The sequence below is a fragment of the Rhipicephalus sanguineus genome, chromosome 8 (assembly GCF_013339695.2).
Source record: "Rhipicephalus sanguineus isolate Rsan-2018 chromosome 8, BIME_Rsan_1.4, whole genome shotgun sequence".
NCBI classification, from domain to species: Eukaryota; Metazoa; Arthropoda; class Arachnida; order Ixodida; family Ixodidae; genus Rhipicephalus; species Rhipicephalus sanguineus.
In genome coordinates this window covers 100,028,050-100,092,739 of record NC_051183.1, presented here as the reverse complement: position 1 = coordinate 100,092,739, position 64,690 = coordinate 100,028,050, and the positions used below count along the sequence as shown (strand labels likewise).

Genomic DNA, 64,690 nt, shown 5'->3' with positions numbered 1-64,690 from the left:
CCGACGGGCGCATGATTCCAATGTGTGCCGCCATCGAAACACCAATGCCGTATGTGCGGGAGGAAAGGTCATCTGGCCAGGGTATGCCGCAGGAGTCGTTCCCGGACGTCAGGTGCATATGTCGTGGAAGAAGATGAAAGTGAGAGCGAAGAATTTATGCTTGCCTTGGTGGCACACAGTGCGACCGACAGGGACGTCTCGCGGCCTCTCGAGAAGGTTTTGACGTGGGGAGGGCAGGAACTGAGCATGATAATCGACACGGGCTCGCCGGTGAGTGTGATTCCAGTGAGTGTATACGAGAGACACAGAAGGCGGTGGCCAGCTCTCGCAAAAACTGCCCTGCGGCTATCATGCTTTCTTGGACCCTGCCCGTCATTGGCAAGTTAACCATGGACGTGAAGTCTGGGACAGTAACCGTGACCAGTACGTTAGTGGTGGTGGGCTGTCAAGGACCACTCCTCTGCGGCCGGCGTACAATCGAGGAATTTGGCAAGGCCGGCGTGTCTCTTTTGGACGCCAACAGCGCTGCGTGTGTAAACTTTGTTCAACAGAATGCGCAGTTGAAAGCCCTACTTGACGAATTTTCGCAGCTGTTTGACAACAAACTGGGTTGCTGTGAAGGGCCTCCCGTTAAGCTACACATCAAGGAAGGCGCTCGGCCTCGTTTTTGCAAAGCACGGACCGTGCCTTATGCAATGCGTGCCCAAGTCTCAGCAGAGATTGATCGCCTGGTGGAAGAAGGAGTGCTTTCCCAGATCAGCGTCTCTGAATGGGCAACGCCGGTAGTCCCCGTGGCGAAAAAAAACGGTGACATAAGACTCTGCGGGGACTTCAAGTTAACGGTGAATCCGGCTACTTACTTGGAACAGTATCCTCTGCCGAAAGTTGACGATATCTTCGCAGCGCTTGCTGGAGGTGAAGTCTTTAGTACGTTGGACCTACGTAACGCATACAACCAGCTTCCTCTAGACGCCGAAGCTAAAAGGATCGCAGTGCTGAACACGCATAAGGGACTCTACTGTTACAATCGCCTCGCTTTTGGAATCGCTTCAGCCCAGCTCTGTTCCAAAGGCGCATGGAATCAGTCCTCCGAGGTCTGCCAGGAGTGAACGTCTACCTAGATGACATTATTGTTGCGGAAAAGAAGCACGATATGTCGGTATTGCGACAAGTGTTCCAACGACTGCAGGACAGCGGCCTGAAGCTGAATAAAACCAAATGCAGATTCCGAGAAAAACAAGTGACTTTTCTGGGCCACCGCATCGACGAAAAAGGCCTGCATCCTTTGCAAGACAATCTCGGCGCCATACTAGGTGCACCGTCGCCAACTTCGGTGAGCCAGTTGAAATCTTTTCTGGGCTTAATCACGTATTACTCCAAATTCTTGCCTAACCTCTCAACCATGCTAGCACCACTGTATGCATTGCTGACGAAGGGAGTTGCCTGGAAATGGGGACAGGCGCAAGAAAGCGCATTTCAAGAAGCCAAGAAGGCTATGAAAAAGGCAAACTTTCTAATTCATTATGATCCTTGTAAGCCACTTCGGCTTGAATGTGACGCTTCCATGTATGGTTTGGGTGCTGTGCTGTCTCATCGCATCAACGGCAAAGATTATCCGATAGGTTTTCGATCGAGAACATTGACTGCTGCAGAAAAAAACTACTCGCAGTTGGAAAAGGAAGGGCTTGCCTTAGTTTTCGGTGTGACCAAGTTTCGAGATTATCTTTTGGCAACCGGTTTACGCTGGTCACTGATCACAAGCCATTGACCGGGCTTTTTCATCAGGACAAGCCCATTCCACAAATGGCAGCAGCGAGGATCCAACGCTGGGCATTACTTTTGTCAGCGTATCAGTATGAGCTCGAATATCGGAAAGGACAGCTGAATTGTAACGCCGATGCTTTGAGCCGCTTACCTCTGACTAATCAAGAAAGCGCAACAGAAAGCTCTTCGGTAGAATATGTGCTGCACGCGCAAGATTTAAACGAGTTTGCTCTGTGTCCCCAGAAGCTAGCATAGAACACCGCTGAAGTGCTTCGTCAAGTAATGACATGGATTCTGCGGGGTTGGCCAGGAGAACTGAGTGCGGGACAACAGTGTTTCCGTCCTTTCTTCACTCGTAGGGATGAGCTGACAGTGAGCAACGGATTAGTTTATTGGGGTCATCGTGTCATTCTGCCGGAGAGAGCGCGTTCTTTCATGTTGGAAGAATTGCACGAAAGCCATCCGGGCATCACGGCAATGAAGAGCCTCGCACGCGCGTTGTTTTGGTATCCGGCTCTGGACCACGATATAGAGAGTCTGGTAAAAAGTTGTCCGCACTGTGTGCAGTGTATGCCACTACCTGCAGCTCAGGTTCCTTCAAGTTGGCCTGAAACTGACAAGCGCTGGTCTCGGCTGCATGTCGACTTTGCTGGTCCTGTGGAAGGTCACATGATCTTGTGCTGGTGGACGCAGGTACGAAATGGATAGAGGCAGTCCCACTCAAAACAGCGACGGCTGACACCACAGTGGAAGTTCTTCGGAGTATTTTCGCTCGTTTCGGCCTGCCTCACACAGTGGTGTCCGATAATGGGCCCCAATTCACCAGTGTGGTGACAAAGACCTTCTTTCGGGATAATCATGTCCGTCACGTGACAACTGCCCCTTATTATCCGCAGTCGAACGGGGCAGCAGAGCGGGCAGTGCACATCTGTCAAGGAAGCACTAAAGAAGAACAAGTAGGGCACTGAAATGTCGACTTGCTAAATTCTTGCTTCGGTACAGGGTAACGCCGGTTAAAGGGACCGGCAATCGCCCGCAGAGATGTTGCTAGGTGCCCAACCAAAGAAACCAGACTAAGTGCTCATTTCCCGGTGCGAGAGCACACAAAAGAGGACAGTCAAGGCTGCAGCACCACCTTCCCGCTGATTCTTCCTGGAACACGAGTTGGTCACGACCGTATAACCGCAGTGGACAGAGATGGCTGCCTGGTACGGTGACGGCGGCCCAGCGGGGGGCTGGCTGCTACTGTTGATACGGAAGAAGGAGAACAGCGACGACATGTCGACCAGGTGCGACTTCGGGAAGCTCAGCAAGCGCAGCAGAAAGCCTCCGTGACCCATTCCAAGGAGAGCGAACTGGAACACCGGCGATGAAGGTTCGCTGCACGCAACAACTACCCGCAAAGGAACTCGGCGCACAAACAGACGAAAGGGGCGGGTACAGACCAGCCTGCAAGCACTGGGAAGACCCTGTCCTACCCAGACGTTCAACTCGCAAAGAAGAGTTCCGGACAGGTTTTAGAAAAAAGTGCAATTTCTCACCAGACACTCTAGGGGAAGAAGTTGCTGTATCGCGCCAATTGCGGAAACTGCGGCTGAGCGCATCTGCACGGCGCGTGCACATAGGTCTGAGTAGGACTGAGGAAGACGACGATCGCAGGTCTATTGGAATAAACCTTGTTTTACTTGTGGTTCTGGCCTGTGTCAGCTACGTTACTTCACAAGGTGATGGTGTTTCGAGCTTAACCTTGACCACCTTGAATACTTTATCGTGGACGAAAAGCAAAGTGCCTGCATGTTGTTGCATGTCACCCCCACCGAAATGTGTGTCGTGGCTAGGTATAGGTATTGAAACCGCATCTTCCAGCCTAGCAGCACATTTCACCTGCTGGTTACCATAGCGACTGCGATGCTTAAAACTGCCGCTGAGCTTAAAGGGACACTGAAGTGAAACAATGAATTGATTTAGATTGATAAATTTACTCTGAGAACTCTAATGTGTTAATTACACCATCATACATTTATATGAAGGAGAAATTCAAGGTCAGAGTTTCCTTTGTAAATTTCTCGCCGAAATCTCCGCAAGTATCGTCCCGAATTTCAAAGCGTATTTTTCATATTTTGGCAGCATTGGCTTAACAAGATTTCCTGAAACGTGATATGGTAAGTCTCTGGCCCCTCAGAGAACGATTTACTACATTTTCACCGATTAGGAGCTACGTATGACCTAGCAGACGCCGCCAAAATCTATGATGCCATGGCGTTTGGTGCAAGAATTTCAAGGTGCCGTCCTCAACCACATTTTCTTTTTGCGTGTTTTCTTGCCTACCAAGCATCTTCTCGTGGTAAGAGTTTGTTTTCAGTATTGCGAAACAGTAATTTACTAATACGAAAAGAATCGTTTTTCTCTGGACACAACATGTTTTCTCATGGACACAACAGTTGCATTTCAACTGTTCAACCAGAGCACTAAGCGTAAAAATGGTCATATAGAATTTCGCATTGTGAGCAATACAAGAACCTCGGGTTGCGAAAATAAATCCCAAGTTGTCCACAGTAGTTTCGTCACAATAAAATTAAGATTTTTAGAAGTAAGCACCCATAATTAAACTCGATGCACTTCTCATCGCTCATTTGCCACGCAGCAGAAAAGCTTGTTTGTGTTATTTGATATAAGCAAGTTTCTTGATAAAGCTTTCTCCAGATTTATTACTCAACACATACTTTTGACTCCTTTAAAGCAGAATGGTCTCTACACCATGAAGTGAAAATGCCGCTACATTTAGCAATACACCCCCTCGGCATTACTGCCAAACCAGTCGGACAAGTGTAGGAATCGCAAGAGCACACTGTTTTCAGCAATCTGACTGAGGTTTCTCATAACAATAGCATTCAATTGGAACAGTAAACGAGTGCACTAAAGCCATCACTCAGCTTCCCTTGGTGCATTCAATGCAATAAAATGCAAATGAGTCCACACACTATCACTGCACGTATTGAAATATCAAGAATTAGCAATGCATGATCACAACACAGCATTTTATTGAGGGAAGTAAGGCACTTACATTATTTATTTGGTAACATCGTGGTTAAACAATTGATCGCAGCTAAGAAGCACTTATATTAAAAAATACTGGAAGGTAACATAATTAAAAAGCTAAAAGAAGTACAAACATTACAGAACATGGACCCAGCAAAAATATCAGATCTCACAAGAAAGCCGTACATTCTCAGGAGGCCCTCTAACACTTTTCAAGCCCCGAGATTTATTTGTAAATGATGCAGATAACATGGGGAAATGCCTTTAGCATAGGAGTTATATTCAGGGGCAGATTCTCCGGCACTGGTGAACAGGGGCATAGCCAGAAATCCTTTTTATTTTTTTTTGGGGGGGGGGGGGGGGTTCAACCCTACTTTGTGTATGTTCGTGTGTGCGTGTATATATACGCAATCAAACTGAAAAATTTCAGGGGGGGGGGGGTTGAACCCCCCCAACCCCAAATAAATCTGCCTGTTTTACAATTAGGATTGTAAACAGGTGGCGGCACCTTGTCTCAGACAAACTTGAGACAGGCGACTGGCTCTCTAGAACAGGCATGTGTGGTCCTGCTGCGGTATATTTCAATCGTACCTTGACAGAATGACTGATTGCTTCTTTAGCTGATTTCCTGCATGATAAAAGCAGCAAAGTGTGAGATTGTGGAGGCGGAGAGACGTCTCCCGAGGGTGACAGTTCTTTGCTTCATTGGTAGAGAATCGAAAGGGGTTGGCCCCACAAGGTGGTCTCAGAGGAGAGGGCTTGGTGCTCGAGGGGAGAGATGTGGAAAAGTGGACAGAGGTTGTACTCGGTGCAGACTTTGAATCCAGGGACGAGAAGAGACGCGAGAACTAAGCGTTGATGTACGTAGAGTGAAAACTCTTAGGGGAGACACTGCTTTTGAAACATGTTTCTTGTTTCGAGCATATCATTATGAAACTTTCACAGCTTATGTATTTTTATGTGCTGATTTCGAACATGCAATTATTGTTCTAATGCATTATGTAGTTTTGAAACTATTAAATTGTTTTTGTATTGTTAGGAGCAGGCTTTATTTCTAAACTGTGAGAGTTATCAAGTAAGTCAGCTTATCCCAATAACCTGGAATCAATACTGTATGCAATAAAACAGAATGATGTTCTAGGCCCATTTAAACAAAGGTTATGGTACATTGAACATTTGGGAAGTGAGCGATGTCGAGCTCGGTCAAACTGGGATCAAGCTGGAAATGTTCAACGGGGCCTGGAACATCCATTCTTGTTTTACTGCATACAGTATTAATTCCAGCTTATTGTGATATGCTGATTTGCTTTATAACTCTCACAATTTATAAATAAATCTTGCTCCCAACCGTATACTTGAAAATTTTGATATCTTGAAAACAGCATAGTGTACTAAAAAATAATTTCATATTTGAAATCAGGACAGTAAAAATAGTAATCTGCGAAGTTTCATAAAAATGTACTCAAAAAACAGAGAAATATGTCTCCGAAGCAGGGTACCCCCCTTAAGGGCTTGGAAGGAAATGTCTTAGTGCAGATCCAGCCCAGTTGTTGTCGACGCGAGGTCTTTTTTAGTAGCCATCCCAGCCTTTCTTTGTAAGCAAGTGCAGTGTGTGTAAATCAACGGAGTTGCCAGGAACGGAGCAACCGGGCCTGTCCATTCTTTCAACGTGTCGCCGTGATCATCTGAACCATCGGGATCACCTCCATCACCCAATTTTAACTATACGTAAAAACTAGGGATGTGCAAATGTTCAACCTTCGAACATTTTTCGAATAGTGTTTGCTATTCGATTCGCACCGTAATTTTACTATTCGAAGTATTCGAACTTCCGGAAAATAAATACAACGGTTTATAATAAAGGAAAATAAATATAAAGACGTTAAATAGGCGTGCAGTGTGCTTTGTCTTGAGTTTTTGGGGCGCCGACGTGTGAAACTGCTAGCCGCTTCCACAGGTGCTCCGAGCGGTCGATGCGCGGACGAGCTTGCCAGGAAGGGGGTCCGCTGCCGATGCGTAAAATGCATATCCACGATCCGAGGAGCCAGCGGGCGATGCGATTTGTTGCTTGCGACAAAACACATTGCGGCTTCTTCGCTTTCGCTTGTCCACTACCGCGATGTTCTTGCCCGCAGAGTTTCGGATTCGTCTCATACATCGGACGCCGTGAGTGGAGTAGGCCTAGTGACGACTCCGAGCAGTAAGCTCGGTTGTGATGTGCGTGGCCCGATGCCAGATGTTTCAAAGTACGTTCTTGCTTGATTGCGAGTATGAAGAGTCGTCCCGCGCTGGTCTTTGTCACGAGGTGCGAAATGCTGATAAGCAGAACAGTCGGTCCGAGACGCATGTCCTCGATGTTCGCGACGAGCGCAGCGCACTATCGTAATCTGATGCTTGAGCTTCGCTAGCAGCTGTCAAACTAAAGCCTAATTATATTCTAAATAGATCGTCGACCTGTGAAAACACAGACGAGTGCGAACGCGTCACTAACTAGCGCTATTTAGACAGCCGTGACCTCGCGACGGAAAGCAGCGACGACGTTCTCCCGGAGCGAGAACGGACCGATGGCGAGGCATGCTGAGCAACATGGCGGACGCAGCCAATCGAAAGCCTCAAAACGACCTCAAACATTTGCTTTTTGTACGCTTTTTCTGAATGGAGGAACAAGCTGAAGCGGGAAATGTGAAGGACCCGAGAAATGCTCTTTCCGACGAGCCCAAGATGGCGGTCCCGGTGCACTCCGCGGAGCTATAATTTTTTTAAAACGACAGTTTTCTTTTTTCCGATTTCCACTATAACTTTCGCCACATTCGACAAGCACAACAAATTTTTACCGCACTTGTACGTAGTCTTCAGTGACAATATTTTGGAATCAGAAAAAGGGCTACAGAAACTGAAAATGCTATTTTCGAAAATCGATTTTTTTTTGTTATTTTCAGCGATACGAAAGCCGATCCACCCCCTTAGGTAATAAATCTGTTCTTACAATGTTTTGTGACTTGTATTGTTCCCGTCTCGTAAGAACATACTTAAGGATTCTGTGCACTTTGTTTCTGTAATCTCGCTTCGAAGTATTAAAAAATATTTGAGAATAGTCGGAAATTATCCGAAAATTATTCGATTCGCACTCAACCTTTATTATTCGAAATTCGCTTCGCACCCAAAATTTTGCTATTCGCACAGCTCTAATAAAAACAGCGCTGCTAAATATTTAAGTATTTATACACTCAAAAAATCATACTGCTGCCGGACAGCCGTACACTGTTACATTGCTCGAAAGAAGCATTTCTGGTAGATCCACATCCCAACATTGCCCGTCCGTCATTGCTCAAAAACGAAAGTTGCAAATAATCTCTTTAGATGCCACAAAAACCTTGCTCAACATTGTTTTGTTTCATGCCGTCCGTAATTGGTCAAAAACGAAAAGCTGTTAAATCATTTCACCGGCCGTTTTTGGTGCCACAAAGTTGTCCGCCGCCGCCGCTGCCACCGCCGCATTTGTTTTGCCGCCGCCGCCGCCGTTTCTACTTTTTACAGTAACGAAAGCGTTATGAGATCATTTCATCGCTCGAAATAAGAAAAAAAAAACGTTTTTTGGTGAAAAAAACAGGATGGAACGAGTTGTCCGCCGCCGCCGCTGCCACCGCCGCTGCCGCCGCCGCCGCCGCCGGTGTCCGTGGGAGCCCAGTATCGCTCGAAATAAGAAAAAAAAAACCTCTGAGCCATGAAAAAAATTCCAGGATGGAACGAGTTCGAACCTGGGCCCTCTGCGTGGGCAAAGCCCAGTATTCATACAGGCTGAGCCATCATGTCGGGAAGCTTGAACCACATTACTGCTTTGCAAAAATCAATATAGCGTGGTAAAAGTAGTGAATAAGCACAGGCTTCATGTCGGGAAGGAACCACATTCTGTAACATATGCAATTAGCGTGGTAAAAGAGTAGTAAGCCAATGCGAATTGCACAACACGAGTAGGTGTTAACCAGGAATGTCCAACCCATTACAATGCGAATTGCGCTCTTCCATAATTCTTCAGGTTGTGAATCACGCACAGCATCAACAAGTGCGCATCAAAAGCTCTTCCATAATTCGTTTCGCAGGTACCACGGCTGTCTGTAGAATGACGAAAAATGGCAAGTGCCTAATGCCCTACTTCTCAAAAATACATGCGTTTAAGGTATTTACGGCTGTCTGTAGAATGACGAAAAATGGCACAGTGCCTACTCGCAAGCCCTACTTCTCAAAAATTCAATGATTTATGCCAAGGAAGCCCGTAGTGGGTTCCTTATTTTGCCAAGGAAGATGCATACAGTTAAATAGTCACAAAAAAACCGGGAAAAAGCAAAAAGTGGGTCGGAAGCTCTGCACAACTACATATGTTACCTCGCTTCTCCGCAGAACAACGAATAATGTCGTGCTGGGTGCTTCCCAACTTCCCAAAAATTACGCTTTGTGCAAGTGGGTACGTTGCTAATGTACCTGTATTAGTAGCCACAGGAGGGTTTATAAGGGGCTCTAGAAATGCCGCTCTTCCAGCTTTCGCTGCGACTGTGCTGCGCTTTCCGCGCAGGCCTGGCGTTTTTTATTTTGATGCATACAGATAGTCACAAAAAAAGAAAAGAAAAAGGAAGCTCTGCAACTACAGACACAGAAGGAGTGCTTTTTAAACTTGTAGCATTGGCACATAGATCAATCTTCACACGAGGTTTGTCTTCGTGCGAAAACTTCTCTTCTCACATGTCTACCCTCGTGAACAACCTCATTATATACGTGCTCTACATTCGTGACTTTAATTGATGACGTGAATGTTTCTCACCTTGGCTAACTGCTTTCCTCTCACCCTTTTCCTTGAGGTGCAGAGCCACAGTGCTTGTTACTACGGCAATGGCATGATTGGCACAATGGATGGAACAAGCAACCATGTTCCGTTATGCATGTGTTTCAGGCTCTGCCATTAAGGGTGCCAATTACATAGCAAGCAACAGAAGTGAGTACGTGTGAGTGCACAATTTTCCAGTTGAGAGCATTTATTTCTTCTCTTGCATATTTATCTTTCAATGCTCAATAACTCTGGACTACGCGCCCCTATCGGTGCAATTTTTAACGCATTTAACTGTCCATCCTCCAGTTAACACAATCCATAAATAGAAACTAGTTGGCTTGAAAAGTTTTAAAAGGCCCCATTGATGTGCAGTAAGCAACACGACAGACAATGCCAGCAATAACGGAGCACGAAATGTAACCGAAGAATAGCAGAAAACAAACAGTAAGATACCACAGTCTAAAACTTTATAATTCAAGGGCATTAAAAGATTTCAATGACCTGTACACACACTGCAAGTTGTGTCAATTGAAAAATGCACTACACGAATGCTGGCAGGTGAATACAAAGAGTGCCGTTGGAATTTCACAGCATTTGCATTGCCGAACATACAAAACAGGAACAAACAGTATGTGCCAAAAATCACAGGTTTTTGGTCACTACAAATGTTCAGAACTCGCTAACACTCATTTTTCTAATGCCATCATTAAACATTCTGTAACTGCAAACAATTTTAAGCAGATGTTTACATACAACCACAGGGTCACCATATGTTCCTCCGAAAATAAGCACACAAACATGGACAGCTTGCAAGGACATGTAAGTGAACCGGTGTAATCTCAAGCTGTAAATCAGTCAACGCCACAAAGGTGTTTTCAGAATATTTGTCAATGAATGAGCCAGAGCTGCAGAAAGTTCACGGAAGCCTAGGATCAGTCTAGAACCTCATATTGAGTGCAATAAATGACACCAATTTCTCAAGGTAAGACAAGCCTACTATAAAAAAATTGGCCGTGTGAAATGGTGTGAGATGGGTTAGCAAACATACAAAACATGGAAAAAGCATTGATGCAAATATGGCGCAATGTGGCTCTGATTATGAGAACTCCAAACTTATTTAGCTTTTAATTCGATTTGATCCTCAATAGAATAGTGTAGTGCAAGTTTGGCCAGGTGACATAAGAGAAATCTTTGGTGAACAAGTGCTATGTAAGTGCTTTGATGTGTTGCTTGAGAAAAAGCGTAAGTAAATGACAAAATGATATAAAGTACAGGAGGCATCTGTTGAGCTAGAAAATTATATTGAAAGAAACACTCCAGCAAGAACACAAAAATCCCAGTGACATAATGAAACAGATTTGTGGATCCACACTGTTCATGTTCTTAATAATAATATTTAATTAACTGCGATATGATTATGAGGCACATCTTAGTAGGGGACTCCACATCAAATTTCACCACCTGGTTTTTTTTTTAACATGCATCTAAATCTAAGTACACTGATGCTCTTCTATTTAGCCTCTCTAGAAATGTGGCTGCCGTGGCCGGCAATCGCACCCACACCCTCTAGCTTAGCAGAGTGACACAGGTTGCCTTTCAAAAAGTTCAGTGCTGCTTAGGTCCCATAAGGCAAGGTATCAAAATATCCCTTCCACTTCACCCATAAAGGACATTCCTGTAGTTTACTAAGATAACACATTAGAAAAACAACACATAATAAGCTTTTCTTATGCTCTCACAGACATCTCTTAATGCGAAGCTATATTTAAATAGGTAGGAGAATTACTACAGGACACCCACATAACCTAGAAACACATTGAACATTTAAAAACATAATGCAACATAACATATTGCACACGCATGCAGACCTTTAATTCAAACATGGCTGGTGACCTGACTGATATTGTAAAGGTACTGCATCTTCGTGTTGGCTCAGGTAAGTGGCTAGTAGAAAAGGTTTGGAATTGGCAATGCAGAGGTGTGTTCGCTCATTACAATGGACACATCTTTCTTGAAAATGCGACATATGGCACCTTCAACCGGTTACATAAGAATGCTGTAAAGGAGCCCAGCAAAAAGTAATTAACTCTAGTTGATATATTTTATGCTATGCATCACAATGCTCTAGAGGCAATGATGAAGCTGCGCTGTCACTAATAAAGTTATGCTTTAAGTTTTCATACCAAACTAAGCACTGTCAGAGTGCTGTAAAAGACCAGTCAGATGTAAAGTCCCCGAAAAGTATAAAGTAGCGCCAACTGCGTCCCATTCACCTTTGCTTCCACGCCTAGCAGCTGCAGCAGTGCCTCTAGGGTGTCCACCAAGAAACTACAGATTTTTCTCGCAGTAGTGAAAAAAGCTTCTTTCTGCTGTTGTATCTGTTTTTGCTATCGTTGGCATAGCAAGCCGGCGTATCGAAGCATGCCGAACCACCGTACAAACAGACCACACACCGTGCAATGATCCAGCAACCAACCCAGACACAGACAAGCAATATGGCGCTTGCACGACTTTCTAAAAAGCTAGACTATCACACTTGGAAGTATAGTCTAATGCAATTGTTGAAAGCTAGCGCTTTCTTAGCGCCGTCGAGTTTGCAGTTGCCATGCCATCAGGAGCGAGCACTTTCGTGTACTCTTTGATTACGTTCCGTACATTTTTACTTTTGGATACCACGAAAGTACGCCACTTGCTTCTGTATACATCGCATTGTTGTACTTATCGTTATTCTTTCCATTTTATTTCGCGGACCTTTCCCACTGAGCCGCTTAGAAACCCAGCACCCTCGTGCACTCTAGTGGAAAAATTGCACAAGCCCCTCTTCCAGCCAAGAGCTATGATTTGCGAGCTTTGCACCTTAACCGACTTCATTTAAAATCTGCAAAGTGCACTTGAGAGGACATGCCTCTACAACAGTGACATGAATGGCGCCACTTTAGCAGTTATTTTTCGGGGACTTTAGGCGAACGTGCCTCTAAAAACAGGAATTAGCAGAAGTCCCACTGAAATGTTCACTTGCGTTTGTGTGTGCGCAAGTGCCTGTTTAAGCTGTTTTTCCATGCAAACGTCTGAGGACATAAGGGGCACTTATGCGGCTGGTCGCCTGTGTGCATGTGCAGATGATCTCTCAATATAGACTTTTGAGAGAAGCTCTGGGAACACACGTGGCACTTGTGTGGCCGCTCCTGTCTGTGGGCACGCAGGTGACGTATCAAATGGTCTTTACGTGAGAAGCTCCGAGGACACAGGTGACACTGACATGGCCGCTCGCCTGTATGAACCCTGATGTGCTTTTTCATACTGGACAAGTACCCAGTCTCATAGTCACAGGAGTTACAGCAGTGGCGGTGTCCATGCTGTGACTTCTCACCGTCCTCAGTTGCTGGATAGCTGGACCATCCCAGTGCTGCACAAAGAGAATAACACAAGTAAATTTTGTATCCCTTTCTGTAAACAAAAATTACATGATCAAGATTAGGAGGCACACTATAGTGGAGCGTTGAAAATTATCTTCGGCCATTTGAATTATTTTTTTATCACAAAACAAAACCTAAGTATACAAGGATTTTTGCTGTCACCCTTATTAAAATGCAGCTGTGGTGGCCATATTATTGAAATCTCAAAAAAATTAATGAACAGACACGAGCGCTAAGACGTAAAATGAAACTTTTTCTTCACTGAATAATGCCCGTGTCAAGCGGGCATTTGGTAGGCCTTCAAACCAATAGTCCATCGACTGAATAGTCAAGTTCGAGCTGCCTCACGGGTGCTTTCAAAAGCTGCCTAGTTAATGGTCGAGTTGACGAAGCACCCTGCAACTCTATCGAAACCACAATAAACATCGAGGGACGGAAGTGTAGATGGCACAAATGTGCCCTCTCGTTCATAGTGTGCTCGGTCGACTCATGATTACAAAAAAAATAATCAAACCAGTGTGCTCTCATAATATAATGTGCAAGTGATATTAATTGTTTACTAAAGTATTTTTCCCACTTGAAACGTGGAAACTGCACATAATTTCGACAACAGCGACATGTCTGCGTTTTCGAGTAAGTGGCAACCGCATTGTGACGCCCCAACGTTGCCACAGTTTCGCTGCTCAACATAAAAACTAAACATATGTGCATACTGACATATCAACTATTTACTACAATGCCTAAATAAAAATAAAAATACATATTGTGAGACAACGTTCAGGCCGCAAGACTCTTCTTTATTGCCCTCGAGCCTGAGCCCCACTACTCAGACCCAAGCGGTGATGATGAGTATATACAGGTGAGAAGATGGCAAGTATGAAGAATGCTCACACTAATTTCCCCGTGCGCCGAAGCGGCCAGCCTGGCCGCGACTTAGACTGGGTAGAGACGTCGAACGAAGGGCTTCAGACGGGAAACGTGGACTATCTCTGAACCACGGCAGCGACGGTCGGAAGAAGCCTCAACTGGGGTGACACGATAGTTTACAGGGGATGTTTGTTCATTAATTATGTAGGGTCCAATGAATCGCGAATGGAACTTTTCACACAATCCGGGAACACGAGTAGGCGTTCCAAAGGAGCACTTCGTCGCCAGGACTGAAAGAGACGTCACGATGGGAGCTGTCGTACCGCTGTTTGCGATCGTGTTGACTGGCTTCTGTGCTGAGCCGAGCAAGTTGCCGACATTTTTGAAGCCTCGAAACGAACTGCTCGGTTAGGGTTGTAGAATTGTCACTTGGAGTGCGTAAGAATGAAGCGTCAATGGTGAATGTCGCCGAACGGCCATAAACGAGGTAGAACGGTGAATACCCAGTAGTGCGTTGGACGGCGGTATTGTGAGCAAACGTCACAAATGGCAATATCGTGTCCCAGTTGTCGTGAGCTGGGCTGATATACATGGATATCATATCAATTAGCGTGCGGTGGAATCGCTCGGTGATGCCACTGGTTTGAGGGTGGTATGCTGATGTTGTCTTGTGAACTGTGCCACAAGTTTTAAGCATCTCTTGTATAACTGTGGATAGAAAACTCTTGCCGCGATCGCTTAATAGGACGCGGGGCGCACCATGACGCAAGACGATGGCTTCGAGAAAGAAGGTGGCCACGTCAGAGGCAGAACTAGAGCGCAGAGGAGCGGTCTCTGCGTACCGTGTGAGATGGTCAACCGCTGTCACGATCCAGCGATATCCTGCAGACGTTACAGGAAGAGGTCCGACTAGATCCATTCCAACAATGGCAAAAGGTTCCTCGGGACATGGGATTGGTTGTAGCAAGCCAGCGGGAGCGGAAGTCGGCCGCTTGCGCCGTTGACATAGGGTGCAAGAAGAGACGTACTTGGCAACAGAAGTGGAGAGGCCAGGCCAGAAGAAGCGGCTCCTAAGGCGGCTGTATGTTTTGCAGAAACCCAGCACCTCCACCACTTGTGAGACAACGTTCAGGCCGCAAGACTCTTCTTTATTGCCCTCGAGCCTGAGCCCCACTACTCAGACCCAAGCGGTGATGATGAGTATATACAGGTGAGAAGATGGCAAGTATGAAGAATGCTCACAATATTTGTTCTTTTAAGTGGATTTATATGATTTAACTTTTCGTGACATGAAAGGAAAAATAAAGACCTGTAGGGGCACACAATTTTTGCGAGAAGCGCCTGAACCAGTCAACTGCCCTTCAAAATTGCCATGTAGCAGTACCAAAACTCCACTGTGTCAATAGAGTTATGTTGTTTCGAAGGCCATCGACAAGATGGCCCTTCAAGATGTGCCTGTACGACACGGGTGTACGTGGTTAGGACAATTTTCAGAAATACTACAGAGCACAACACACCAAGCTTGAAGATTTGCCCAGTGCACAAGTATACGATTGCTAAGGGTTGGAACGTAGTGGAATCTATGCAGGAATCTATGCAGATGAAAACTTACAAGGATTTGTAGAATTAATAACTCATTAGGTTAGAAGACACTGAAAGGGCCAGCAAACGACCCCGCAGTCTGAAATGTGTAAAGAAGCTATACCTGCGCACTCGTATGGTGTCAACATGCTGCCGGAAGAATTTTACAAATAAGTGCCGTAATAAGGAAGTTGCATGTTATAGAACAACCCGCTTTGGATGGTTTTAGTTGCTCGCTCGGCCTTCCTACCCTTTTCGGCAGCCAATAGGGGTAGGCGTAGCCCGCTGTCGTAACTACTACGCCCCCTTTGACGACATAACGCGATGTCTCTGGGCAACAGCAAACATTTAATAATGTAATAAGAATCACAGGGTCCTTTATGCATTCGCCTAGGACGACCGGACGGAGGAAGCCATCTTCTTTTTTGACTCAGACGATGTATTGATCCTTGCGCGCGCCCTAATCCGAAAGTTTTCTGCACAAACCTGGTTTTGCACTGCCGTTTTATCGGCCAACTTTGACCAAGCGACGATGTAATGTGATGATGTCATCATGTTATGCCACTTTATTTCACATCATATATTGCGGTGACCTGTGATTTTTTGCATCACTCTTATTGACGCCAACACCAGTGGACAATTTTTCGCGTTTGATGAGATATTGACGGCTTTCACAATAAAGAGAAGGTCCAAGGCACGCAGTCAACGACCGAGAAAGGCTTCCTCCACGTGCCGCTCATGTCACAACTGGTGCCAGGGTCACTTGAGGGGCGCGGTGAAGAAACGGGGTAAATGCATGGCCAAAATCGCATCACCGCAGGGCTGAGGCACTGTTTCATAGAGCACAGGACCAATCGACGAAGCCGGTGATAGGTAAAGTTGCCCATGGGTAATATTACGTCACTACGCATACGAGGAGGATTGGACAGGTGCTAGAGAGGGTCATGAGAATAGTTTTTCGAAATGGAGCATCTGCGCGGCGTGCAGCAATGTAATATTCGCAGAATGTGCTCGTCATGCATAAAGAATACAAGACGGGTCACTGGAGTGTTGCTCTTCACAGAAAAAAAGAAAATGAAGAATGATAAAATTAAACTAAGGGTTATTACAAAAATGATTCTACAATTACGAGGCATACACTAATGGAGGCCTGCAAATTAACTCTGGCACCCTGCGTTTTTTTATCACATGAGAAGTACAAGAACACAAGATAAAAATGCAGCTATAGTTGCTTAAAAAAATGCTGAAATACCAAGGAAACCAAGGCCGACACCAATGCGAATAATAAGCCATCACTGAATACATTTTAAGGGCACTTTCAGAAAGAAAGCACATGATGTTAACCCATTACATTTTACCGGCACATTTCTACTTGACCGCTAAAGGATTAAAGGTTAATAGTAAGTTTATGAAATGCAAACACATTTTCACAGAAAAGTTTTCGTGCAAGATAAAAAGCCACTAATTGCGAGAACATTATGCATATTCTTAGCATGAGCTGCTTCTTAAGCCAAGTTTTACAGCCAATGCTGTCTCCAGTAAAACCACGGAACTGTTAAACTATGACCTCGGTGACCAAATGAAGACAATGCAGTATTGTGTCAACATTTCAGATTACAGTAATTATATATCTGAAATACAGCAATTAGAGTTTCTGTAAATATTTTCCATCTCATTTCTTTCCCCGTTTTCTCCCACGAACATCTTAATACATTCAACATCTATTAAAAAACATGTAAGATTAAAAATAAGAGTACACCCAAATGTAGGCAACATTGCACAGTATAATGTACAATAAAAACAGCTTGTAGTCCACAATTACACTGAGGCTGAATGAACCAGGGGATGCGCCAAATAAAGAAACCAAATAAAACGAAAAGCAAAGAATGTATGAAAATCACAAGGAAATGCCAAGCGAAATGAAAGTCTCATTTACACCAAGGCTGTTCCTTGAAAGCAGTTGCGTTATTAATACTTAACGCTTGTAATAAAGCTACGTAGATTTAGCTCAGCTTCTTGAAGCAAACCTAAAGCAAGTGAATTGTCAAAATATAGCTCAAAGAAAAGAGCAAAGCTACTAAAACAGAAAAGAAAGAAATAAATGACCTTTCTAAAAGCACATCAGCCAAATGAAATTCCATACAAAACACACAAACTATCAATAAAGACAAGTAACCAAAATGCAGAAAATTTACAAGACATAGCCATTAACAATAGCAGACATCACACATTCAAGATAAAGAACACAATGGCACTTCAAATATAATGTTGTCCATGCAACAGTGCCCTCAGGTCCATAGCACATTTCGTGACAGCCACCTAAAGAGATTAAAATAATGTATTACAAACAACGATCTAAAACACAAGCACTTATCAGCCCCAAGAACATTGCTACATGCCATGCAGTTTTGAAATTCACCAGTAATGTTCGAGCAAGCTGTTTCTAAAAACCGTGTTTTCATGTGGTTAAACATTTTCTGAGTTAGTTATAAACACTAAAACAGAGAACAATGAAATTACTGCACGTATTATATACGGCCAAACACTGCACCTCTTACAAAGCGATTTGCTGCAAGCAGATTCGAATGTACAGTCAGCGTCAAAAGTTTAGGGACCATGAGACATAAGAAAAAGCTGAATATTCCTGCTACTTTGAAAGGCAGTCTTCAACGCAGATTTCCAACCTGTACTAAAACACGCTAACAGTGTACTGTGCAGTTCAACTGAATAGTCACAAATTGCTGAGAAATATCAAGTTTACTGAGGCCTAGTGGTCTCTAAAGTTTTGATGCGGACTGTACATGGTGTATATCACAACCACAAATTTTTAACACACAGCTAGAACTGATTATCAGGTGCTCCAGTAGCATTAGTCATGCATGTTTTTATATTTCATACGCAATTTCAGAGCAATTTAATGGGCTTATAATACCGTGATGACTAAGGAATAAAAACGAACAGGTGGGCAAGTTGATTTGGTATCATGATTATGGTAAGGCATGTTCATTAACCTTTTCCAATAAGGATACATCTTCTGAAACCAAAAGTCATTGCTGTTTCTCGAGCCAAAGTATATCTTTAAATTTTCTGGCATCATCATAGGAACACCGGTTAGTGAAAATATTTATTTAAATTTTCATGCATTCTAACAACACCAGTCAGTGAAATTTACTCCGGAGTTCTGAAATGATCGTTTTCCCCAAGTAAAATCCCAAATTCACACTTGTTCTATAATCGTTCATTTGCAGTGTAGCATATCTGCTTGCTTATGCACTTGAAATCACCATAAGCTGGTTTCCTGATAAAACTTTTTCTAGATTTACCATTATAGTAATATTTCTGACTTTAAAGGGACACTAAAGGCAAATAACAATTTATGTCAGAGTGAAAGCCCAATGTATGACGTCTAAAACAGCAATATTATCAACAGCAGTGCCCTACTTACCGAGAAATTAAGCTAAATGTATGACAAGGACACTGAGAAAGACGAAATGCAGCAAGGGATAAATGACCATTACAAAAAGGTGCCTAGCAGAATCAAATCCGTTTATGCAGTGAACTTCTTTCTTTTAATCAGTTGCGTTAATAATACATAATGCTAAAAAAAACAGCAGAAATAAAGTGCAAATAATTCAATTTCTCTAAACACACCTCATGCGAATGAATATAATCAAAACATAGCTCAAAGAAATATGGGATTCCATTAATACCTAAAAAAACAAATACAAGACCCCAAATAAACTGTAAATGAAACAAAATTGCTCAAAAAATAGAGACCACTCAAAACCAGTAACAAAAATTTAGAGAGTTTTCAATGTAGCCATTCCAAAACGTATTATCACACATATAAAATAAGGCACACAGTGGGGTCCTTAGCTGTGGTCACATTGTGAACGAAGTCGCGAATGACTAAAATTGCAGCTTTTACACTGCACGTATGCAAACATGCACTGGATTTAAGTATTCATCCAGAAATTAACGTGCATTGATGTAATGGACACTTATTTATTGTTTTCTTGGTACTTTCCACAATTCGCCATTCGCTTTATCCAGACATCTTTTTCTGTCCCGTGCAATATGATTAACGAGCTTTCACTGTAATAATAATAATAATAATAATAATAATAATAACAGCTGGGGTTTGACGTGCAAACCCACGATATGACCATGAGAGATGCCATACTGGAGGGCTCCGGTAATTTCAACCACCTGAAGTTCTTTAAAGGGGGGCCCTGCAACACTTTTCTGAGTTATAATGGAATAGTCTCGCTATTAGCGCATGACGCTTCACGAATCGCATGCCGCAAAAATTTTTAGAATCCGTCAAGTACGAGCGGAGTTACAGGAATTTGTCACACGCTTCAAGGCCTTTCTCTCTCCTTTTGTACCAGCGAACGTGCTGAAAACTTCACAGGGAAGCGGATGACAAGGAGGCCAGAAGATGTGCGTCCCTTCGTCAGCACGCATCATGACCTTGAGCACTTTATTTCCTTGTTAGTGTTGGAACATGCGGCTTACTTTCAGCGTGATCGCGAGTGCTTGTGGGCATGTGGCGGCCACGGTAACTAAGCAGCTCACGATGCTCAAATCAGCCAACGGCCGTGGACATTGGGTATATGGCGCAGTAATTTGGGTATATGGCATCATATGTAGAGAGATGAGGGAGCGAATGCTATCTGACTTTGAGAATTGACTGTAAATTCGAGGCCACGAGCTGCACTATAATGTTTGGCTCACGTGTTCTCCAGAGCCTCAACCACCGATCGGCAGCATTTTCTGACCATGCTCAAAAAGTGTTGCAGGACGCCTTTAACATGTACCTGGGCCTTGGCCCTATAGCATTTCGCCTTCATCGAAATGTAACCGCGGTGGCCGGGATTCGATCCCGCAACCTTTGGGTCAGCAGTCAAGCACCGTAACCACTTGAATGAAGCATACAAACTAATGAAAAGACCAGACCATATATAGAATATCTTTCAACGTATCCATTAGGAAAGGTATAATCACACATAAAATAAGGAATGGAGTGGGGCTCAAATATAATGCACTGCATTTCACAGCGTCCTCCGACTCCTTTGATACTTTGAAAGATGCACCTAGAGAGAGAAAGAGAACATCATATTACAATCTGTCAAATATCACAAGCCGTTCCCTTTTTTTTTTTTAAATTTCACACAGCAAAGGGACTGCGGCATTTTTTTTCTTTCGTTCTGTAAAAGAACGACCTCTCTTATTAGCCCCAATGATGATGATGATGATTGCTGCAGTTTTACATGCCAAAAACACGATACAATCATGAGGCATAGCGTAGAAGGGGACTACAGATTAATTTCATGAACTTGGAGATCTTTAACCTCAATCTAAGCACATGGGTGTTCTCTGCATTTCGTCCTCATCGAAATGCCGCCGCTATGGCCAGGAATCAAACCCGCGCCCTTAACAAGCTTGGCACCTCAAGCTGTTCGTAAGCTGATCTGAACTGATCAAACAGGAGGTAACGAAGACAGCAGTGTGTTGCGAAATATTTGGTTGCATGCGTTCGATTCATGAGGAAAAGAATTGTCTTGCGTGCAAGTAATACCAAATGGGCAAGAGGGTGTCTCATCGCGACGGCCACCTTAAAGTCGACGATCTGGTAATCTTCATTCGATTCCACCAGCTAGAAAGGTAACTGCAAAAAGAGCACGTACAAGAAAGAACTCACTTCTTAAATTTCGTTCTATACATAATCTGTATTTTAGGTTGTTCACTGTTGCTGGTTCTATCGGCATCGAATAAAATGCAAACAGCGGCAAGCATTCGCAATGGTATAGTGCATGCCGTCCAGTCATCCCCATAGAGAGATGCACACATCGAGTTTGGCAGCACTGTGCATATGCGTGCCTGTCCATGGTGATGACTGAAGGGCGCGCACAATACCATTGTGAATGCTTGCCGCATTTCACGTTTCATTTGACGCCTATAGTACAATACTCTAAAAATACACTGCATACACTACTGTACAACACCGGACGCATCGAAGTCTATGGGTGCGTCAATATTTTTCACGATCTAAAGGGCCCCAAACAACTTCTGAAAATGCAAAGAAGGAGCATGTTATTCTTTTCTGGCATTTACCATCTTTTCGGCACAATTCGTTATGCCAGCAGTCTGTCGACGTGACATCATGATGGAAAGCTCTCGATTGGTCCATATACGAGGGATATCACTTGTGAATTGTCTTCTACCCGGCTTTGCCATGCAGTCGCACACGCCATTTTGCCTTGTCTCGCACGAACTATTGTTAGCGATCAGCTGACTTCACATCTTTTCTATGATTTCGACTGCGAAAGCGGAGACAACAGCGTATAGTAGCCAAAAAGTACGAAATACTGATAGGCGCTACGCTTTGCGCTGACACTGTTCACGTGTTTACAAAGAAATAAGTGGCGAGGAGGGGGTAGCTCCTGTAGGAAGGGTAGCGAAGGCAAGAAAGAAACCACATTCTTGAACTCAGAGTGCTTTAGAAGCCCTTTAAGATGAAGAAGCTCAACTTCAGGAATGCAATCACCAGTGCAATGCTTCGCATGTGGCACCAGATGCGTCCATGTTTATTATGCGTTTCACAGCTCGTCACTGTGCAAAAACAGCAGTTCTTAGCAAAAACTGGGTATGAAGCGCAATATCCCCACTTCGGATTACAAATGTGTGATGCGCACTCCAACCAGTCCTTGGGCCTCATGACTGAAAAGTAATTCCGCAAGCTGGAACGCACTTACGTTAGCTGACAGTGGCTTCAAAGTTCGATGTGGGTTGGGTCGTGTCTAAGGCCATAGTCCATAAGGCTCACGGAGACATCAATGTCCGAGTCTGAGTCTGCAGGGTCTCTTGAGGTCAACGCCAGTGTCCCAGCCGTCATCAAGGCGATAGGCCTAGGAGGTTAGGCCTAACTGAGGGTTCAGCAGGTGTTTGTGTCCTGTGCCTTGCCCAAACGGCAGTGTGGTGCCCTGGGGACTGTCGCCAACCAGCCTCCAAAGGGGGAACCACTGCTGGAGCTTCCAGGACTACCGTGAGAGGTCGCAGCAACTCCCAGGAGCCTTGTTCTAACGTCACGGGGGTCAACGGCCACGCCTCGGAATGCCAGCGTAGAGGACTCCAAGGCCGAAACACCAACTGCTCCCATTGCCAGTGCACATAGGGCAGTGCATCAATGTTAGGCTGAGGGAGCATGCATTGACTGTAAAGATCGAAGAATGATTATGCGCATGTGTGTGTGCACTACCATCAATGCAAGTGTTCGCTGAATTTCTATGACGCAGAGATTTTGTACAAGCATAGAGATGTGAACATGAGCTTAGTTGTTGAGGCAGCACAGATTGCATGAAAAAGCACAGTACGCATCAGCCAGCCTTCCATCGCGCCATCTGGGAGGAAGATTATCTTAATGGCACGCTGGAATGATGTGAGCAAAGTAACCATGTGTAGTGTGTATCACATTCTTCTCTTCCTTTCTCTTTTCCTGGTGTGTTTTGTGTTCCATTAGATATTTTCTGATCGTACTTGATTAAACTTAGTTGCGAGTCAGTGCCTGTCCTTTTTTCTTTTCAACCAGTCCCTTGTCATTTGCGCTGTTTAACATCATGAATCTGTACCAACTTTCCAAATTTTCCACTTCAATGCCAGTGCACAGCTTGCAAGCCAACCTTTCTTGACCAGAGCGACACCAACAATACCAGCTCATTGTGTTTCTTCACTCAAATCCAACTTGGACCATGTACCTTGAGCCGCTGGAATTTTTCATACATGTGCTCGTGCCGTTGAAAACACTTTCGATGGTTCGTCGTTATTGTTTTCTCTTGCACCACCTGTCCCTCGCTCATCACCGACAGAAAACAAGCAGGAACCTAGAAGGCTACTTGCTTGGGACAGTTGGTATATATTCATTGTTATGTTATTGCCCACCACTTTGAGGATGAAGACTGAACCACACGAACACAAGCGCAAACTTACAAATGAATTTATTGGACGGACACATGAAGCTTTTATACAATCGCGTACCATAGTAATAAACAAACAAAATGAAAACATTTACAGAAAAAGGAAGATATATAATATTACAATACTGATAGACACTGATGCCAAAGAATCACACACCTATCGCATATCCCTGTATTGCATATTCAGATACGCTATTTCCTTATGCGTTAGTCCTAAAGATGCCATACTGACGCAGTCATCCCCCAGGACTTCGCCCTCAAAGTGGTGCGCAATAACGTAACAAGGAACCTAGAACCACAAAGAAAAGAAGGGCACAATGCTATGTGGTGACTGGGCCGGCATGATAAATGTTTAGGCAATGGCATACACGATAATAAAATTACATAACAGCTGTGATAATTTGACCAGCACTAAAAATGAAAACAGCTACATAACAGTTGCATCTACCGATATTTACCTGCAGGACCGAAACCTGGAGGGTCATGAAATAGGTTCAACCTAAATTGAGAACGATGCAGTGGGCCATCGAAAAAAAAAAATGATAGGTGTAACCTTAGGAGACAAGAGGGCAGAGAGGGTCCAGGAACAAATGGTGTTGAGGACATCTTGGTCGAAACCAAGAAGAAATGAGCATGGGCAGGGCATGTAGCGCATAGGCAAGATAACTGCTGGCCATTAAGAGTAACAGACCGGATTCCATGAGAAGGCAAGCAGGCCAGGGCGAGGCAGAAAGTTAGGTGGGCCAGCGCCTCCTCTATTTTTTCAGTGCCTGGGCGATCGCTCTCCTCGGGCCGTCGAGCGCGCGCTCCGCGTCCGCTCGCCGCTGCCGCGTGGTGGCACTGTGCAAGTAGACTACGGGAAGCTGGCGTTGAACGCCCGCGCGTATTACGAAGCTCACGAATTCGTGCTTGAATCCGAGTTTAATCGCATTTGTGCTTCTTGCAGGCTTTCACAGGTACAGGGGGGATGGAAAGAAACGCGAACATTGCGGCACGCTGTTTTCATCACGCTCTAACCATGGTGGCAATAAAAAGATGCTAGATGGTCTTTCATTGTGTCATGGATGACGTCGTCTTTTCATCAATCATCCAGGCAATAACCACTTGAAAATAAATGCGAAACAGCAAAGAATGCAGATGCCACATGTTCGCGTGTCTTTCCATCCCCGCTGTACGTATTCCGCAGGCAGTCTGTGAGGCCGGGCTGCCGGTTCGATACTTGCACACAAGTTTGATAGCATTCGCATTTTTTTTTTTTAGCATTCGCGTTTTACATACTGTTGTGTTTCACTCTGCAAATGGAACTGAAAGAAATCACGATTGTCGTTTTTATTTTATTTCCCTTTATTGATGAAGAAAAAAAAATCACACAGGGTCCCTTATGCATTCGCCTAAGACGACTGAAAGGCGAAAGCCATTGTCTTCCTTTTTTTTTTTTCCAGTCAATGTACTGAACATCCCCTGCCTCCCTCCAAGATATTTCTGTGCTTAACGTGGTTTTCTTACAGCCTCAAGGATCGGAGGCAGTGCAAGCTTTCTACACATCAGCGGAGGCATGCACTGCCTCCTTGATCGGCCCATTTTGACCAAGCGAAGATGTAATATGACGTCACGATGATGTCACAAAATTTTATGATCTGTTACGTCATATGATGACATCATCACGTAATTATTTTTTGCATCACTCGTGCTGACGCCGCCGATGGTGAATTTTCGCATTTGATGAGGCATACAAGTCTTTCACCTTAATACACTGTTCGGCTGCCACTGGTGTTCGGTAGAGGTGGCTTGCAGTAATAAGGCGGAATAATTGGTCTCCTAATACATCTTCAAACTACACTAGAATATGCAGCCGTCGTTTACGACCCGAAGATTTCATAGAACATAAGAAGCGGCAGCTTAAGAAGGATGCAGTAGCGTCACTCTTTGCAGACTACCCTTCACGTTTGCAGCCCAAGTTAACAACTGAACCAAGCATGGCAAGTATCCCTAAACGTGACCGTGTTGCAGCGGAACAGTCGACGAATGCATGTAGTACCAGTAGCAACGCTGCCTCGCGATCGCCGCCATGTGCATGCAGCGCTGACATTAGGTCCCGAAGCTGAAGAATCGGAGCCCATGGACACCACATGCGCTACCGGTGAAACAACCGACAATCATTATGTACAGTCTCACAATAAATGAGTGCACAAGGCTGAGCAGGCTGCTCCATGCGACAAAAGCGTCCAGGTCAACAGCCATTCGGCCTCTACCTTGCTCACTACCGAAAAGGTCAAATGGAAGAGAAAAGAAAGACACCTGAGGAGCTAGGTACTGAGGCTATGACAATCCGTCGACAAATACAATGACGAGCTCAAGCAACTGACAACAGGCCACGCCATTTTTCACGCCTTTCACATTGGCTCAAGTTGAGAGTCGGCACTACGACTTTATACTTGAACGACAGCGTCTGTTCACACACATCGGTCAGTGTTGCAGGAAGCGCGTGGCATATGCAGCTGTTTCTTTTTGTCGTACCACCACGATTCAACTGGTCTACGCTCTGAAATGGTGGAATCACTTGGTATAGTTCCTCTTTTTCTGGCACCAGCTGTTGCTTTCTCCCGGTGGCAACGAATGTAATTCTCAAAAGCTTTACGAAGGGAACGGGCGATCACGTATATCCCTGGAAGCAGTCTAGTGACATTTCCTGCTATTTAGCACAAGAACTCCAGGCTTGCGTATAGTGTGCTACACCAGTAGACAGTAGAACGCATCGGGGAACTTTAAGCGCCCAGGCTTTCAGTATTAGCTCTTGGCAAATGCTGCTTTCAAACATCGACTTTCAGACAGTCAAAAACCGACTCTCAGTCAAGTGAACGTAACGGTGACACAATTTTCCGCGCATCACTGGCATGCGCTCTCTGGTATCGGGCTAGCAGACGATGCGCGAGCGTCTCGATCAAATAGCCGCGAAAGACACATGCCTTCGAAATGGGCTGGTTGCCCAGAATGACAAGCGCTTCATGATTCCAGTTTACAAGTTTTCATTATACTTTAAACAAAGTGAATACAGCCGAAAACTGAACCATATAGCAGCTGGTCTACTACGGTGGCAGCGCCCGGCGGCTAAAAGCCGCACTAATGCCGACGTCAGTTCCCACTGTGCTCCGCTCCTTCGCCCAGGCTCAGAAAGATAGAGGAGGCGCTGGGTGGGCAGATGAGATAAGAAGTATGCCGGGATAAAGCGGCCACAGTGAGCACAGGTCAGGGATACTTGGAGAAACATTTCAGAGGCCTTTACCATGCAATGGGTGCAGTCGGCTGATTATGATGATCAGGCCAATGGCATTTGATATTCATATTTGGCCTATAATAAGCAGTCACTAATTAAGGGCAAACTAATGATGCTTGAACTGCTGTCTTGCGAAATAGAGCACTTGCAGTGCTTCAGCGATCCTACAGCGGCCCTCTGCGTGGGAGCCCAGTATTCAACCTCTGAGCCATGCCGGTGCTTGAAACTGCCTTGCAAAGAGGTCCTATACAGGCTTCATGTCGAGAAGGAACCACATTAGCATATGCAACATAGCGTGGTAGAAGAATAAAATAAGCACCAAGCGTCGCACAACGTGAATTCTGTAACCAATCGTCACACAATACGGATTGCGCAACGTGTAGGTTGTTGAATGCTTCCAACCCATTACAAAGGGCTCTGCCATAATTCTTCATCGTCATCAGGCACAGCATCAACAAAGTGCGCATAATGCCTTACATGCGTTTAGCCCTTCTTCTCAAAAATTACAATGATTTATAGCGTAGTGGGTTCCTCGCAAGTGCACTTGTATTGGTTGCCAAAGCCCATAAGCGCATGATCCACTTCCTCGGGGTGTCAGTAAAATTCCCCCCCCCCCCCCACGTCTCTCTCCCACGTCAACGTATGTTATGCAGCATGACGGGAGAGGGAAATAGCGACCGGGCGTCACCCAATGCAAATTACATAACTGGTGGGCCGTTTAAAGATTCCAACCCATTACAAAGGGCTGGGCCATAATTCTTCATCGTCATCAGTCGTCGCGTCAACAAAGTGCACATAATGCCTTACAGACGTGTAGCTGGTGTCTCGCTTCTCCGCAGAATGACGAATAATGGCTTAGTAGGTGCTTCCCAACTTCACAAAAATTGTGATTTATGGCGTAGTGGGTACCTTTCTAGTGTACTTGTATTGCAGCCCCAAGAGAACTTAACGGGCTCTAGAAACGCCACTCTTCCAGCTTTCGCTGTGACTGTGCTGCGGTTTCAGCGCAGGCCTGGCGTTTTTCTGTTCAAGCCACGTGAAACAAACCAAGGGCAATGTAATTGTCTAGCTATTGGTTTTGCCAATGTATGGGTAGTGCTTCTGTTTTGTTTAAAAAACTCGTGAATCTGAAAGAGGTACTTAAAATTTCGTATACAAAGTTTGCTATTTAGCCCTTTTCTCATCAGCACGAAATTCCAACAGATCCGCTAGCGAGACATGGCCACTATCGTGCGACACCTGAAGCTAGTTGTCTGTTCTCTCCTCTTCTACGCAGTTTGGCCGGTGCTTGTGTTTTCACATTTAGCAAGTACTGTTGCTGCTAATATCATTTGCTTCAGCCTATGCTTTGTTAATAAATATCTGTGTGCAAGACCTACTTGCAACAGCTACGAATTCCACATACGATTTTACGGGTATTTATTATTTATTTGTCGTGTCCCATGCGATCCTTGGTTCCGAGCGAGCCTACGACAGTCTTAATTGGAGTGGCGTACTGAGACCGGTTTTGGTAACAACATTCGAGATGTGGAGACTCCTCCGCTCAGTGCAACAGAAAAACTCACAAGGTCCCTTACACATTCGCCCAAGACAACTAGAAGGCGAAAGTCGTGTTCTTGTTCTTCTTCTTCGCAGTCAATGTACTGGTCCTCCCTGCTCCCCTAGCCTCTGAAAGCTTTCTGCACCTGGCGTGTTTTAAAAGTGGACATTCAACAGAATTCTGTCTGATTGAAGTGATTTATTAGCCAGCATTAGAAACGCGGAGACTACTAGAGTGTATTTCATTGGATGTCAATGTCTGCTGACAGCGGGCATAGCGTTCTCGCACACCTCAGTCAAGCAACACTGTTGTGTTCAATAGGCCGTTACCTGCGATAGGATTTAGTAATAGGGAAATATGCCGTCGTCATGAAAATCATCGCTCGCGTAGGCTGGTGGATGTGGATATGCTGCAAAGTTTACCAACACAATCCCGTTCAAGCGAACATGTTTCTTCTGTTATAAACATGTAGCAGACGAAAAAGGAAGACGTGCTTAGAGCAGACATCCTAGCAGACGTGATTTTACCATGTCAATGCAAGGGTGGCAAATGTGTGCAAACGAATGGTGGATATCCTGAGAGCGGTTTACATATTGAGGAACGGATGCTCATCAGTCTGCGACACGTAGCAGTTGTGCCTGCCATTGCAGAAGCTATTTTCATGTAAATAATTGTTGAAGTTTTTTCATGGAAGCGTCCACTCAATCTCCTGCAGCGAGCCATGGGTGAACAGGCGAAGGTATGTTTGTTTTGTTTGCGGTTAAACGTACCCATTTGAGATCACGAATCTGTATTTCCTGTTTTCTGACGATCATCGTTAGGAAACTCGATCAACGTGAGCATTTTCTTTCAATAGCGCCTTAAAAATGCTACTCGCTCGTACTGGTGTTGCATGCATAAGACATGACGTTTTTGATATTTCAAGCATATGCTTATTAATGAAGACGTGTTCAAGAGTAGCTGTCAGTACTCATGTCTTAACCATTTTTACAGCATTCAATGTGTATAAATCATCACAGGAACTTAATACTTATATCGCACGTTCTGTATTTCTAGAGGACGGACGAAGTCTGCTTACTATGGTGTGGTGCGGTTGAGTAAAATCAGGATCACGGCCTCAGCTGCCGAGGCCGCATTTCAAGGAGGCGAAATGACAGAACGCTTCGGTACGTAGGTTTATAATCACGTTAAACAACCTACGGCGATCGAGATTATGCCTCTTAGTAATTTCGTGGTTGCGGTAGGTAAACTTGTTTAGCAAGGTTTTCAGCCGATTGAATTAAAATGAGCGATCAGGTCCTGCCACATGAACTTACGTGCTACAGAAGTCAAATGCGACCAAAGAGTTTTCTCAGTTTCGTTGAATAATGCGACTGTGTAGAAACCACATAATATTAAAACCTAATCACTTTATTCTTCGTGTTCACAGGTCGTGAACTTCCACCATGCTCCCTAGGACCTAAAGGATGCCACAAGGTCACGCAGACTAAGCAGAAGTACTCAGTCAATATTCAAGACCTCAGCGAGCCACAAAGTCGTCTACTTTTGCTTCGTGCAAAGCAGAAGAAAGTCGTCAACACAGTGTGCGGCCATCACTACATGGTGTACTACATGGTGTACATGGTGGGATTAGTTCCAGGGGAGAAGCTCTGCCAGCGCTGTCTCCGTTGCTGTTATCACTTAAGACCAACTGGAAGTTTCAAGAAACGATCGCTGGAGCGTGACATGCCTGTTCAAGATCAATCAGCAGAGCCTGCTGTAGATGACCTGCCTGTTGCAGTTACAGATGCAGTCAACGAGGCTCTCGTTAGCGTAGGGGCGAGCCCTGTTAGACGAAAGCGGGCTCGAGAACGTAGAGAAATTTACATCGAGAACAAAGTAAACAAACTGCAGAGAAACTTGAAGCAAACAATGTGCACTTATCTGGGCCTCAGCAAGACATCAAGAGCAGTGCATGAAACGGAGGAAAACCTTCTTCTCAATGACTATGCTTCACTAATGAATGAACTTAAAGACACATTCACGCAAGAGGGCAGACGCAGGAACAAAATTGAGATCCTTACAATGGCACCACAGTCCTGGTCACGCAATAAAATTATGAGGTTCTTTGGTGCCTCTGAGCGACAGGTACGTGAGGCAATAAAACTCAAGTCCCACTCAGGAGTGCTGAGCATGCCGCCACAAAAGAAAGGTCGTCCCCTAAGTGAAGAAGTAGTTTCTTCTATCCGAAATTTCTATGAAGACGATTCAGTGTCCCACTGCCTCCTGGGAAAAAAAGACGTGCTGCGTGGCCATCAAAAACGTTTGCTGCTGATGAATTTGAAAGAAATGCACAGAAACAGGAAAGAAACTTCAAAAATGACTTGTGGATTTTCTACGTTTGCCAGCCTTCGACCTGCACATTGCGTGCTGGCAGGGGGATGTGGCACACACACTACCTGCGTGTGCACGCAGCACCAAAACTTTAAGCTCCTGCTCCACACTTCTGGATTAAGGGAGACTTGCGAAGAGCTACTGGGAACAACGGTATGCCAGCTCAACAGTGAAGCATGCATGTTCGACCACTGCAGCAGTTGCCCAGGCACTAAGGCTGCCGAAACTTTACTCCGGAGTAATCTAAATGCTGAGGCTGAAGAGAACGAAAGCTTCTTAGTTAAACAGTGGGTCAGCGGCACGCGGTGCAGCCTCGAGTCCCTTCTTCTTTCACATGATGAGTTCCTTGAAAAGTTCGCGGAGATGTTGAAGGAACTCAAAGGTTATTATTTCGTGAACAAACAGCAGGCACGTTACTTTAGACAGCTTAAAACAAACCTCAGCACCAATGAAGCAGTTGTGGTAATGGATTTTGCAGAAAATTATCACTTTGTTGTACAGGATGCACCACAGCAATTCCACTGGGACAACACACAGGCATCACTGCATCCAGTGGTAATTTACTACCGAGCAAAGGAAGGAAGCTCTGATGCACCTTCCATGATATCCTTTGTTGTGATATATGACAGCCTCGACCACAACACCAATGCAGTCTTTGCATTTCAGGACGCAATACTACAACAAGTCAGACAAGATCTCCCTCTATTCAGGCATATTCACTATTTTTCCAATGGGGCTGCCGCTCAGTACAAGAACAGAAAGAACTTCATCAATCTTTGCCACCATGAAGCGGATTTTGCAATTTCCGCCGAATGGAACTTCTTCGCAACATCACACGGAAAGAGTGCTTGCGATGGCGTAGGAGGAACCGTGAAGTGCTTAGCAGCAAAAGCGAGCCTACAAAAGCCGTATGAAAACCAGATCTTGACACCACAACAGCTCTTCGCATGGACACAAGAAAATGTGCACGGTATTAGGGCAATATGGGTATCAAAGACCACTACTGGTGAAACTCAGCTGCTCCTCGCCAAGAGATACACGAATGCAATTCCCATTAAGAATACTCGTAAGTACCACCGCTTCAAGCCCACCTCAAAGTATGTTCTTTGAGTTGGTCTCACTTTGTACTCGGGAATGAAGGAAATTATTATATCCAGGAAACAATGAACTGCTCAAACTGTTCATCCTTCACAAACAATAGTTCAGAGAGAAATATCCAGAGGAACTCCTCGTGACGACACAAAATATTCGGTGCACAATCGGCATGGGTACAAAGTCGCACTCATTGCTCTAAACTGCATCGCGCATCGCAAGCTCCACTTATTTTTTTCCATGCTTTCACTTTCGATATGATAGCAGTTGTCGACCATGGGTGGTACCCTTGTTAACGCCAGGCTATCGATGAAATAAACTTGAATAAAGTAAACAACCTGACTTTCTCATTTATGCATTTCGACATATGAAAGATCAGTGGATCTTTCAATACACTGGTGTAATCAATCGAACCATGTATACCCACAAAGAAACACAACCGGTCAGCTAATTAAACCATAGCGCAAAAGTGACAAAGCCAATAGTGCATCACTCTATGTTCATCTGGGTGACAGTATTTCCACGCATTAGGATTTATATACAGAGCAGAATTGAGAGCCGGGCTAGTTGTTCTGTATTCATGTCTGATTCATTTTTCAGTGTTATTTCACAGGTGGCTATCACCAGTAATGAAATCGGTAGCCTTTAGTAAAGCTATAATAGATGGACTTTGCAGCTGTGACTTCCTGAAATGCTCACACTTAGCCGCTCCCACACGTTATTTAAAACACTTATTGCAGCCTCCTTAAAAATGCAACCCTTGCTTCATCCTCAACAGTTCTGCAAGAAGACCACCAGTGGAAATCCATAAATTTAACTATACTTATCTTTCCGCGCAAAATCTTGTCCGTCTTGGGAGCAAAGCAGCCACCACTTTACTGCTGATGGTTTACGATAACAGGCCGGTCTTCTCATTTAAGTTTTCAGTCATCGTCACTCAATCCTAAGAATTAACAAAGATTAGCGGACTAAGCTTTTCTCCCACTCGGTATGATTATAACAAAAAAAGGGAGTAAAACAAAACGTGCTTTTCTTTCTACCACCTTTTTAAATGCAGTACATGGCACTTAAGCCTGCCGAAGCGCTTACAGAGAAATCATCACGGCTTCTTTAACACCATGGTCACCATGGTCGCTTGAACGCGATTGTGTTGGTAAACTTTGCAGCATATCCACCAGCCTACGCGAGCAATCACTTTCATGATGACAGCGTATTTCCCTATTACTAAATCCTATCGCAGGTAACGGCCTATTGAACACAACAGTGTTACTTGACTGAGGTGCATGAGAACGCTATGCCCGCTGTCAGCGGACATTGACGTCCAATGAAATACACTCTAGTAGTCTCCGCGTTTCTAATGCTGGCTAATAAATCACTTCAATAAACACGTAGAAAAGCAGACTCTGTTGCCTAGATGTACGCCTATCAGCGCAGGAAGGCTCACACCCGCACAAGTCGTAGTTACTGTTCGGACACTTTCCTGCGAAGACAAAATGTGTACAAGGGCAGACACAAGTGGGAGTCAACTTCAAAAATTTTTTTCTTGCTGAAAACAAAAAGTAGTTTGATAAAGCTTTCTCAATTTGTGGGGAGGGCACGTTGCTAATAAATGCGCTATTTGGAGCTTTTACTAGGACTACCTCAATGTTCAATCTACGACTGAACATTGGCCAAAAGTAACTTTTTTGAAGGTTTGCCGCCGGCTGTACGCACTATTTCGCTCTATATGCGGCTAAAACTATTTTTTGTGCATTGTACAACTTCATGACCATTTTCTAACGCAAAATTTTGCTTTTCCCTAAATGTAATATTTCCAGAAAAAGTCCCAACATAGACCATATGTCTCATAATTAAGCCCATATAAAAAAAAACACGGTAGCACCAAAATTGACGAAACATTTTTTAAGTGTAATGTCTATCATCGTTCTGCAGAAAACCGAAAGAACGAAATTTTGAATAAATTATTTTCCGTGTCATAGTTTCGAGCTTTTCAAAAAACTTCACGTGAGCATTACGCTACTGAAAAATTTTTTTTCGCAAAAAATATCTTGGTGGAAGACTTCTCTCTTCAGATAGATAGTCCTCAATTTTTTTTCAAGCAAATCACTTGATGTGCTACTCTATTTGTTGGAATTGGCAGATATGTATCTGAGGTGAATAAACACCTTCAGTTGAAAGGCTTGTCCCTGTCCCCACTGGCCTGAAACCCGCCGCGGTTGCGACTCAACGCGAACCGCAGGATAGGGGGTCACAGCTCTGACTGTTAGGGCTGCGACGTAGTACTAGCGAGAGTGACTGACACTCCGATAGTGCGCGGAGCGATCCAAACGAGGGACAGGTTCACACGCACAGCTTGTTGTGTTCATGTTTCAACCCCTTTAAAGTTGGTCTACGGAAGGAGCCTGGCAATGACGCTGGACACCACGCTACCCAACGGCGCCAACGAAGAAAACCTCAACGTCATCGACTACCTTCAGCGCAGCGAATAGGCCAGAGAACTTGCCCGTCTGTTAATCAAGAGCCAGCGAAAGACCGACAGCCGTCGTTACAACCTTCGACAATGTAACGCAGAATATCAGCCCAGCGACTGTGTTTGGTTCTGAACATTGATACGCCGAAGTAGACTCAGTGAAAAACTTCTTCGGCGATATTCGGACCATACAAGGTGCTTCAACGTCTCGGCTCTCTAGACTATGAGGTTATCCCGGACAGCATTATGACCTCTCTACGACGCTCTGAAGTCGTCCATGTCGTGCACTTTAAGCCAGTTTATGCGTGTTAGCGAACCTAAGGACTCTACTTTTTGCTTTAACATTGTACTACTTTCTTTGTGTATGCACATTTTTTCCCCTTCCACGTATGTTCTGTTACTAGCATCGGGACGACGCATTTTCAGAAGGGGGCAATGCCACGCGTACTTCTTTTGCTACTTTCATGTAACATGTCCGTTATACGTATAACCCCTGCCTTGCGCAAACAACGCCCAAATGTAAAGGAACCCTCCAGGTTATTTTGGAATTTTCCAATAAGCTTAAGCACACAAACATGAACAGATGAGTTTATTCTGGAACTCACACGGCCACCAGGCTGGAATGTTTGATGCTGCATGTATAAATGCCAACGCGTCTTACTACAGATCAGATTACTAGACGGCCGACGACTGTTCTCGCCGCTATCGGTGCAAACGTGTATTGCTGCTATTTTGAGTTCTTATTTTCCGGGCACAAGTTCACCGAAATAAAGAGTTTCGTGTTTCCCAGTCTTGCTGCCGCCTTGTCCACAGTCACAACTACACGATAATATAGGATGGCTGCGCTTACCACGTGCAACGTATGACCTCCTGACATTTGAACAACAGAACTGTCCCCGGTTTATCTCTCACCTCCTATGAGCTGGATGAACAAGTATCGCAATGATTTGATGAGAAACAAAGGGTCATTACTTAAAGGGCCCCTCACCAGGTTTGACAATTTTGAGCTGACTAGCGCAATGCATACACTGGGCGTTCACGATCACGTCTGCCAAAATTTGCAACGCTACGCGCCGCAGAAATGGGTCAAATTTCAAGCTGAACGCTGCTTGCCCTTCTTCTCGCAAACGCGCGCCCAGAGAATGAGGGGATGACGTACATGAGAGAATGGCCCTGCGTAGATGGTAGTGCTGTGACGTCGGTCCTCTACGTAGACGACTGTGCTCTGACGTCGCCAACAGTAGCACGTGACACTGCGATAAATATTTGACACGACGTGTAGTTTGTGTAATTTGTTGCTTGAATGGATGAATAAAACTTGAGAATAATAATAAAACACACAAACGGAATGTGCGTTGTCTTTTTTAATTTTTACTGCGAATCGCAGCGAGATTCGAGACTAATCTACCTCCGTTTTGCACGCGTTCGTGTTCTCGCGCTTTGCGCATCGTGCAGACGCCACCCCTTACAACGAAACTAATTTTCCACCGCGTTCCAGCGCTTATTAGGCTCATTTATCCTCCCGCGTCTAACTAGATGTTCATGCGGCACACTGCTAGTCTCGCGTCCGTACAAATGTCGCAGCTTTCGTGTTCAGTTGAAAGCCAAGTGATCGGCGAGGGTGCATTCGGCATAACTTGCAGAGACGAAGCGCAAAGAACGCCGCCACAACACCGCTCGCGTCTCGGGGGCTCGGGCTGGTTCGGGCACGTCATGCGTTCGTGACATTGTGTGCGCATGACGTGTTCATGCGTATGCGTTATGTGATCCTCCCGCTCGCGTGCCGAAGAGGGCAGGGAAGGGATTTGGCTCGTGAAGGCTACACGGGGCGAGCGGCAAGGGTTTGCAGCTCGCCTCCTCGCATCATGGTTTCGCGCCGCTACAAATTATTGTTTTTCTCGGCTTCCATCGGACCGATTAGAAAAATTCTTGTGGCATAATGCTCCTTATTGGGCTCGCAACAACTTCCAATGTCTAACTAAAATTCGTTATGTCACCTGGTGAGGGGCCCTTTAAATTTTGTTCCACTACATGGTGTCTGTCATACAATGTATGCATTCACCCGGATGAAGCAGTTCCAATGTCTAGGCTAGCACATGTTTAGGCAGAGACCTGCTTGATTCGCTGTAGGTGGCGCTTCAGCCAAAGAATTAGCGATTTTAGACCACATCAGAGGAGCATCCTGCATGTAAGACACTGGGCATATACGAGTTAAGGTATAATTACGTGCTTGCCTTATTTCACGAGTAAAGGTGGGCACACACTTTCATGCAAGACTATTCACTTTGACTTCAGAGGTTAAGTGCAGCTGCCTTACTATGGCAGCTCCTTTAGAAAACAGGGCATGTTACGGTATAAAACTTCGAGACAACACTTTCTTGTGAAATGTAACTGTTTTCTACACGTAGCCAGTTAATGTTTGTCAAAACAAGGCCTGGGTTCCTGAAGTTGCAAATACAGAAATAGTGCACTTTACAGGTTGCATGATAAGGTCTTAAATAATGTTATCTGTGCCACTTACTTTTTTAGCAGCAGACTGTTCTCTCAAGGTGCAGTTCTTCAGCCACACTGCCTTGGCCTCTGATTGCATGAGAAGTTGCATTTGTGAATGCCGAGTTGGCTGTGATGTCTTCTGAAATATAAAAAGTCAATTAGACAATGTACATACATACATACATACATACATACATACAAAGAACTTTATTTAAAGACCAGAGGAACAAGTCTAAAGAATTAGACAATGTAAGCACCACTTTTATGAATGATAGCAAGAAAAAATAGTTTTGCTAGCCCACTTATGGTCTCACGTTCTGACTGACCTCATATTTATGATCTAGCGAACAATGTGCTTAGCTCATTTACTCATCTATAATGCGCTGTCGTGTACAACCCGCAACCCCCATTCATGGATGCACGACACTTGCTCTTAAGCTCAGTGGCATAGCCTGAGATATTTTTGGGGGGTTATTATAGACCATTGGTAAAAGCAATACCTTAGTCATTTTTCTGCTTCAAATGGACTGACAACTAATTTTTCTGGACCCAGCTTTTTGTGGCGCAACGAAAAGCTCCCCCTTGGTAGTGGTTATACCCGCAACACTCGATTTCAAAAGCATGTGGATATTTTGTAAGCAGAATTTTTCAATCTGAGAAACGTCTGAAAAAGTTAGGAGTCCCCCCTACAGCGATGCTGAGAAGTGATAGTGATGCTGACAGACCTCCTCAAAAACTGTTGATTGCACTCAATGTTCTGCTGTCACAGGAGTGCATGAAACTGTGCTTAACCACCTTTATCTGATGTTTTCAAGCGCTTTTTAATATAAAAACCCGGCAGAATTAGCTTTCCGAATGCTCATTGTCACGTGAAGCCTCTTCACTGACTCGCAAGCCAGGCGCTCCAGGTACTTCTCCAACTCATCGGCAGGTGCCACTAGTCCCTCAGCTAAAACTTTGATGCTGCTGCTCAAGAGCATTGGATCATATGTCAAGAGAAGGAGGCACACTTTTTTACTCACTAGAAATTAAAATGTATTTGTACATTTTAAGTCAGAAAAGCCCACTAATGCGTCTAACCAAAAGAAAGTGTACTGTATTTCAATACTGCTAAGTACACCAGTAGAAAGTCACATGAACAGCCTCTTATGCACCTTCGTGTTTTTACCACGTGGGGTGCCAAAAGTAATTTTTTCGTGTCTTCAAGTGAAGAAATAAAAACATAAACAAACTTCTAGTGAGAAAAACAGGGCTCGCTTTAGCCAATACAAAAGACAATCTTTGTATTAGCTGGGTTATTGCAATTCGTGTTCTTAGCAGTTGTCAGTCCCTTTAATAAAGATGAAGGGTTGGTTGTTTCATTCACTGAAATATCTACATAAAAACCACAAGCGCACAAAGAAGTTCGAGGACTTGATTTATAAAGAATGTTTATTTTCACACACAAAAAAAAAATACGCTCATATGAAAGAGAATGCAAACAACCAAAACATTCTTGAATTAAAGAAAAAGAAAGGACCACTGTTTGGAAATGATAAAAAGGTCGTTAAATGATGTAGAGAGATACACAGCATTCAGAAAATTTCAGGGGGTGTTACGACACTGAAACACACCCCCTGGCTACACACCTGCTTCAACTGTGATAATCAAGCAGAAGCAAAAAATAAAACAAATCACAGAATAAAAGCCACAGTGAAAGTACTCGCAAGAACTCGTACACGCTTCGTAGAGGTTTCATAAAGAATTTTAAATATTTATGCTTTCGTTGTAAATATTTCTGTAACAGACATATTCACAGAATACATTCTTCGCATGCACAAAGAATAAATGTATGCTGACTCAGCTGACCAATTTCACAATCCCTCTATAAATTTTGGCATACCCAAACCCTAAAAACAATGCCAGGCCTCCACGTACCATGTAGCACAGTCACAACCTAAGCTGGAGGAGCAGCATCCATAATAATAATTGTTGGGGTTTTACGTCCCAAAACCACGACATGATTATGAGGGACACCATAGTGCAGGGTTCCGGAAATTTCGACTGCCTCGGGTGCTTTCATCATCATCATCATCATCAGCCTGTCTACGCCCACTGCAGGGCAAAGGCCTCTCCCATGTTCCGCTAATCAACCCGGTCCTGTGCTTTCTGCTGCCACGTTATACCTACAAACTTCTTAATCTTATCTACCCACCTAATTTTCTGTCTCCCCCTCACGCGTTTGCCATCTCTTGGAATCCAGTCAGTTACCCTTAATGACCACCGGTTATCCTGCCGACGTGCTACGTTCCCGGCCCGTATCCATTTCTTCTTCTTAATTTCAACTATGATATCCTTAACCCCCGTTTGTTCCCTGATCCACTCTGCTCTCTTCTTGTCTCTTAAGGTTACACCTATCATTTTCCTTTCCATCGCTCGCTGCGTCGTCCTCAATTTAAGTTGAACCCTCTTTGTAAGTCTCCAGGTTTCTGCTCCGTAGGTAAGTACCGGTAAGATGCAGCTGTTATATACCTTCCTCTTGAGGGATAGTAGTAGACTACCATTCATGATTTGATAATGCTTGCCAAATGAGCCCCATCCCATCCTTATTCTTATAGTTATTTCACTCTCATGGTTCGGCTCCGTGGTTACTCCCTGTCCTAAGTAGACGTACTCCTTTACAACTTCCAGTGTGTCGCCCCCTATCGCAAAGCGCTGTTCTCTGCCAAGATTGTTCCACATTACTTTAGTTTTCTGCATATTAATTAGTTTTCAGACCTACTCTTCTACTTCCCGTATCCAGTTAAGTACTCATGAGTTGTAATTCGTCTCCCGCGTTACTCATCAATATGCAATGTCAGCAGCGAATCACAGGTAACTGAGATACTCTCCATTAACTCTTATCCCTAATTCTTCCCAATCTAGGGCCCTGAAAACCTCCTGTAAACACACGGTGAATAGCACTGGAGAGATCGTGTCTCCCTTGGGTGCTTTAATGTGCACCTAAATCTAAGCACACGGGCCTCTAGCATTTAGCTCCATCGAAATGCGGCCACCACGGCCGGGATTCAATCGCACAACCTTTGGGTCAGCAGATGAGCACCATGACGACAAGACAACCGCAGCGGGTAGAACAGCCTTCACAGAGCCTATTATAAACTCTCTTAGCGCACCTACTGCAAGTACAGCCGCAAGGCAGTGTTGCCAACCAATTTTTGGAAAATACCTTAAGTTGAGGTCAAAAATACCCTACTTTAACCTAGACAACGTTTTTTATTACCTTACATTTTACCCTACGCATAAAAATGGTGCGGTGTAACAATAATAAAGTACAGACTATACTTTACTGTATGACATGCAGACGTGGGGTGACGCTAAAGTTAGTAGCGACTTCAGAGGTTTGAAAATTAGTTTAAAAGAGAGAAAAAAGACTAAACAACATGAAAGGCAGCAGATAGGAAGAGAAAGCGTTTCGGTATTTGTATGGGAAGAGCGTTGACTCACAGTTGAAAAAAAGAAATAGACTCATCAGCAAGTATACGGCTCGTAGTGTAAGTGACATGGTAACAAAGAGCCTTAAGAGAAACATCATAGAGGCAGAAAAGATGTATTGAATAGCAGCAAAGGAAAGAAAAACTGGCTCTGAGTAACCACCGAAAGTGTAGAGACGAAATAAGCATGAATACATTTTACGATAATTCAAGGGGAAGCGCCTTTCTGTTTGAATCAAGGTATTGTATTGATCCTCCCTGCGCTCAAAAGATTTCTGCACCTAGCGTGGTTTTGCACTGCCTCTGTGATCGGAGGCACTGCTAGCTTTCAGCACCTCACGTGCCTCCGGGATCAGCCCACCTATGACCAAGTGACGATGTCATGTTATGATGTGATCGTTTGACGTCCCATTGTGACGTCACAGTGGCGTCAGTATGACTTCATAATGATGTCACAATTTCTGTCGATCTGTGACGTCACGATGACGTCAAAGGCGGCGACGTCATACCATAATGATTTTTTGCATCACTCGTGTTGACACTGACGGTCACTTTTCGTGTTTCCTGAGGCATCTAAGGCTCTGGCCTTAATAACTGGATCCGAGCGGCACTGCAAAATTTAAAAGCCCCTCCACGCAATGAACTAATAGGAGACGACGCAGAGGGAAAAAACCATCCATGAGAAAAAAAACAATGCTAGCACAGGGACGTGGGACATATTTTCGTCTCTGCCCTAGATGGTGACATGTGAATGAGGACAGTTCCTATTTTATTCAAAGAAATATTTAGTTTTTGAATCTCTTTAAGAACGCAACCCCCGGATATGTCACGCGGATCGTCTACATTTTTCGCTGATCAATGACTAGCAAAATGTGGAAATTACCCTGCGTCTTATAAGAAAATCGTATTACCGTCCTACTACCCCACGCTGGCCGAAAAATTCCAAAAATACCCTACAATAGGGTAATTACCTGACGGTTGGCAACAGTGCTGCAAGGTGCCCACTACACCGTCGAACATCATTTTGCAAAGTAGCCAAGTAACCACTATGCTCTAAAGGAGCCCTGCAACACTTTTCCAAGTAATAGTCAAATGGCTTCATTAAAAGAGCTTACTGCCCCATCATAAATCGACTCCCGCAAAAATGTTTAGAATACACCAAGTACAAGCGGAGTTACAGGCATTTGTTGCATGCTTCAAGCACTTTCTCTCTCCTTTCATACTAGCGAGAGTGCTGGAAGCTATGCAGGGAGGGAGATGACAAGGGGGCCAGAATATGCGTCCCTTCATCAGGACCTGGAGCATTTTCTTTTCTGTTTTTCTTCGGATGCACGGCTTACTTTCAGTGTTATCGCAAGTGTGTGTGCGGGCACGTGGCGGTCACAGTAACTATGCAGCTCATGATGCTCAAATCAGCCAATGGCCGTGGACTTTGGGTTTATGGTTCAGGCATTGGGGTTTATGGCATCATTTGTTGAGAGAAGAGGGAATGATTTCTAGCATACTTTGAGAAGTAATTGTAAATTGAAGGCCGCATGCTGTGCTATAATGTTTGGCTCGTGTTCTGAGGAGCCTCGACTACCAATTGGCAGCGTTTTTTACCAAGCTGAAAAAGTGTTGCAGGGCCCTTTCACGCAATACGCTGCACACTTTGTTGTTGCTGTGGCTGCTGCTGCTGATGAATTATATAGCTGAGCCGTTTGTAATGGATGGGGAGCTTTAAACCACCCACTCATTATGCAATTCACATTGTGTGACCCCTGCTGCAATTCTAATATTCTGACACACAATACTGCATCTGTTAACGCAATGAAATCAGTGCATACGTGGAAAATCAGCACAAACACAATGGAGACACAAGATGAGGACACAGTACGAGCGCCAATGAGTGTATGATGAATATAAATGACAGGTCGTAACATGGCAATCATGATATTCATGACAAGTACGTCCTGATTTACATGAGATGGTCTTGGTCCTCTCACGCCCGTCTCAATAACTAGAAATAACCTAAATTGGTACGGCATGACACGAGTGTATGATGAAAATAAATGACAGTTTGTAACATAACAATCACAACATGCATGGCAGGTACATCATGATTTACATGACACAGTCTTCGTACTCTTGCAGGCATCTCATTTACTTGACACATTCCAAAATTGGTATGGACTACATGAGTGTATGACAAGCATAGATGAGAGGTCGTAAGATGAAAATCATGACATGCATGTCTAATACATCACAAAGGTTGGCAAATAAGGGATAAGTATTACGTAGCTGAAAAAGCATATCTCACAGCTATCCGTGACGCCAAGTTCAAATTTTTTAACAACGATTTGCCCAATATGTTAACTAAAGATCCCCGCAAGTTTTGGCAGATAATTAACCCTAAAGCCGTTGTTGACACCACTCTTACTAACGAATCTGGAGAGGTTCTTCCAGATGCAGAATGCGCTGATGCTTTCAACAACGCTTTTTCATCTGTATTTACTAACGAATCACGCGTACCCTTACCTGTGTTTTCATGTCAGATCACATCTGCCATGCCTGAAATCAGTTTTTCTGCTGACGGTATCTCATCCCTCATCGAAAAGTTGAAGTTAACATCAGCATGTGGACTGGACGGTATTAATGCGAAACTGTTGAAAAACATACGTCATATTGCGTCGGCTTATTTTGTATTGTTATTTTCCCATTCTCTTTCAACAGGCGTCATCCCAGACGACTGGAAAGTGGGAAAGGTCGTTCCTGTCTTCAAATCCGGTAACAGAAACTCGCCACTAAACTACCGACCGATCTCCTTGACCAGCGTACCCTGCAAACTCATGGAACACGTCATTTACTCTTACGTCATGAACTTTCTCGACTCCCATAACTTCTTTCCCCATTCTCAACATGGGTTTCGTAAGGGCCACTCTTGCGAAACCCAGCTTGCCATCTTCGTTCATGACCTTCATGCTAACCTTGACATAAACAAACAAACCGATTCCATATTCCTTGATTTTGCAAAAGCCTTTGATAAGGTACCCCATAAACGCCTAATAATAAAACTGTCTTCCTTAAACTTGCACCCATACGTACTAAAATGGATAAAAGAATTCTTGACTAACCGCACGCAATCAGTAATTACAAATGATAAATTGTCTAACCCTCTTCCGGTGACATCGGGTGTGCCCCAGGGCTCTGTCCTTGGTCCTCTTTTATTTCTAATTTACATTAACGACCTGCCTTTGCATGTATCTTCAAATTTCCGCATGTTTGCAGACGACTGTGTTATTTATAGAACCGTTACTAACCCTTCTGACCACATCTTATTGCAAGAAGACCTCGACCACATCCTACAATGGTGTGATGACTGGCTTATGTCCTTAAACCCTACTAAATGCAAACTAATCTCCTTCACTCGTCGTCTAAATCCTCTTCGCTTTTCTTATAACATAGCTAATGTCCCTGTCGAATCAGTAACCACTTATAAATACCTTGGAGTCACCCTATCCTACAATTTGTCGTGGAACCCTCATATTGCTAGAATCACATCATCAGCTAACAAAACTTTGGGCTTCCTAAAACGTCATTTACGCAACGCTCCGAGTCATGTAAAACTACTTGCTTATACATCATTAGTCAGATCAAAGTTAGAATATGCATCTCCCATCTGGAACCCGCCTGAAGTTGGTCTCACAAATTCTCTAGAAACTATTCAAAATCGTGCAGCTAGATTCGTTCATGCTTCGTACTCATACGACATCAGTGTTACATCCCTCAAAGCAGAGTGCAACTTACCATCTTTGTCTTATCGCCGACGCATTGCAACCCTCTCATTATTTCACAAGTTTTTTCACTCGCCCCTTCATCGCCCTCCTTACATTATCCCCGCAGCTCACATATCTCATCGCACCGGCCATGCACTACAAGTTTTTCGCCCACGTGCCCGCACTAAAACGTTTTCTGCTTCTTTTTTTCTCAGAGCAGCTAAAGACTGGAACGGCCTTTCCCACGATGTCGCCACAATCACCTGCCCATCAAGTTTCATGCATAGCATTTCAAATGTAACTTCGCATTGATCATTGTGACAACGCAACTGATTGTATATTTACCCACCCCTTATGTAATACCCTTTCGGGGGTCTTTAAGGAAATAAAAATGAAATGAATGAAAAAAAATTGGAGCTCACTCAGACCCACTCAAGAAATATATTTTGCTCTGAGGGCTCACTAAGACTCAACTCGCCAAAATTTTCCTCAACTGAACTCAGTTGGGCTCAAATTAACGCCTTGACCTGAGTCTGAGTTTGTTAATTTGCTTTTTTGATCATGGTGTCAATGCTCTTTAACGCCAATACTGCTCTACGATAATCCTTTTGATCTTGTACCTTCAGATGCGAGTTATCAGCGGTTTCAATCCAGTAAGGACATTTTTATGAACAACGTGACTTATACGAGATATTTTTATCAAGAACTTCCTGTGAAAGAGTTTGCGTGGGGAGGTCACGGCAACACCTCCCCCTCCCCTAGCTCACGCCTCTGATCAATACTGAGGTCGTGCATGAACGCTAGTGCATTGATATATATGTGGGGAGATGTGAGTATAAACATAAGCCGATATAAGGCTGATAGCAATGCTGAAGATGAGTAGATAGGACCACAGGTCTGCAATAAAAGGTGAAGACTCAGACTCACTCAAGAAATATATCTTGTGCTTAGGGTTCACTCGGGCTCAGACTCGCCAACATTTTCCTTAACCGGACTCAGACTCACAAAAATTTTTCTCAGCCGGGCTCACTCGGACTCAAACTGAACAAAGTATTACTCAGCCTGACTCACTCAGACGCCGGCTCACAGCCCAATCTGAGCCGACTCAAGGGTGAGTTTGCTGACCTATGATACATCATGCTTTACATGACATGGCTTTGGTGCTTTCATGACCGTTTTAGTAACATAATATATGCCAAAATTGGTATGGCATGACGGGAGTGCATGAAGAACCTAAAGGACAGGTTGTAGTATAATAATCACGACATGCATGTCATGATTTCTATGACAATCCCAGTGCTCTCACAGCTGCTTAATTAACCTAATATATTTGCAAAGTTGGTATGGCATTACCTGGGTGTATGACGAACACAAATGACAGGTCGTAACATGAAGATATTGACATGCATGTCATGTACCTCATGATTTACACGACACAGTTCAGTGCTCTCTCTCTGCCACTTCATAACTTGATGTGCACCAATACTGGCTTGCCATCACACGAGTGTACAAGGAACATAAATAACGGGTCATAACATGAAAATCATGTCATGCAAGTCATGATTTCATCTTAGTGCTCCCAAGGCAGTTTCATTAATTTGATATATACCAAAATTGGCATGGCATAGCATGACAAATGACAGGACATACATGGTATATACCAGCACATACGTTTCATCGGCTTGGTATGTATTAGAATATACACACGTGCATGCGTGACAAACAAACAATAGTGAACCACATGTCATGACATGAATGCCTTGATTTGTCTCAAAGCCAAACAGTGTGGTGTAAGGAGTGCCTCTCTGACAGCTTCACATTATGCCGATTCCTATGGTATGCGAGACCTGGAGGATTTTTTTTCCCAACTAGTTTCAAGCACTGACGCGGCTCTCTGGTTGAGCACGCGCAGAAGGCCCGGGTTCGATTCCGGCTTGAACCCTGGTTCCATTTTCAAAATTTGGGAACGGTCGGGAAACTGCCATCACTCAGATCTCAGCGTTAACTGGCGGCGTGCATTCACACAGCTCAAGATTGTCCGACATACATTTAGAAATTTACAACGAAACCTGCAGTCCTAAATGGGCACATGAAACAAATTGTTCTGCCAAACCGCAACAAAAAAGAAACCTTGACACAGCAGCTTTGCTGCACATTAAAGGTACCGACAAGTGGCCAAAAGGTGTGATCAAATCCTGGTGAATATGAAAGACTGTGAATTATAGTGACAGGTTCAGGCATCCTTTCCGTGATTCAAGTAGAGTTAAACTTATGAAATTGTGTTTAAATATCCCAAAAGCATGGTAAGTCACGCAACCTAGCGGAAGAGCCTTGAAGTTGTACTATGATGTCGTTCCATTTGCTGTCTCATGCTTCTATGCGCACCACAATTAGTGCTCGAAAATGGAGTATGTATATTAATCCATCCCTGTTCTAATCTGTGCTGCTTACGAGGTAAAATGAGTTGATGTGGGAAGCATGTGCTGCTTCAAAGGAACTAGTGTGGAACATGTCGAGCTGCGGCGCATGCGCGCGGAGTGCACGCACGCGCAGCAAACCGCAGCGCGCAAACACGAACCGCTGTCGCGCTCACCTCCTACTGTTTACAGCGCGTGTTGTATCATTTTGATCATAAATGTCTCACGGCATTTTTCCGCGTTACCATTCCTGGATTAGACACTCTGACGGGAAAGCGTTCCGTTGCACTAAAGAAAACAGGTACCATAACAATTGTTTGTCGGCCCCTTCAACTGACGGTGTGCATACAAACAGTCCAAGATCGTCCCGCATCCATTAAGAAATTTGCAACGAAGCCTGCAACCCATGGGCATATGTATATACGCAAACGAATTGCTTCGCCGTCTATGCGCAGAAGCTAAGCGACGAAAAGGAAACTTTGGCACAGCGTTGCTGCGCACACAACAAAGCCTTCAATCGAAAGTAATGTTTGCAACCTCGAAACAACGACAAAACACTTACAAAAGCTGAGGTGTACTCCATCCTGCATTGCAGTAAAAGCTGTCCGAATTCATGAGAAAACTTGGTCCACGATACACGCGCACGAAACCGCCAAGCAGGCGCAAGCGGGAGCAGTCGAAGTAGCGTGCGCGATCCCGCGCGAACCCTTGAAGAGCGCGCGCGTGGTTGTTGCGTTGCGTAATGCAACCGATACAATGTTGAGGGCGCTACTAAACAGATTTATGCCTAAAATAAATTTTTGTTAAAATAATACCGTGCATTAAGAAAGTTATTTTTGTTATACTGAATAATTATATTTAAGTGTATTTCTACTGTAGATTTTTGCATAAAATTGTTTAAACGTTGTCCAATGTTGCTGCATCGCGGTGGCGGCACGGTTGCCTCGCTTGCTTTGGCATGATTGGCGCCATGTTCGAATCTGCGAATTCGTTCATATTCCAAACATCCATGATTCCAAAGCATCCTTTCGGAGAAACTTTGGCTCATTCTTCGCGACATGTCTAATCGTGAATCTAATATCGTAAGGTATGTTCTCCACTTTATCGCTGCAGAGTTTTTACCTCTGCCGCAACGATGCAATTTTGGCGAAGCAAGTGAAAACTGAGTTGCCAGAGGACTGGATTTGTTAGCGCATGAAAACGCAAATTGGAGCAGTTGGCCTTGCATCAGTGCCATAGACAGTGGCAGGGGCGTAGCCAGAAATTTTTTTTGGGTGGTGGGGGTCAACCATACTTTATGTATGTTCGTGCGTGCCTTTGTATGTGTGCGTGTATATATACGCAAGCAAAACTGAAAAAATTTCTGGGGGGGGGGGGTTGAACCCCCCCCCCCCCTTGGCTTGGCATTAGCGCACCCAGGATTTCTCGGGGGGGGGGTGCGAGCACATTGCATAATATGCCATTTCCTTGCTTCAGCTGGCATAATGCGACAACAAATAAAATACCAAATAATAATAATAATAATCATGGGCGTCCGGTCCGCAAAGGGGGAACCTGCCCCCCTCCCCCCCTGGAATTCGATATATATATATATATATATATATATATATATATACATATATATATATGTATATATATATATATATATATATATATATATATATATATATATATATATATATATATATATATATATATATATATATATGTAATTTTTTGCACTAGCAAAAAGCTGCAAAGCTTGATTAACACACTTCGGTCTCGCATTGTCACGAGTAAGAGCCCCTCGAAGGCAGAAAGACGACGAAGTGTTCGCGTCGGCACGAGCGCGTGCGTGAAAAAATTCTAGAGCTAGTGGCACGTGAACCGACGTGAAAGAACACGAAGCGGAGTGAGCTGGGATTGTCTGGGTGGACTCGGCAGCGGAAGGTTGCATCGCCAGCCTATGCACTGGCGACGGGAGCGACGGGCGTTCGGGTCTGCGGCTGGTGACGCGGGCATCCCGAGGTGCTGCCGGCGAACGAGACGGCGTTCGATGCAAGGCTCCTCGGAGATGCCGCTACCGCGCACCGCAAGTACCAGCGTTCCTGACGCAAGCCCCCCTTCTGCAGCAGGCCGCCGAAGGCAATCCCCGGAGCGCCACGTCAGCAGTGGAACGCCACGCCGGGTGAAGCAGCCGACGACGACGTTAGGCCTAACGGGCCTAGCAGTCAGGCCAGCGCTACGACGACCTGCTTGTGTACAGGCGACGGCTGCTGCATCGAGCTGCATGCAGAGTTGACATCAAGTTTGTGGAGACATCAGGAGCCACGACAGATGACACAACGGGAACGACCACAGACGGGACATTGGTTATGTACCATGTATCAGCAATGCCAAGTAAGGCCAATCCGATGTATGAATTGTTCTAAGACTGAAACAGACTATGAGGGGAGCAGTTTAGTTAAACAGTTTAATATAATTTAGGTTTTTTCTATTGTATTTTTGTACATCTATATATATATTTTTGAGCGCCGTGTGGTTCGTTTATTAAATGTGTTTTGATGTTCAACGAGTCTTGGCCGAGTCCATCACCGGCAACCACCCGAATCCGTGACACGCATATCCGTATGAAACAACTTTCAGGATTGCGAACCATTTTGCACATTACAGACTATGACAAATCTTGACGGTCAAGTCACGGCAGTGAGACTGCCTGCGATGGCTATTGAAGATAGCGAATTATTCTGAGATACAAGTTTCATGTTTTCTTTTTTTGAACTAAGAGATTTACGCAGTCTGACACAAGAACTTCAGTACTCACAAAATTGCCGGCTACGTTAGCAAGAAATCTTTACCGCTGCACTTCGTTAAAAGAGTGTAACAATATCCCGTGGTGTCGCACCTCCTACCCCGTGGAAATTGCTAAACGTTGGCACCACCCAAGCTCCCAAACAAAGCTTTTAAATCATTCACTCAGAAAGCTTGTGGGCTTGTATAAGTTGCATGCTGTGCTTTGTTGCGCTGCCTTTGTTGTTGGTCCGTACAAAGCGTCGATTATACCTTCACAACAGCGGGCCTTCATGCTCATGCAAATTAAATTGCTTGACCATTTTCGGGAGTCACGTATTTATGTTGCTTACATGTTTAATTAATGTCGCGGCAATGTCATACGCATCGCTAACATTTCAAAATAAAATACTACTGAATGGTGACGTTTGTTTTTTAGGAATGTGTCGAAACCCTTATCAAAGAATCGTGAAGTACAGCGTGCATGAAGGCGACATGATGAGTACTCGTAGGAAGAGACGACACTGACGGAGGATATATTTATATAATCAGAAGCAGACATTAATTTATAAAAAAAGACAAACTTTGCAGTACCTGCTGTACTCGTTATTCATTTGGTTAGAGCCTAAGTATAGCCGTGGTACAGGGTTTGCATGGAGCTTCAGCTCAGACTGTATACTGGCTATCGAGATTTTGCTCGCGTTTGAAAAAAAAGAAAGAAAAGAACTTGGTTAACAAGCCAGTTGCGATGGTTATTCAAAAATGCCATCAGGAGCTCGCATCAATGGAATCAACCTCGAATGCTGCAACTATGCAACGAGCTCTCATCCTGTACTGTGCAACGACAAGCTCGAGCATCTTTCATTGTCTACTTGCACGTCGAAGTAAAGCGCACGACTGGAACCTGTTACGAACGTTCTGCAGAGTGTAACCACGAACTTTCATTCCGTACACGACCACATCACTGAGCTGCAGAATATATTTCGCGACCACCGGACTAACACTGAAGAGCAGTTTTGACATCGTGGAAACAACAATTGAGGCAGCCAATCGCTTAAACATATTGATATCTGTGCCAAGGCAAGCCTCTCGTCAGATCCACCGAGACAACTACGCCCAACAAACCACCATCCTCCCGAAAATGTCCCAAAAAAGTTGTGGTGGGACATATACTACTTCCCAGAAGAAACCCTACAGCGCCAACAAACGTCCCGAGTACGCTTTAGCAACCAGCAATTTCCAATTTTGTTGTCCTCTCAGAGACCTCCAAATAAGGGTTTCTCATTAATATCTCGGCTCCTGTTCAGAATGACGAAGTGGTTTTTTGTGTGTAGCATCTGGACATATAAATGCACATCCCAGCCACATTTCATGCACCTAAATCCAGTGGAGTAGCCAGGGGCGGGAGTGGCAAATTAGCGAATAAAATTCACCGATGTGCCACTCTCGCCCATGGCTACACCGCTGGATTTAAGTGCATGGAATTTGGTTTGCAGGTGCATTTACACATCCAAACACTGCACACAAAAATCGGGTTCGTCGTACTAATGCATGTCTGTGAAATATGTGCAAAGTAATCAAGGTTTACTTTGAAAACTGAGTACACTCATTGCGAAATATATTTTAATGAAATAACTATGTAAATACAGAAACGATTAATTTTCAACTCATCTTCTGCAATCTAGCCCAAGTAGAAGAAACTTGGTTGCAGGTCTTCTCTTCTTGCTCTGTTTTTGAATATCTGGAAGAAAGCAGAACCAGAGAAAACAAGACGCCTACAGCATTTTTCACACTCTGCGTACCCTTCTGCGTGCACTCTGCCCTCAAAACTCAGGGTCCACCTGCCACATACAAAACGAAAAATTCGGCAGATCCCACGCCTTGTCGGGATCAGTTTCATGCGAAGCAGTCAGCGAGTATTTCTATGCTGTATTTCATGGCTTTGAGTCAAGCGTTACGAGGTGGATCGACGTGTTTTTATAAGTGTAATACCTGTATGCACATCGTGGGGTTACCAGGCACATCGACAACACTGGCGTTTAAAGTGTGTTACGTAACGTCAGCTCTCACGTTAGAGTACATACGTCAGTATTATCGAAACTAAGTGCACTTTATGATGCAATCATGTGAATATCATACATAACTTTCGTTAATGTATTCCTTCGGGGTCGAGCAATGCTTCAATATAGCTTTCTGAATCATAGGAATACAAATGTAATGTTTATTAGACTGCTACAAAAGCGGAGCCAACACTGGAACCACCGACGTTAATCTGATATGACGCCTGTATCGTAGCAGTTCATATGTAGTGTTTATTGCTTTGTTGTAAAATTAGATAGCCAGCCCTACAACCACAATCGACGTTGCACCGACATGACGCCTGCATAGGCAGTTTTCCCAAACCAGTTTATAGACCTGGAGTGGCTCTGTAGTAGAATACCTGCTTGCAACGCAGACTTCTTGGGTTCGATTCTTGCTGGGACCGTAATTTTTAATATTTCCATTCGTCGGGTCAACGCTGCTGATGTCGGTTTTTCTTAACGCTCTCGCACTTAAATGGCCAATGTCTGTTCTCGCCGTTCCTGGGTAGATATAAACTGTCAATCACCTGTGGCGCATACCCGTACACCGCGGCCCGTGGTAAACGGGTATGTGCCACAAGTGTCTGGAGGAAAGGGTTTGACGACGTACTCGACAGGATTTTCACGTTATTGATGTCATGACACGACAGTCATTTTCGTCAAATCATCTTACCCTCCCATGCAAGTTTTGGTATACACCAAGTTAAGGAGGCGATCGTGAGAGCATCCAGACGTAGGCGGCTAGATAGATACGTAGATGGAAACGATCAAAGTGCCGAAGGTTCGCTGAGAAATGCTTCACATTTAATATACAAGAGAAAGAGTACATGCAGCTTACGTAAAGTAATTTCAGCCTCAGCAGGGTTTTTTTTTTTTCTTTTAAGCAGCGCATCTTTCGCTGAAGCATACATGCAGGTTCGGCTTCTGAAAATGGGTTGATTCTCGAACGCTATCTCTTTCTCGCGAGTTATTTCCTTATAAAACACGTGGACAAAATCAGCACTAAGCGTCGAGCCTATCAGTTATTTCGCGCTCTTCGACTACATGCTGTTATCTCCTCTTGCGCAGCCGAAAACACACAAAACGAAGTGGAATCAGTTGATCGCGCACGATAGTCATGCAAGACAGGACAGAACGGGCGTGCGACTCCATGGCAAAGCAAAGTTGGAGAATTCACAACTCATATCCCTCATATATGGAGCAATCGAGATGTTATTTCTTAATGGTGTCACGTGAACAGCCTGCGGACGCCATGAATTGTGCAGAAGAAACGGAAAACGCCAAATAATTCGGTCGTACTTCCTATCTTCAGAGGTTGTTTAGGGGCCCTTTAAATGTATTACTCTTCACTTACAGATGCAATCTGCCCTTCAATCAAAACAGCTTCGGCAGCTTCCAGTTCCATCAACGTTTTCCTATAGCCGCTTAAAGCAAGATAACTATTCCTGCCGGCTCTCTTGAGCTGTTGCTACTACGGCAGCGTTGCATAATCAAAGTAGGCAGTGAATGCATGCACGCTGCAACCAACATGTATGGGAAATGGAAGCAGTGAACTGCGGCGCCACTTGGAATAGTGAAAAAGTATTTATGGCCTATCGGTATATAATTAGAAGTGCGTGATACGCGACCTCACACATTTACAAGGAAGATAAGGGTAAGCACAAGCACCATCTTTCACTGTCACTTTCGTTTGCTATCACTGTCTGTTACTCTTGTGAGCTTGCGCTTGTATGCTGCAAATCAAGCGGAGTACACCGCTTACTGTACGTAAGCGTTACTATCCCTGGTTGCGGTTATACACATTGCACACGGTAACCCTCACTTAGCAAAAATGTGGTAGATATACGCGCTGCTCGACAGACAAAGCTCGAGAGCATCGCCGAATATGCACTTCCCTCGTGGCAGAGCATGTAGGCTTCGAATTATCAGCCTGCTGTGAGCGCAACGTGCCAACTCGACTTTAAGCGCTGAGCGTTGTGGGTGAGCATAAAGAGAGAAAAAGGAATGATTATAAGCGTAACAATTTCCATGCGCTTTTCGATTTTGTTAATATGCGGGGGGAGCATCTTTAGTCCGAACATGAAGACGGCATTATCAGCCACATTCATACATAAGGGTAAGCAGAAACTAAGATTTGAAGGCTACCGTTATATTTTTTCCCGTTTACATTTAGATAGGGCACGCCTTAGAGTCAAGGGCGTAGCCAGGGGGGGGGGGGGGGATCTTATGGGGCTTCAGCCCCCCCCCCCCCCGAAATTTTTCGTGCTCTCATACACCACCGACCAGGGGCGTCACACGGGGGGTGGGATTTATTGGGCTTCAGGCTTATTATTATTTATTTAATTATTTATCTTTTTCAGACCCTCAAAATATTAGCAAAAGCAAGTTTGATCTCGGGCGCTACACAGATGACTCAATAGTGGATGATCAGACAAAACATCAACTGCTAACTTCTCCTTGAATTCCTCCGCCAGGCTACATGTTTAAATCTATGAACGATTTGAAGCAGAAACGAAGGTTTCAGGTGGCTTGCCTGGACAGGTACCGATTTCTTAGCTACTGAGCGCTTCAAGAGGGTGCGTTTTGCCGAGTTTGTGTCCTTTTTAGCAGAAGTGAGGTTGGCAAGGGCCAACATGCGCGCACGGGGGCCCTCGTATCCAAGCCATTTCAAAAGTGGAAGCATGCCCTCGAAGTCTTCGGTGCACATGAAGCCACTAAATATCACACTGACGCTCAGCTGGCAGCCGATAATTTTCTGCAAACCTTCTGAGTATTGGCCTCGAGGAGTTACGGAGTCGCCCTCTATCGGACGCGCCTCGATTGCGTGCTAGGCAGGATGCCGCCGGCGCGCTCCCCATAGGTTTTGCTGTCGGCGCTCTACAAAAACACCTCGCGAAAGCCCTCCATGGCATTTCTGTAAGTATTTTCGAAATGAACTGTGTTCTTTACTGTCAAGATAATCATTTTCGACGAACTGAAAGCACAAGACAGTCTACAGTCGCTGTCTCTTTGCAGAAAATCGAGCACCCGCTTCACGCTGTCACCGCGTTAGAGACCCCTGAACCGGCTTCTTGCGTAAAAGGTAGTCACTCGCTGAGTGCAAACTATGTGAAATATCTCGTTAGAGTAGACTGCCTATATAACCAAACGGAGCATAACAGAAAGAAGCCTCAAGCCTCAAGCCAGCGATCGCACGGGTTCGCGACGACTGACGGTGTCTCTACATGTATGAGCGTCTGCATGTATGTTCGTACTGATATGGTTTCGCTTTTGCTACGAGCGCGTTTTGGCACCGCGCTGTGAACTTCAGGCCGCAAAACATGAGAATTTGTGAGTAAACAAACAACTACTGTTGCGCGGACGCTATCAGAGCAGTTCAAACAATTTCCTTACAACTGCGGCTTCGGTGCGCATGACAACTTTGTGATCTGCCGTCCCGACGATTCAGTGTTTTTTTTTTCTTTTTCGGTCTAAATTCGGGTACGTTTCAATGTCATTTGACAAGTTGTCTCGCACTGCGTATTGATCGGTCTTCTCAGCGGGCAAATGCCGCTGCTTCTGTTTGTTTATTCAGCGCATTCGTTTCGTTTGGTGCTCACACAAAACGTGAGCAAATGCGACGCCTTTTTTAATGCTCCTTATTATCGTTCCGTTTGCATTCCAGTGAACTTGCCGCTCTCTGTGATCAACAAATTCATAAACCAAAGCTTCACCACTTCGAGATTGCTGGTGGAAGGAGAACCAGTCTACGAGACCGAGCATGTAGTAGCATGCGACGCCTAGGAAAAGAAAGAAATTACAGTAACGCGGGAGAATCAGTACATCGACTGACAAGAAGATGGCTTTCGCCTTCTAGTCATCTTTAACGAATGCATAAGGGACCCTGTGCGTTTTTAATTCAACGTATCTAAACAATGAGTTGCGCATCTGCAGCCGATTTTGTGGACGCTGAGCACGGGGCCGACGATCAAGAGGTCGCATTGGAGGGTTCTGAGATGGCATCGCACGTGGTAAAATGTAGCGCTTTTACCATCCTGTGGCAGATAAGCATAATCTGCCGGCGGGAAGCGCGCGCGAGCCATCGTCTCAGTGCGCGCTGTCTGCTACTCACCGAACATCGCAGGCCCGACGCAGTAACAAAAGTCTTCGTCGCGGAAGTGCTTGTTGCACACAAGACTCGTAGCGGATGGCTACTTGCCGGTTCTTAGCTTTACAACCCATGCTTCACGCTGTTTCTTGTCCCGCGGTTACCAGTGCAGGCTGACACTGGGCTCCTTTGCGTAAGCGCGGCGCTGCGGCACCGAGCGGTAGAGCCCCATGTTCGTCGCCTTCGGAGGCAGCCACTCTATTACAATGGTTTCAATTGAGTAGAAAATGAGAGAAAACTTCCGAATTTGAACAGACCGCAGCGCATGTGGGACTTGACATTCGCTTTCAAAGCACGCGGCAGTGCGCCACAAGCAGCCGACGCGGCCGCTGAGACCACGTGATCCTGCCAAGCACGTCACGCCGACGGTGGCGCCGGCGTTTCCAGTGGTGGGCCTCGAGGCCAATATGTGCCCAGTGTTGTTTATCAACTGGGCCATGGCAGGCAAATTCAAATAAGAGAGAACCGAAGGAAGTTACAGCCTATTGTTGAGATAGTTCTCTTTTGCGGGCGCCAACATCTGGCTCTCCGTGGCCATGGAGACAGTGGTCCCATGGATTCAAGCACAGCCTCCTCTACAAATGCAGGCAACTTCAGAGCGCTGCTTCGCATGCGAGCGGATTGTGGCGACACAGATGTAAAAAAAGTATTTGGAAAGTTGCGCAAATAATGCCTCGTATTTAAGCCCAGATGTACAAAACCAGATTATAGAAATCTCTGCTGCAATCATCAAGGAAAGCCTAGTCGTAAGAGTAAACGCTGCAGGCTGCTTCTCCGTATTTGCTGATGAAACGACCAGTATTGCTGGTATCGAGCAGCTTACTGTTTGTGCAAGGTAGCTTAAGAAGGATGCGAACGAAATCGAAGAAGTGTTCTTAGACTTTGTGCCAATTCACGACCAAAGTGACCGCAGGCCCTCACCGACGCGATCATAAGGTTTTCACAGACATTAGAATTAACATACGTTGGTGCAAGCTCCATGGCCTGAAAAACGAATGGTGTTCAAGCTGCTGTTCGGGAGAAATATCCAGCCGCACTCTACACTCACTGCGCCAGTCACCTCCTTAATCTAGTTCTGTGTGCGGCATGCTCCGTCACAGACATCCGAAACTGTTTTGGGACTCTAAAGGCGATGTCAGTCTTTTTCCGTAAATCTTGTAGCCACTCACACGTTTTGCGAAAAATGATAAGTTTGAGGTGTCCTGAGTCTACAAGGCAGCGCCTTTTGGGACTATGCTAAACGCGCTGGGTCGAGAAGCATGATGCAGTGCTTTCATTTGTGAGCATCTTTGAGCCGTTGATCACAGCACTAGAGGAGATTAAGTTTAAAGGAAATGGTGAAAGTCCAGCGCAGGCAAACAGTCAAATGTTGTCACTCTTGTCACCAGCGCTCCTTGTAAGCCTGCATGTCGCGGAGCACGTGTTAGCACTGACTTTGCCACTGTCCAAGAAGCTGCAGACGAGGAGTATCGACATGAGCGCTGCCACTGACGACATAGAAGCGGTACAGCAGTCAATTGAAAATGACCGCAAGAACGTGAATGCTTCTTTCTCAAAAATATTTGCACAAGTGCAGGTATTGACAGCAAAACTGAATGTGAAGATCACCAGCCGTGGAGCCGGTGTCCGGAAGCAAAACCTCGGGAGCAATGCATTCCAAAGCGCGGAAGAATATTTTCGCAGAAACCTGTTAATTCCGTTCATGGACCACGTACTAGCCCACTTAAACCAGCGGTTCGAAAAGCACAGGGCACGTCTAAAGGACTTTTCAGTAATTGTACCATCTGCAATACCACCAATGCAAGATGATCGGGAGAAAGGAGCACAAAATCTCCTGACCGTTTTTGCGCATGACGTCGAAACGAGGGCTGTTTTGGGAGAACTGCGACTATAGTGGATAAAGTGGGCAAACAAAGCAGCAAACCAGCGCCCCAATACAGGAACCGATGCCCTCTCTCATTGCGACAGCAGGTCCTATCCGAATGTGTACAAGCTACTCCAGATTCTAGTCACCCTTCCAGTGACCACTGCCAGCGCAGAGAGAACGTTTTCAAGCATGAGGTTACTTAAGAACTACTTACGCTCCGAGATGTCTGAGGAACGCATGGTTGACCTGACACTTCTGTGCGCCCACAGAAACGTCGACATAGCGTGTCGGAAGTCATTGACCACTTCGCTAACCTTCCTCGCCGGATCAATTTTGCCCTTTGATAGCGAGCAGGACAAAAATCAGCGCAAACGAAAGGAAAAGACACTGCTGTTCCGGAGTTCAGGTCAGTGTCACCAGCTTTTAAAGCAGTGAGGATTTTGTACCTTTTAGCAGTTAACACCGTGACCTAATATAAGCATACGAATACGGGCATCAGGTGGACATTAACAGCCAATCGACAGCTACACCTTGTTCACTGAGGGGTCGGCAAACGCGGCGTTACCAAACAAATTCAGCTATTAGGAAGCCGTAATAGCGGTATTGTTTGTTACTTTCATTTGTCGTTTTTTTTCTTCATTGCTTTTTGAATTAGAAGCGACAACTCTCTTTTTATATTGAGTGCACAATAGTGGTTCGCACTTTTAAAAGAATTTTGGAATAGTTTCTTTCGTTATTTCTGCGCTCTTCCTTTATAGTTCTGTCCACAAGGTGCGTCCGAGACAGCAGCTTGGCCCAAGGACATTTTTGTGATTGTGCAGCATGTTCTTTTGCCTTATTTTGGGCATTATGTATAGTGATAATTGCTTAGTTCCGTAAATTGATTGTATATTTAAATGTACATTTCTGATGCATTGTGTAAGCATACTGCGCACTGTTTCCGGTGACTTATGTTTTTCCCGTATTCGAGGTGTACTTTCCCATTCTTGCTTTTCCCTGGCCACACCATTTGTGCAAAAAGATGAGCATTTTGCGTAAACAATCTGCATTAAAATATTTGACCTCGTCATGGCCATTTTGTAGACTTCGCTTTTTTTGTTATCAGGGGCTTCTTCAGTTGAAAACTGATGCAGTTCCAAAGTTTACGTGATATTTGCCGTACCTCTTACACAAAAAAAATGAAAGAATTGAAGACAATTATTCCTGGAAAGATTTTGCAGGCATGCCAACATAATAATTTTATGAAAAAACTCATTTCTTACTCGTTCTTGACAGTGCACAGCATTCAAGAAGTGATTTGCAGCATCTAATACAGATTGTCACTGGTAATACATGTTATTCATATACTTAGTCGTTCGAAAAATTCAAGGAGGTGGTGGCACTGCAACGTCAGCCCCCCCCCCCCTCCCCCCGAACAAAATTCCTGGCTACGCCACTGCTTAGAGTATATAATATTTTAAAAGCATTCTCGCATCTAGTTTGGTTTTTGCATGCGAGAAAGCTTTTAAAATATTAATATATACACTAAGGCGTGTCCTATTGAAATGCAAACGGGAAAAATATCTGTGGAAAAGATGTGTAGTTCCGGAACAAAGCTGAAGGCAAGACAGTATACGGTCTCAAACAAGAGAATTATGTCATGAATCATCTCAAACGGGTTCTTATTCTAGGTTTTCGTCGCGCCCGCGTTCCCTTGCGACTCGTCGTAGTGAAAAGGAAACAAAGACAGCAGCGGTGAACTCGTAACATTGCGCTCGCACGCACTATTGAACTTACACCACTTCCACGCACAACACAAATATCCGATTGCAACTTCGTCGCATCGAGATGGTCGCACATACCTTTTGTAGCGATGACAACCCACAAAAATCCTGCAATCTTGACAATGACTTCTTCACTGCCGCCCGAATCCACAGAGCACACACACCCAATGAAAAACCGCGGCTGCACAACGGATCACGAAGCCAGAGCTGCAAAGTTCACAAAGACGGCAGACAAAGACGACGCAGACGAAGTACGTCACTACGTGCGCATGCGTCGCTTTTCTTTTTCTTTTTTTTTTCACGCAAGTATTTTGCTCCCACAATTATATTTCGGGGATCAATGCGGGCTGTTTTGTTTTCATGGTGTTTTTCTGAAAATCGGTGGTCCCGCAATGACCTTATGTAGCTCTTCTTGGTGCTTAGTAACTTTTGAGTTGTTTGTACATATCCAGAAAAAACGTTTTGCCACTTTTTAAGAAACGTAAATTTAGGAGCTCCACATTCGGGTCATTTCGGTAGATCCAAGGGAGATGGTGTGGTTTGTTGGGCGGGATACAGTCGCCGGAGAAATATCACCGCGTGGCAATATATGTGCCTTACTTGGACTCTCTCACTGCTTCTTTGGCTCGCCGCTTATTCTGACACTAATGAGAAGAGCTTCAAGCTTCTCCAGCTTCATCAAACAAAAATGAAGTCTTTGAGCCTTGTTGAGTTGCTGTCCTCGCTGATGAACTCCAAGAATTTTATAGCATCGAAAGTTTCAAGGAAGAGAGCATATCTTGGTACGAGATGTGGCACAACAAAACTAGGGACACCTCAGAATTACCGTATTCTGAAATTTTGCTTCAGGCCAAGGCTGTCGCAAAAGCCATTGAGGTAGCTCTGGCATTGCCAGTTACCACCTGCACCGTCGAACGCTCCTTCAGTACAATGAGGAGAGTCAAAACATGGCTACGCTCAACAATGACAAATGACAGGTTGGACGGCCTTTGTATGATGAGTGTGCACCGAGAGCGTGTTATGAAACACAAGAATGATTTTATCACGCGTGTCATCACCCAATTTGCCCAGAAAAACCCCAGACGGTTGCAGCTACTATTCAAAGAAAACTGACGGACTACAGTTATATGTTGGTGACCATGTTGTGATGTGCGCTGGTGGTGATCAGTTCGCGCGAGTTGAAATCCCGCATGCAGCGAGACTGAACATGCACTCTTCTTCACCGAGTGGTGCTGAAGAACTTGTTCTTGAGCGAGTTGGTGCCTGAGTTTACTAAACATGTTAACTTTGGCGCAAAGCTAAACACATGAAAAAAAGCGTCTTTGGAGCAGCGTGAGCGGTGCTTACTGTATACAGTCTCCAGAGATGTGCGCCCAAAACAGGAACTGGACGCCAGGTGAACGCGTTGAATCGTGCAGTGTCTTTTTTCAGAGATAATGACCTATGCCTAATGCAATCGGACAGAGAAGATGGTTTTGTGATATGGCCTCGATGTGCCTTTAATGAAAAAAGCCTTGCAGGCTGTTAATAAGAATTTCAAGTGTGTGAAAGTGAGCTTGACAAAAGTCGAGAAGAACGTAGGCAAACTGTGTGAAGAAGTTGGGGGTGAGCGTTTGTCTAAGCAGATTTCTAAGTTTAAATCAGATATCTTGCTAGCATTTTTAGCTCTAAAACCCACAAGGTTGATATACCGTTCCGAACGATTATCAGTGAGCGGGGAACATATGGTGTTGAATTTTTTCGTTGCAAAGACAATACACGATATCTCTTTTTAGTAGATGTGAATGATCTTTTTTATGCTGTTCCACATCCTGAGCTCTTTTCTGTAGTTAAGCAGTGCATTGAAGAAAGTGGCGAGGCTGATTTTGTAGCTAGGGCAGAAATGTCCGTCTCTATTTTGATGACTGCCTTAGAAATTTATCTCAACAGCACCTTATTTTCTTTGAACAGTGGCATTTATCTACAAAAGAAAGGCATTTATATCGGGTCCAGTGTAGCACCAATTTCAATACATCTTTTTATCTCGTATTGACCAGGCCCTACAATATGTTTCTACTTCATTTCATCCATTTTCTGTTTTTAGGTATGTTGACGATTTTTTTTATTGTTAATATAACATATGCCCTGTGCCTTACCATGAAATGGTATATTTCATTTTAGGTGCCTTTAAGACGAATTCTAAGGGGCTAACTCTCACTCATGAGCTTCAGATCGACAACTGTTTGCAGTTTTTAGATATTTCCCGGCTGTGAAAAACGATCATGTTTGTTGCGCTTACTTGCCACGCAGCACAAAAGCGCTGTTTTTTTTATGATTGTTAAAGGGGTGGTGCCATCAAATTTGTGGCTTGCGCGTTCTTTGCTGTAAGCGTTTCCTAAAGCTCCAGGAAGCATGATACACGCACCAATTATTCATGTATTCTCGCTAAATAATTTAATATCACCGTTTTATGAGCACAATTTTCGGTTTCGGCTTCTTGGTTGGGCAGTGACGTAGAAGTGTAGGGGGCTTGGTCACGTGACCACACAAGGCTGTGACGCACTTAGCCAGGGCGCGATCGAAACTTGGCGAGTGATGCAGCAACCGATGCTTTGCCGGTACTATGGTCCCTAGAATATATATATTCTAGGGACCCTACCGCCAGGTACGTGGCAGAGGTGGCGGAGGTCCGGAGGTCACTCACGTCACTACAGCAGATCTGGTGTGACGTCACTACAACTTTCGTTGCCCTTCCTATAGAGCTACTTCAGTGTTGGCGCGCTAGCGAGGGGTCTCGATCAGAAGAATGGGCATTTAGGTACACTTTGGAAGTGAATTAAACTATATTCTAAACGTTTGCTCTGTCCGACCCTTCGTGTGGAGTGTCCTTGCATACAGAGGAAACCCACAACAGGCTTGTTATAGCCTCGAAATTTGATGGCACCACCCCTTTAAGCGTACATCGCTCTGCATTGCCTTCAATCTGCGTTGCGCAAGTCGTGTTCGCACATGATGTAGGCTAGCCTTTGCACTCAGATTGGCAAACTCGAAAAGGCTGGCTCCCCTCGGATGGTTTTGGTTGGCGTCGCCGAGTCTTTGCTACGGAAACTGAAAATGAGTACTCTGGCAGAGCACTTGAGAGAACGGGAGCGTGCAAAACCACAAGTGCTGCCGTACGTGCACAAAGTGAACCATAACCTGAAAAAGGTGGCCACTAGGCGTTCAACTCCTGTTGTGTTTTCCGCTCCAAATCAACTGACACAGCTGTGCCAGCGAACCTCTCGTGCTAAGCAGCAAGGGTGCCAAAAGAGGCAGGTGAAAACTTTCAGGCGGTGTGCCGATGGGGTTGTCTACCAAATTCCCGTGAGCTGTGGCAAGTCTTATACATATGTGACAAACGGGACGTAATGACCGCCTGAGGGAGCACGCCAATAGTATTGGTAAAAGTGATGGTGACATCTTCCGGTGCATGTTAAGGCATGCTCATGTACGCAACGTTTCGAGCAAGCTAAGATTGTTGGCAAGAGCAGAGACCAAATGGCGAGATAACTTTTAGAAGCGTTTCATATTCCAAAGAATGGGTCCGCCTGTGTCAGTGGCACATCATTTGTATCGTATCAATCTGAGAGATCCTTTTTTAATGGACAGCTTATGTATTGACATGCTGACGTCACAGTTTCACGCCACTGCGCATACTTAGAAGTTTTCTTCATTTCCAGTTTTTGCTGGCAATAAACAGTTCGTAGTTTGGTGCCCCTCTGACTCTTTCCTCTGTCTTTTTTCATGTTTGTAGCTTTGCGCCAAAGTTAACACGTTGAGAGCGGTGCTATGTTTTCGCATTTTGCTTCAATGATTCGTTGTTTCGATTTTCTTTCTCATGTGCGTAACTAAGGCCTTAAAGAGTGGCCTTTTAGTTCTAACCTACCATACCGCCCCTCCAGCGGTTGCCCCCCCCCCCTGAAAAAAGTTCTGCGGACGCCCTTGATGATGATAATAATAATAATAATCAAATCAAATCAAATCAAATCAAACGTTTATTTAACGTGCCCAGGACAACGTAAGGTCTTTGTACTGGCGCACGAAAAAAAAAAACAAAGAAAAACAAACAAAGGCCAAGATTCATAATAAAATATCAGGGATAAAAAACGTTATAAAATTGCACATAACAACTATGCGCAGGAAAAAGAAAGTCAACAGTGTACAGGCTATGTAAGTACAGTGCAAAGCTCGGAGCAGAACAACGCCTGTGAGCTGTGAAAACATCGAGCTCCAAAAAGTAAGCATTGTAAAGACGTTGTATCCTGCCAGGGTCGAAAGAAAAAAAAATAATAAAAAATGTCAACAGTGTAAGAGGCTATGTAAGTACAGTGCAAAGCTCGGAGGCAGAACATCGACTGGGAGCTGTGATAAACATCGAGCTCCAAAAGTAGCATTGTAAAGACGTTGTATCCTGCCAATGGTCAAATGTTCACAGAGGCAAGCGGTTACATGAAAAGGTCTATTCTCCTCTGGTCAGCTTACGTGGAATTCGGAAATTAAAGACAGTTGAGCAGTACAGGGCAGGATATGATACCATGCACAGCTTGTAAAGAAATAACAGATCAGCGCGATTTCGTCGGCAGCAAAGTGATGGCAATGTATAATAATCCAGCAGCGTTAGAACGAGATCCAGAGTCATTTCTAGCGAAACGATAGTTGTAAAATGCTTAGGAATTTTTTCTGGACTCGCTCATGGCGTTGCTGTGGAATTAGGAATTCCATTCCAGATCACAGATGCATACTCATTGAGGAAGACATAGCGCGGTGTACAATTTTCGGAAGGGCATAGGAGAACGGAATTCCTAGACATTCTGCAAACACAGCCTAGGTGCGAAGACCCCACAAAGCAACACGCTTAGCGTGAGCAGAAAAGTGTAAGGTGCTATAAAAAAATAAAAAAAAGAACACCTAGATCATTGATCTCACATACCTTCCCCAAGACAGAGAATTGACAGAATATAAACAGAAAATGGCGCACTAGATGTTTTTCGAGTGAAACTCATTACCTTGGTTTTATAATATATCATAATAATATAATAATAATAATATATAATAATAATAATAATAATAATAATAATAATAATAATAATAATAATCATCAATCAATCAATGATTTATTAACGTGCCCAGGAACAACCGTAAGGTCTTGTGCTGGCGCACGCAAAAAACAATAAAAATAAACAATACATACAGACAGTTTTTCAGAAATAAAAAGAGCAAAAACCGTAGACAAAGGAAATGAACACAAAAGGGGAGAGTAAAATAAGACACACGAGAAATTGCGGGGCATAAAAAATTAGATTGCAGATATACAACTATGTGGAAAACAAAAAACTATGGGGAAGAGAAGAGGAAAGAGTTACGAGACTTATGTTGCAACACCACTATGTCAAAACAGTGCAAAGCTCGGATAAAAAACAATGACTGTGGGCTATGAAAAACGTCAAGATCAAGAAAATTAATATTATAAAGACTGTATTCTGTGAACGGTTTTAGAGGTTGGAAGAAGCAGGCGGGTAAATGAAACGGGCTGTTCCTCTCTGGTTAACGAAGCGGGGAAATTCGAAAATTAACCACAATTGAGAAGTACGGGCAGGCTTATGATACCGGGACTAGCTTGTAGAGAAATAAGAGATCAGAACGACTCGTCGGCAGTGAAGTGATTGGCAGTGATAATGATCAGAAGATTTGAACGA

At 44.5% G+C, this 64,690-nt stretch overlaps 1 long non-coding RNA gene across 1 annotated transcript; it reads right to left on the bottom strand.

Annotated features, from left to right (window-relative positions):
• Positions 1 to 10,802: 10,802 nt before the first annotated feature.
• Positions 10,803 to 47,046, bottom strand: LOC119402265 (uncharacterized). The gene is made up of 3 exons (XR_005185698.2): positions 46,912 to 47,046; positions 36,736 to 36,846; positions 10,803 to 13,031 (listed from the first exon to the last, which is right to left on the bottom strand). It is a non-coding gene; the product is annotated as an uncharacterized LOC119402265 (long non-coding RNA).
• Positions 47,047 to 64,690: the final 17,644 nt, after the last annotated feature.